The following is a 72,089-nucleotide window of genomic DNA, read 5'->3' as shown; positions in this document are numbered from 1 at the left end:
TCTGAAGGAAGCTGCAGCCCTTGGAGAGGCCACACCAAAGCAGGTTTAACCTGAAGGAACTGCAACCCATGGGAAGGACCCACAATGGAGCAGGGGAAAGGTGTGAGAAAGAAGGAACAGTAGAGAGAAAATGCCATGGACTGACCACAACTCCCATTCCCCCATCCTGCCTGTGTTGCTTGATGTGGGGGATGTAGAAAAATTGGGAATCAAGAAGTGAAGTTGATCTTGGGAAGAAGGGAGGGTGGTGGGAAAGTGTTTTTATTTTTATCATCTTTGTTTCTCACCATTTTATTCTATTTTTAATCAACAATAAATTAAATTACCTTTCCCAAAGCTGAGTCAGTTTTGCCAGTGACAGTAACTGGTAAGTGATCTTACTGTCTTTATCTTGACCCAGGGGCTTTTCCATCTCATTTCCTTTCCCTGTCACTCCTGCTGAGGAAAGGGAGTAAGAGAGCACTTGGGTGGGTATCTGGGAGCTGGCCAAAGTCAACCATTCACAACGTTATATGTGAATCTGGAGGAATTAATCACGACCTGTAAAAAAATCCTAATCTCAGTTCAGGTATAATTCAAACATGAACCACTTTTATTAATTATTTCTGGTTTTCCACCAAGAGGACAGTCCAGATGATCCTTGATCACAGAATCATAGAATCATTTTGGTTGGAAGAGACCCTTAAGATCATTGAGTTCAATCATAACCTAAATCTAGCATTAAACCACGTCCCTAAGAGCCTCATCTATGCACCTTTTAAACCCTTGCAGGGATGGTGACTTCATCACTTCCCTGGACAACCTGTTCCAATACTTAACAACCCTTTTCAACCATGATTATATAATTCTATAAGATGGGTTAGCATCCCCCAAACACCCTTACTCTAGAAGTCACCTGAGAATCCTGGTCCATAAGCATTTAATCATGAACTCATAGAATATGTTTTAGCAAGAGAGCTAGCATGATTCTTCAGTTTGTGGATGAAAGAGGCAGGAAAAGTTTTGTCCAGGTAGGTATGAATACTGTTGATAAAGTACTACAACTAGTTTTGTAGGGTGTGTTGGAAAGAGACATACACATTTTTAAAAGTCTGTAGATAATGCTTTACAGTTGGGACCTTAAAAATCTCAAACTATTTAGACTATCAGGAAGGAAACTGATAGGTGATTAAAGCAGGTGCAAGTATTTCTCCAGGTAAAAACAGTTAAGTACTAGTGGATACTTCCCTCTAGTGGAGAAGGAAAAATCTTATGGCACCCAGTGGAGTTCAACATAGTAAAAATCAAGATGCCAAAAGGCCAACACTTAATATCATTGAAACGATCCAGGTTTCTGTAAATATGGCATGAGTGAAGAAAGCCTCTTGAAAATACATTTTAAAACATCTAAAAAACAGAAGTTAAAAATTCTATAAACTTGTTAATATATCAGAATGTGGCATAAATGTAATGAATGACAGAATGTTACAGAAGGTTTTACCTGCACCCAGTAGGCATGACCTAGACAGTTTACTTCTCTATGAATAAATAAAGAAATCTTCTGAAATTCAGAATAATAAAGCCTTTTCACTAGTCCAGCTAATTAAGCTCATGGACAAGAGCTCTCATTTTTTTTCTTGCCATTGGTAATGAAATATTTTATGTATAAAACAATAGATTATAGGAAAAGGCCCTCTTATCTTTCTCTTCTCTCTTTCCCTTACAGCTTCAGATAGAGACAGAGGAACAGTCTCTTTACTGCTTTCCCTCCCAGGTTTTTACTCAATATAAATTGTACAGAAATATTATCAGCTACTATACAGCCCCAATGAAAGCTCAAATTTATGACAAAGCATAGACCTTTTCCTCTCATTATAAGATGCACCTGTATCATGAATCTGCTTCTCAGGCTTAACAAGTATCCTATATTAAAAACTAAAGACATCTTTAAAGAAAGCCACATGAAGCATCACAGAACACATCATTAAAATTTATATCTTAAGCAAGACATGACAGAAGTAGTCCTTGTCCCACTTGCAAACTCTGGCAAAGCTTCTTCAGACCTTCCTGAGGCCACAAAAAAAGCTGTGGCTCTGTTGCTATCTCTTGCTTTCTGTGCTGATCCAATTCCTGATTTTTGGACCAGTAATGTTGTCAAAGATCAAGGGTATGTGCTATTACTGGTCATAAGAAACTGTTAAATGAAATGTGCATAAATACTAAAAAAAGTTGTTTGCCTGTAGGAGAGCTAGTTGCTACCAGGCTCAATTTCTGTTACAGCTCCATGGTTTTAGGAGTTGCAGCAGACTCTAAACAGCCCCTCTGATCTCTAGATTGCTTTTGTGGTTGTTTGCTTGTTACGCCTCTTGGATATCGTTCACTCTGTTCTACCCCACCCTCTCGATCATCTCACTCCCCCTGTGCAATCTGGAAGTTATTTTTCCCCTGATGAGTTCAGTTCCACCCAGGTGAGAACAACTTCTCTATTCATACCACCCTTCGTGATCAAATCGGCATTGTTTTTTAAGAGGAACATAATAAACAAATTAAATCCACAGTGTATGACATAATCTGTCAACTGATGCTTCTTTTACAACAGCCAAATAGTTATAAAAAGGTAATCTCATTAGTAACACCCTATTCCTGGGGAGTTTCAGGCAAAATCCTCATTTCAATTGTAATGAGTGACAGAAAATTCCAACTAAAATTTCCTTAGAACTTTTGTAAGAAAAAGCTGCTCTAAGAAAAATACCTGTACTTATCCCTTACATACTATATTCTGTGTTCCCTCAATTTTTCTCTCCGTACCTATTAAACCCACTTTTTATTGAAATTTTACAGTTACTAGTGCTACTTATATTCGTCACAGAAGAAAGTATTTGTCAGGATGAAGAGGCAGAGGTGGGTGTATAATGAAACCTGTAAAGCTAAACTTGTATAGCCAGTCTGCAAATAAAGTAAAATTTGGAATTTTTCCACTTGTTTTTCTACTGAAATGTTTCAAAGTAATCACTGGCAATACCTGAAATAATATGTGTTAACAGCAAAAATGACAATGACAAAAGGGAAATTACTCCAAGTCTGTTTGGAAGTGTTATGGCTACATAGCAACTGGAAAATTTTAAGAACATTTTGAAGAAAGGATTAAAGTACACTTCATTTCTTTCAACTCAATAAAACTTTCTTTCCAAAATGTCTCATGTTGTGTTTCATAATCTTTAGTTAGCACTGCCTAGAGCTTTACTGAAAATGTGCTTTGTCTAAAAATAAATAAATAAATCAAAATGAAAACAAGTACAACATACTACACAAGTAACTTTCCATGGTTCACAAATAGTACAGTTTGTAAGAAGATTGTTTTTTGTATATTCAGGCCATTTACAATTTACTAAATACAAAGTCTTATGACAATAGAAACAGGTTGTAATAATACAGATCATCAGTATAAATAGTAAATTCAACTTATTAGTTAAAGTTCTTACTATCTGCTTATATATTTGCTTAGTATTTACTTTTCTTAATATTTGCTTGGATGCAACATTAAGGTTCATTATCCTGGTGAAAAGAGAAACTGTATTCCCCTAAAACCAAGTGTGGAATTCTCCAAGGATCCTAGTCTAACATTAAAAGAACTTGCAATATGTTTATATAAAAAAATCTTTATCTACAATGAAGTAAAAAAGGTCAGACTTTACTGTTAACTATTTGACAGATATGTTAGTTTAGTTAGTCATGAATTTAGCCAACAAAGACTGAGCAATCAGTAACATAACTGTGTTTTCCAATGTTTCTTTTGTATTGTGCAATAAACCCTTACTTGTATTACTTTGCTGCATAATCAGTGCTAGCCACAAGGTTTGTATCAAAAAGGATTTTCAGACTTACTCTTCTGTAAATGTCAAGCTATTAATAATTTTACAGATAACTCCATGTATTGGAAATCATCTGTGATGAACACAATATATGGAAATTAAATGTCAGCACACTATGTGTGCCTGTGCACAGATATGCAGTCATGTGTGCGTAAACTGCATATTCTCTGAATATCAGGCAGAATTCTTTTAAGATCTCATCTTTTTTTTTTTTTAAGTAAGAAATGATATTCTCATATTGAGGATGGAGAATACAATTTCAAGACCTTAAGGTCTCCATTAAAGAAAACTGTATCTGTATAATCATTTCTGGCATGATTAAACTTTTAAAAATCTTTTCTGAAAACCTGAAATATTACAGCATTAAATTACCTGTAAATGGCAAGGCTGTAATTTTGTGTGCTCATGTATATTATTCTTCTCTGGTTCTGACAGAGTAAGCTCTTGATAATATTTTAATAGATGTATTTCCAAGCCGTATGTTAGCAAATTCAAAATCTACATTGTAATTCAGACACATTATATTTTAAACCCCTGAAGCCTTTAATTACCCATTTATTTTTCCTGGCTATCTCTGTTCTACTTTTGTTTGCATTGTCATTATTTCAGAAAAAAAATGAATTGATGCAGGTAAACTTTTCATATTATACCAATTGTACAAGACAACTTCCTAAAGTCCAAATACAGCACATTAAGCAACCTAGAAGCAGTGGTGAAAAAAACACAGATCTGAAAATGGAGTTTGAGAGAGCTCCTACACTTCTTTTATTTATTTCCTCACTATTTTATTTACAGTGTTTAGTTGTTGAATTCTTAAGTCTATGAACTGGTATTTATACAATGAACAAGGTAAAACATTAAGCCTGTAACTAATAAATTTGGAGTAACAAGCAAAGGTAGAACATACGATTGCTCGTACAGGTACAGAAAAACCTTTGTTACCAGTGCATTTTCCTTCTTGTCCAGAATATACTTGCTGTTGGGTTAGCAAATACAAGCAGGAACTACTATAGTGGTTTGGTGGTTTTTACCTTCGGTAGTGGATTACCCCCTACTTTGGATATTGGCTTATTTACTCCATTTCTTACATCTGCAGAGAACCCAGCCACTGTTGATGTATTGAGCCTTTCCTGCTTAAATACTGAGGGATTTTAAAATGAGTTTCAGTCTGTTTACTTAAGGTATATGCTAATATCTGTGGTATTTGAGGGGAATTGTATTTTAACTGGATCTTTATATATTTTATTTTCTGTTTATACTTTACTTTCATACCATCACCACCTACAAGTGCAGGGAATTGACTTTAATACTACTTCTGTTCTCTCCCATTGCCACATAAAAGGGGCCTCTTGGAGAAAAAAGATAGTAGAGAGACAACATCTAGACTCACGGCAAACACAAGCAATGTTAATGTTTAACAGAATCTTTGAATGAATTATTGGGTTTTTTTGTCCAAAACGCTGAATCTGATGGATCCAATCTACTAAAGCATATACACCTACAGAAGCTTTTGTGTTCTAAAGTCAAATTCCTTGCTCTCAGCCTTAAACTTTTTATCCTTGTGTTCTGTTTTAAGCTTGGGAAATCTGGATTATTTGTAAGGCATACTTGACTTCATGGGGAAGCAAACTGCCAAGAAAAAATATTTTCTAAATGAGCTTCATAGAGTTTACTTGTTCCCTTGAAGATATTTGGAAAAATGTAGATACTTGGAGAAATTTAGAAATGTAAACCTTAACTAATTTTATCTCCCTTGATACCTTTACAGCAGCAAGGGCCTAGCAACATTCTGTAACATGAAGGAGATAATACAAACATACGGAAGACAAATAGGAAAAAAATAATTGTGAGGATAAGAGAAAATATATAATTTATTTGGTATGTGAAAGAAAGCCAAAAAGCCTAGTGGAAGAATAAGGGGATGGAATGAAGACTGAATCTGTAGGCTATAAATCAATTCTGAGGTCATAGTAGTGATTGTAAACAGTGTAAAACTGACTTAGATATATTGCAAAGCCTACTTTAAATATTAGTAACAATTTTGCTGCGGCAGCAAGAAGCACAGCACAGGCTGCAAAACCTAGCCAAGCTGCAGGTTACATGAATCTGCTTTGCTTTCAAGACCAGAATAGCAAGCTAGATATCCAGGTCAAGCTGGGTATCTCTATGTAGTTGCTTTTGTGCCTGCCCGACAGACATAATATAACAGTGATTTTTTTTTTAGATGGGGGTGTTGGTGTGTAGAGAGACTGTTGAGCTTGTGGGAGGCAAGTCTGGAGGCATTGTCATGTACGAGACAGAACAATCAGTGTGGCAGAACAAAGGCAGCTCTGTTTTTCCAAACAGCACATAAAAGATACAACCCTACGATCTGACATAAAGATGTTGCTCAGAATAGACTGTGCATATAATCAAACTGGTTTTATTTCCACTAGTCTCTTTAAACCCATTTTTCATCTCCATGTTACCTTTTCATCATCTTTTTGTGACTGGGTATGAAGTATTCACTTAATGGTAATTAGTGCAGGTTTGTAGTTTTCTACCTCTTTAGTCAATGAAGATGTTTGCATTGTTTACTCAAAAGCCTGGTGCTGACTATGTAGGAGTTGGGACCTCACAGAGACAAATGAGACTGTTTACTCCTTGCAGCACTGCTGTTCAGTCTTCCTACAGACTTACTCAGGGCTCAGTTCAATGGTTACATGTACTGTTTACCTTCTGCAGAGTGTTTATTCTTTTTGCCTACAACCATTTAATTAAATACATTTATTTTTCAATAGAAATTAGAAGGTGATGCACGAGAATAAAAAGACATCAAGTCAGTTACAGCATAGTAAATAGAAGTATATATTCAGGATGTAAAATATCTGGTTCTGAGTCCTGAAAAGGCCTGTGAGCATTGAAGCTTGATATTAAATGTCCATTTGAATGATAAGTGTTGAAGGTAGATTTGGCAAAGAAAAATAAAACTATAGCTGCCCAGATATGATAATAAAGCGAAACAAATAAATAAAGGTAGCAAAAGCAAAGGCAAGCAACTTAACATTAAAAATACCTATGAAGAGAAATGACTTGTTCTTCAGTGCTGTCTAGGGAAGACAAAAATAACAAAATACTATAATTAATAGTTATTAATAATTATCTTAGTTATCCAACCTGGAATGTCTCCATCAGTAGGAGCCTTTCTGGGTACTAAGGTGTTAAGCCATTTTGTTTCCCTTGTTTTTCCAATTAATTAGCCATTATTCTTAAGCAACTTTTCAGCAGTCATCCATCTGTGCTGTTATCTATTGATTCCATCTCTTCAGGTTGTTATTCTTCAGAGAATTATCCTGTAAAACAAACTAAAAGAAACCTACAAAGGCCATTAAATTAGTGTATTTTTTGAGCATTTTTCTAAAGATTTAACTGTTGTTGACAAGATCACCTTCCTTTACATCTACACAAAACTATGTTAATCTGTTAGCACAGTCTGAACTGTTTATCAGATTTCTTTTTTTTTTAATATTCAGAGGTATTTTACTTTTTGGATCATGTCCAGGGCACAATCTGTAAAGAGTTCAGCTCTAGGCTATTTCTCTTGGGTCTCTGCTTGCTCTTTAGCCAACACAATTGATGGTTTCATGTGGTATTCTGTTGTTTTCTAGAGATACTGAGTATATTCCTTTAAGTGAATGTTATGCTGTTTGGTCACAAATACTAGTACTTTGAGCATATTTGCAAAAGCAACAATACCCTCCTCACACCTGAGCTCCTAAAGCTGCCACCTCAGGAATGCTCACAGCATGTTAAGGAGTTAATGAATCTGGAAGACTTTGGGCCTCAAGGGTACCTCTCCTCACTACACCTACTAGGCCTAAACATTCATTTCTGAATGGCAGGCCCAGGCACAGCCACTAACGGAAGTACGAAGACAGAACTGGGCTTTTACAGGCACTGCATGCACCTGAACACAACTTACATAAAGGAACAATACAAATGGCCTGATCCTGTTCTTATTCACAGGCTAATCAAGCTCAATGCATGCTAGCCGGTGTCATGCTGACACCCATCTCCATGGCAAATGCTGGAATGTTTTACACAGACACCACATACTTCTGGATCCCCAGAAGAACAAATTACCACATCCAGTACATATGGAAGCAGCTCACACAAATGCTCATTCACAGTACACCCCCTTCCCAAACAAATAGAAAACAAAATTCTGCAAGAAGCAGCCATGCAGTGCACCTTTTGGGAAGGCATCACACAAGCATGCCAAAGGCACTGTGCCACCTGGATTGACACACCCCATTATTTAAGGGGCAAGAACCAAGTCAGGCCAATTATTGCAATCAACTAAGACCTGTGGTTTTTCTTGTGCCAATGAACTCAGTACAGAAAGAGATAAAATTCACACCCTTGGTACACCAAAGCAGCAATTCTGCCTAAACAGTGATACCTGTCACATAAAAGGAGTGTTTAGCATTGTTGACAAAACCATAAGTCTGCTCCATAACATGCAAACCCCCCTATCCTCACTCTCCATCAAATGTCACAGTCATAAGGACAGAACCTCACTCCTAATTGTTGCTCCCCCTCACCACCACCACCCACCCTGCCCCTGCCTGTTAAAGGCTTCCATTTCGTATTGATGCAGGGAAACAGGGCATTCACTTGTTCTGGGCAAAGTGTCCAGTCCAGTCTGACAGCCTGGCATTTACACATAGTAGTTCTACCTTGAGCTCAGCCTTCTACATGGTGTTAGATATGTGGTGCTTTTTTGTTTTTCGGTGCATGTTCTGGGCAGTCAGCATCTGTAGTCCAAAGCTTTTGAATATGCCTCGTATTCAAAAGTTATCTGCTCATGGTTTGCTTCCCCAAAACACATCAGAATACTGAGTTAGAACCGTCCAGATGTAAAGACCTCCCTTATCTGAGCAATAATTTTGTGTATACTTTGCACTGTAATGAATGGCTGACCAAATTCATTGCCATCTGTAGTACAATGCCTAGGTTTGTGGATGAGAGGGGAGCAGTAGATGCCATTTACCTCAGCTTTTGTAGTAAGGCTTCAGACAACATCACCCACAATACTCTTGTATCTAAGTTGGTATGTTATGATCTGGATGGAGGAACCACTAGATGAGTTGAGATGGATGGCTGGGTTCAGAGTGGTTGTTAATGGGCAATACTCAGAGAAGACTACTACGTGCAGTACCACAAGGGTCTGTCCTAGGACTTGTCCTGCCTAACATCTTTAGGGAAGGCAGCATAATCTCAACAAACTTGCACATGTTGCCAAATTGAGAGGACCATTTGATACAATTGAAGGCATGGCTGCTATCTGTAGGGATCTAGACTCTAGGCAGCTGTAGGAAAGGGCTGGCAAGAAACTTTCAAAATTCAGAGGCACATGTATATTTCTGCCTCTGGTAGGGGACATGCCTGGCAATCCTATAGTCTGGGAACTGACCAGCTGGGAAGCAGCTTTGCAGAAAAGGCCCTGGCTAACTTGGTCAGCAGCAAACTAAGCATGAGCTAAGAGTCTGCCTTGGCAGCAAAGATGGCCAGCAGTGTCCTGGGCTGTTATTAACATGGGCACAGATGGTAGATCGAGAGAAGGGATTATCCCTCTTTAATCTGCACTGGTTCAACTACAGCTAGATACTGTGTCCAGTTTTGGATCCCCAGTACAAGAAAGACATTGATGAGGTAGAACAAGAGTCAGGGAGGACCACCAAGCTGGTTCGAGGCTGGAGTACTTGGCCTGTGTGGAGAGGCTAACACATTGGTGTTTTTTCAGCCTGGAGAAGAGACAGCTGCGGGAGACATTTAGTGGTTGCCTACCTGTATCTTTGAGGGGGTCATTGAGAAGATGGAGCCAGTGATGCATATAGGTAGGGGTAACAGACATAAACTGAACCAAGCAAGACCCAGGCTGGATATAAGGAAAACATTTTCAGCATGATGGAAAAGCCCAGACAATCTGTACAGGTACCACATTTGGACGCTTTAAGACACAGCTAGCAAAATCCTGGTCTGATCCCTTATCTGACCTTGCTTAGAGCAGGATATTTGACTAGAGGCTTCCAGAAGTCTTTTCTTAGCTTAATTATCATTGTTCCCAGGCAATTTTTCCCCAAAAGTAGTATTTTTATTAAAAAAAACAAAAACAAAAACAAAAAACACCAGAAAAAATCTATACTGAAGGTCTTTTTCTTGCAATGGTATTAATTGAAGAATGTAAATAGTGTGTATTTTTCAAGTTAGTAGGATGGCATATTCTTACAAATAAAATATGAGTTTTTCCTGGCTATACAAAAGCTAGAGAGTTTTGCATTATATCAGTTGCAAACATATGTAAAATAACAATGCAAAATTAAAACCAATACTGCCACAGTACAGCATATCCATCAGTAACTGTAGTAAGAATGCTTGCATAATGCATAAATCACACAAATAGTTCTTATAATTAATTTAGCCTCTTCTCTCCATCTCAGTATGGTATAGGCGGAACTGATGAAATGCAAACAGACATGCCCTGAGGAAACACACAAAAAAGTGACATTTCATATGCAAGGAGTGGATTTCAGCACTTTAGTCATCATACAGCTGAAGCTGAAATTGAAAGGTTGAAATTGTGTATCTGTTTTGCCACCATGGACAACTGTGTCCTAGTTGCAGTGAAGGACAGTATTCATTTTCAGGGAAGAGAAGATACACTCTTCATCATGAATTGTGAAGGGGAACGGTTTAAGGGCTTAGAAACCAGTTTCACTGGAGGCTGATATTATGTATCCTCACACCATCATCTGTTACAGTGCTACTCTGTGCTGGACCAGACTCTCTGAAGACTGCTGGACCTTCACTAAGTCAGAGAAGACACCACTGCCAGATTTCCAGCTGCTTTGAGACTAAGGAAGCAGGTTTCTGCATTAGAAACTTCATTTATTTCAATTCAGTCCTGATTTGTATTTCTGATTTTTATTTTATTTCATACTTTCTTCCATGTTGCATAAATGTACAGAAGCCACTACTGTATGAAGCCATCCTGCAAAGACAGTCTCAGTCAAATAATTCTTAAATCTCATGTCTTCTCTCTCTTCTTCTCTGAGGCTAACTCTCCATGTACAAGTGTGCTGCTTCCTAGCTCCTTATACAATCACACTGAGGCTGGTTTAGTTGTTGAAGAGCTGACAAAAAAACAAAGCCTACAGTCACAAATAAAATAGAAGTCCTCAAAGTGGAAGGAAGGTAAATTAAAAAGATACTAAGTTTCTTTTGTTCTCTAACAAGGTTTGGTAGGTTTTTTTTTATTATTATTTGTTTGTGTGAGGAAATTTTTTGTTTCGGTTGGGTTTTGTGCATGTGTGATTTTGTCTGTTTGCTTTGAGTTTTTTTGGTTTGGTTTGTTTTTTTGTTTTTGTTTTGTGTGTGTGTGTTTTTGTTTGCTGTTGTTTTTGTTTTGTTTTGTTTCTGTTTATTATGTATTCATTTTAAGTCACAGTTTTGTTTCAAACTGTTTCTCAATCTTACGTCCTTTTACTCTTCAAGGCAATCTAGCAAATGCTTATTCTCTTACTTCATTCTATCACTGAATTAGTAGTGATAGTGTATGAATTTCTTCTTATTTACAGCTCTTGATATCTAAAACAGCCCTTCAATGACCATTCACTTCTTAGGTTCTCAATCTCACCTGAAATCTCGCTGGAAAACAATATCTTCTCAACCTCTCAAATTTGCCCTGTTGTTAGTTGCTCACTTTAACTCTATAATTACTGAGTTTTATTTGCAAACCATTCTGCATAATCTGCTATGAAATAAAATCAAAGCAGTATATATCAGAAAAAATGAACTACAGTAAAGAATGAAGGAGATTTTTTCCAAAATTTAAGGGTGCAAATTTTGCTCTTCTAGAATAGAGTTTTCTCCTCAGTTCATGCTTATAGTTGCATTTCAAAACTTGGCAAGTTTAGACAGGTCTGAACAGAAGAGATATACTCAAAAATTAATAATATATGCATATTAAACAGTTCATAACAGAAACTGGGATGTGTTCTTCCATTTGTGGGTCAACCATTTTTTTTTGATTATTTATTTTCAGAAGCACCTTTTTCATGCACTTTTAACAATCTTGCCTGATATTGCTCTTGTAATGTTTTTCACAGTTCCTACAAACACATACAGGGTGTTTTCTGGACAGTATCCATCAGCAGATACATCATTCACCAACAGCTGAAGTGCCAGAAAGTTCACACACTTCAAATTATTCTCTAGTCTCTTGCAGAAGATATGTCTTAATATATCCAAAGTTAACTTACTTTTAGTTATCAGGTAAATGTTGATCTTAATACTTGATGAAAATCAGCTTTTAAATACAAATTAGACTTTTTTTCCCTGATATTATATTCGTTCCCAGTCATTATTTTTCAATTATGCTACTATCTGGCATCATACCATTAGCTGGAAAGAGAAGACAGATTTATTCAAATTTAATCTGATGTGATTGCTGTTATGATTCTACTGTTTCATTTTAAGAGACTACTTCAGTGAGTCACACATGCAACAAACCTGCATGTGCACCAGATCTGATAAAATGCTAACCTAAAAATTCTAAGTCGTGTTTTCATTTTAAAGTCCTATAGTGAAGACTTTTTCACAATCTTGAGAAGAGGATCTCTGTAAAGTCTTTTAAAGTTGTCAAAGTGGTACAGACAGGGAATCACTTCAGGTTAGAAATCCTCTGCATACAGAAAAAGACAGCTGCAGCCACTAACTCATGCAGCTTCAATGCTTCCTGTGAAGAAAATTAAATTCTCATGAAGACCCATTTTTCCTGCTAAACCAATAGTGTTTCTTTGTGAAAATTTTTGTTCTGCATTCATGTAAGGCAGAGACGATATCACTCTTAAGAGACTAGAAAAAAAAAATCCTGTAGTTACATCACACATGCTTATCTTCTGCATTATTTCTGTTATTAACATCAGTCTTGTTCCTATGATTTCAAAACTTATAATAGTAACAATTAATTGCATTTAAGTGCATGTCATTGTCAAGGTTTAAGGCAAGGCGGCAATAAACTATGGCAGATGCATGGCAGACCTTTCCTTTAGATCAGAAAGATGATAAGGAAGATAAGAAGGAAGGAGGCAAGACTTAGACTTCAAGTTGGAAGGCTTTAAAGGGTCTTACTAATGCTACTAATAAATAGAAAATATATACAAAATATACAGAACCAATCTTGAGTGCTCGATGTGGAGCTGGCGTCACTCCAGCAGCAGAGCTGGGTGTGTGGAGCTGGCGGCTCCAGCAGCTGCAGTTCAGGCACCCAGAAGTCACGGGCGGGACTTCACAGCAAACCAGACACTGGTTGCAGGGATGCAGGGCCTGAGGCCTGTAGATCACAGGCAGACAGACAGGGCCCTCTCTAGATGCTGGCCATGGTCAAAGAGTGCGTGACCCTCGTGATCACCCTCTTATATAGGGGGTATGACAATTATGGGATGGAATACTCATTTATTCAATTTAAGTCAACTGTTCTGTCCACCCCTTCCTAAACACACCCCTCTCACAATGGAACATGGGAAAACCCATCAGTCTTTCTTGGCTACCATAGCAATAAATCTCAACATGAGCTTCTTCAGCATTCCGTTGGTCTTCTCATCAGCACCGAGTACAGCATCTGAGGAAAAACATGCAGGCAGAAACTCAGAAAAGTACAGCCACCTAGAAGAACTTAGCTGAAAGGAAAAAATTACTAAAAGAGAACTGGATGGTCATACTATGAGCTGCTTTCAAAATACATAGCTACACCATTTCTTCTAAACTGTGTGAAAAAATGAGTGATCAATCATTTTGTTTGTAATCTATTTTGGAAGAAGAAAAACTGAAGTTTGCAGTGATGGTCTACACTTTCATAAGTAACAATGTGTTTTTAATTTCTGCAGTACTGTGGTGATGGTTGCTGTAATGTCTAAGGTGACAGTTTAATTTCTTTTCAAAGTTTTAAGAAATTCCATTATCTTGTTGCCATGCTTCTGCACTTACCACTGCAAATTGAAATGCAAGGAAAGCCATCCAACTTCTCAAGTAATGACTGAATATCATTGTATGAAATTTCAGTAGAATTAAAAACATACATCTTTTTAAGCATTTCTTAACACTGACAAGAAGTCAACTACTTGACATAGAATAGGGCTCTTCTAAATGGCACATAAATGAATGTTGCCCTCACTCTTAGACTTTGTGAAATAATGTCATTGAAAGGTCTGCTACAGCATTCTTGTAATCTACCAGTAGCTGTTAACACAGCAATCTTGACCACCTAAGTATTTCCTTCACATTTAAAGAATGATGTCCAAACATCACTGGATGAGTAACATAACCATCACTTCTTCACTTGTGTAGTGCTGTTAAGCATTACCTTAGTTTTGCCAATGGAGAAACAGACTTTTAGAACAAATTTATTTCAGCCTTGACTAAGTACAGTACTGCTTCATTAAATGAAATCAATGATAAGTTTGGCTTAGAAACCAACACTAGAGTCCTTGGAGCTGAAGTGGGGTGGTGTTGTGTTTGCGTAAACTCTCCAATTTGGCGTCTCCAGCTGAGCCAATTTTAAGGTTTTTCAGAGGTTTTCAGGGTGTCTTAGCTCCTCCAGAAAGGAGCAGTTGTTTTTTAATAACTAACTGCATAAGTTTTGCTCAAGAGCACACAATGGCTTCCTGGCAGAACCAGGAATAAATTTCAGTTCTTGATTTACTGCCCCTTGCGTATTCCACTATGATTCATTGTTCTTTCATAAAAACACTATATAGGCCCATAGCTTTGGCAAGAAGTTGAATTTAATTTTTTTTTTTTTTACTTCTGTAGCTTCAACTATTGTCCTGGTTTTGCTAAAAAACAAGTTTCTCTTTCAGTGAATTTTGCCTGTCAGCTAAAGCCTTCATATTAACATATGCATATTGCATTTTCCTGGAGAACCAGACACATGTTTTGGTAAACCTAGCAATGGAATGCAAACTTATTGGTAAGCACGGATGGACATCTCGCGAGAGGGGCGACGAGAAACAAGAGACCAAGAAACTGACCAACTGTGTATAACATTCCATTCACGTGAATACTTCATATAAAAGTGGGAGATCACGAGGATCTCGTGTGCTTTTCCCTTTTCCCTTCTGCTTATGGCCGACATTAGGAGAGGACCTTGCTAGTCGTCCCTGCGAACTGAGGCCTAGTGTGAGACTGAATCCAGCTCCGGTTGGCTGCAGAGTCTAATCCAGGACTTCAGGTGCCGGCTCTGCAGTTGCTGAGACTTTCAAGATTGGTTTTGTATATTTTGTATTATTTTCTCTATTCTTATTAGTAGCATTAGTAAAACATCTTTAATTTTTTCCAACTCTCTTCACTCTGTGCTTCTTTTCCTTCCAATCGCCTCTCCTTAGTGAAAAGGGGGAAGAGGGAGGGGGAAGTGTGGGGGGGAGAGGGGGTTAACAATACATCTGCCAGGGTTTTATTGTCACCCCGCAATCTTAACCCTCGACAACTATGAATCAGCATAATTAGCCTATTTTTTAATAGAATTTGGGGCTATCTAGACTTTTCTGTCTTTTCTGACATACTTCTGAATGTGGTATTACTCAGAAAACTGTGTCTCAAAGAAATACCAAAATGTAATTCTTACATATTATTTTTCACCACAGATCAGTTCTCTGACAGGGATTTTCTGTAGCAAGAAGGGACCAGATAAGCCCTGTATCTGTCTAGGAATTAAGATTCTCCCAGAGCACACAGATGACTAAGAACACTACTGAAGATCTGACTTACAAAATACTAATTTTGTTCAGTTTACTTCACAGATCCTACAGACCTCCTCTCAGCTAGCTGAAAAAATAGTTGGATTCTTCTGACATGCATTTTACAAAAAAGTGAGGAGTACCTAGACTTGCCATTACACAGTGCTTATTACTCAGTACTATTACATAGTACAATTTCACATAGTGTATCCATGTCTAGTTTGAACAATGAGAATGTATTTAGCTTTCATATAAACTAAACAGGTAAACTAATGTTTTGTTTTGTTTTGTTTAACATTAGATCATTACTAGCAAAGTACAAGTTGTAGCACCTGATGCTGTTGCTTTGAGTAACACAGACAAAAATAAGCACACATTTTGCTAAACACAGAGTGAGCAAGCAGCCAGCTCTTTTGGATTAATAGAATATTTAAATAATAAAATTTTAATGTGAGTCAAAACATTTAAAAATAAAGGAAATTAACTGATTTTAAGTCAAAGTCATTCTGCTTTTAGGTTAATTTGGAGTTTACACCTGAAAGTATTATTTTGTCATGCTGCTATTTATGGTTTTGTAATTACATTTTCCTGGCATTGTTTTGCTTCTTAGGGAGTCTCCCTACTCTTGCACATAAGGAATAAAGCAAATTAACCTTGTAAAGTGAAAAAGGAATAGTGAATACTCATATATTCTAAATGCACAATATAAGATGCAGAATTTCTTTTCCAGTATTAGAGTCTTTCCCAGTTACCATTACAAGGTAGAATTTATAATGAATAGGAAGTGAAATATTGTGTGATTTTGTTTCTTTTATAACATTCATTAAATACTTAAAGTGTTACATGAATCAGAATAATTGGTGGAAACTTCAGTATATTGCAGTTTAGTTTTCTCACCCCTTTATAACAAATACAGAATGCATAATTGATGCAGATAAGTAAAGTAAGAGTTTGAGTAATAAAACAAAGTTAATATTTGAGGAAGAGTTATTCTCTTTTCTGATAAGTATTTTGTTGTTTGGTAGTTTTGTTTTCATTTTGTGTTCCTGTTACACCTTTCTACAGTTTTTTGATACTCCTTATGCTGAAAATATGGAAAATACACATTATTTTTTCACAGAGTTATGAAGATAAAGATATGCTCATGTACTCTAACACTTCAACTTCAATGAACACATTTTTTTTTTCTATTACAGAGGTAGAAATGAAATAACTGCCTATGAAATTATATGCACTTAGTTATCTAAATTGCCTACTCTGAACACACTTAAAAATTATAGATATTTTCTGTATTCAGTATATAATTTCCAATAGGTCAGCTTGCATAACTCTGTTGCCTCATGCTTGAGTACACTCTTCTATTTCGGCTATTCTGGAAACAGAATCTTTATTGAATTTGAATTAAATACCAAACTACCAGAAGGTTCAATGGATGACCTAAGATGTAAACACTATGATCTGAAATTTTGAATCATGTTACATTGCAGCCTAGCTCTGATGTCCTTTCTCATGTTAGATAACATGTTATCTCACATGTGATCCTAATGACTTCAGTACGACCACTTCCAAAAAGTGTCAAAGCGTATCGGAATGATAGCAGTATCTTGCTGCTCAAAATAGTGTCTCCATATTTCTGTACGAGAATATGTGGTTTCTCAGTCATACTAAACAGATAAAGACACAAAAAAACAAAGAGCATTCAGTATGTATTCAACATAGGGTTACATATAAATATTGTACAGCTGCTTTGATTCTCAGAAATTGACTAACTCTTGTTCAAAAGCAAATTTCTGCTTCTGGAAACAGTCCATATTTTCTGCCTCTACTAGTTATAGAGAGGAAACTCATGAGAAACCTTTGTTCTGATTAATAGAGAAGGAGATTCAGGGGAGACAGACTAAGAATCCTGATGGTTCAAGAAGCCGCTATACTGCCCATTGACATGGTGCCCAACCTCACCTGCATCCTTCAGCAAGGAACTGAGTAAAAACAGTTTATCTGAACAGTGATACCTGCCTTCCAAGAAAAGTGCTTGTAGATAACTTCAGAAGAGCTCTGTCCTTTGAAGAGCTGAGAAATACAATTGCTGATAACCAGTTTATCCCAATTTCCAGGTTATACCACTTCTGTTATATTTTTCAGGTTTAGACCGAAATGACATTTTAAAGGAAATCATTGCAGACAACAAAAAATGTATACAGGATGGCAAATATGAAAACAAACTACCAGTGTAATATTTGTACACTTTTCCAAAGGACACTAAAGTAATTAAATTGTAATCCAGTTTAACTATTTTGATTTCATGTCTTATAACATTCATGGGACAAAGGCAGTATTTATATTACCAGTAAGCTGACTTAAAGTAAATACGGCATCAAACTATTTAGAATTTATTTCTCCATTATTTTCTCTCTGGCACATTATAGGCAATTAAAGACTATTACCTGATTCTATTAACTTCCCCCTACACAAGGAATGGTGGGGCAGAAAGTATTATGTCTGTCTGATCAATGTCAAGTCTTCTGAATTCTGAGACTCTTTTACGTGGTTATTTCATCTTCATTTCCCTCTCTCCTGTAACAGGATAATAGGTACTTGTCAGTTATTTTTCCATGCATTACTAGGCTTGAATAAAGATATATTGTGCCTGGCATAGGGATTTCAATGTGGACATCACATTTTCCTCAGTTCAAAACACTACCCTCCAGTAAGAACAGGTAGGTAAATACCCCCATGAAAACAAAAGTGAGATACCTTTAACAGGAACCATAGGACACCTTTTCCTCCCACCTCGGATGCATCCTTTCCACCACTGAAAATGAAACAGTACAGTAGACCCCATTATTTAGCTATTATTATTTGTACAATTGCATTTTATGAGATTTAATGTTTCCCTTAAAAAGATCGTTAGCAAGTTTTTATCACTATACATTAAAAGGGAACATCCATTATTTAAAACAGCACAGGTTGCTAGCAGAATAAATAGTTTTTGTACCTGCAACAAAAAAAACCTTAATCTTGGAGCCACAAGTCTGTCCCGACATGGGAAATTTAATCTGTACAGTGCTGCTTTCTGTTTCAGTGGGCTCTGGTTGCAAAGGATTTAGATACATATTCAAGAGACACATAAATCTTCTGAAATAAATTATTCCCAACATAAATAAGTCTTCCAAGTGCTTGAAATGTCTTTTTATTTTTAACTATGTCAAGTGCTTCTCTCAACAACAAAATTTAAAAGACACATTGGAAAATCTGATTTTTTTTTCTCTGATGTTTTCCTTTCATGTCCTCACAAGTGTATTTTACACACTTGTTCACAGGAGAACTGCCTCAAAGTTACATAACTGTATCATTTTTTATGGTGGAGATTTATATTTGTGCACCCAATAGTAAAACTATTTCTCATTCCTTAAAATCACCTTCTAAATTGTATCTAAAATTAGGGAAATCTGTTTAAATAGATATATCCCTTTTTGTACCTAGTAGGAAAGGGTCACAAATGTTTCAATCACTGTGAATAGATTTTTTTCTAACACAGACCTGAGATATTACCCTGAAATTTTGTTAGTCAAATGGCTTATTTTCAGAATTGACTCAGCTCACTGACCTGCACAGGGATTCTCTTACAGCAGTTCACATGAAATATAAATAGCCTAGTTTAATACAGAAGCTCACAACTGGATGTTATAGAAATTTTATCTGAATAAAAATGGGAAGATTATTATTTTTTAACATTTTTTAGCTTACCAGATAGGAATGTCAAAATTGGTGTATTCAAAACACACATACAATGAATACACCCTACAGAACCAGGGCTATATTTTTACATAATGTTGCCATGCCCGTTGATTGTTCTTAGCATGTAGGAGCAAATTCAGAGGGGAAAACCCAAAAGAAGGTGAATTCAAATATATATCCATTTTTTAAGCTATAAATTAAATACTGAAAACAAGCATGTGCAGATACTAATTACTGTACCGTAAGATATCACTTCTCTACTATAAAATTATTGTAGGACTTAAAAAATGGTAATAAATTCAGAAATGTGAACCACTGAACAGCTGCGATAGAAGATACTAGAAGGGAAGAAAGAAGAAATCACTTTAGTCTGACAAGCAAAATAAAAACTATAAGAAGTGGTCTGGATCCATCACTACTAGTTAGGAGGACATCAATCACTGTAGTTCACACTTATTATTCTAGTAATCCAGGCACTTTTTGAAGTGCCTTCAGCCTACATAACCAAACAAGAAAAAACGAGACCAAACCAGACCAAGCCTGGGAACCTGTAAGACACTGGAACTGACTTAATTTTTTGTTGTTATTGCATTTCTAATTTAGTCACATAAACTATACAAAAGACAAGAATTAATGTTCATTAATTCTTAATAAAGATGTTTGAAATCTAAGAAAAGATCTATTTTAGACACAAGAGGGAAATTTGAAACAATCACCTCAATGCACCACAACTCAATTGTAGACATTTCAAAACATCAAGTAGTAACATGAAAACTGGATGACTTCTGAACACAGAGGGAGAGAACAATGCTTATGGAACGTTAAACTGGCAGAATGGACTACTGAGGAGCTTCATGTTGCTTACTTTATTCTCTACTGCCACCCAGCCCACACACATACAGAAAACCCAGAGGCATTCTAATTAGAAGATCATCATGCTGGTATAGATTTTAGATAAAATGCTAAGTACAGTCCTGACCATTCTCTGGCTGGTAACAAACTACAAATAACTCTGCAAATCAGAGGACAAATGTGTTCAATTATTTCTTTGCTTAGTTTTTGTTTGTTTTGTTTTTAAAAATGCTTCAGCAGGCTGCTGCATACTGAAAGGCATCTTATAATGCCCGAGCACCAAGGGCATAGACACTTGCATGGGCAGCTGTAACTGATGAAAGCCTTCTCATTCTGCTGTTGTGGTGATATTTCCACTCTTGTGGTAATATAATAATATTTCCTTACAAGTCTTTTCATACTGAAGTAATATACTAGCTTAAACTTCAGCAAACAGCTTAAGTTGCTAATATTGAAGAAGAGATGGGACAATGCCATCAGACACATGGTGTGAACTGTGGAGTTATATGCAGGGACAGGAGTTAGACTCGATGATCCCTGTGGGTCCTTTCCAGTTCGGGGTATTCTATGATTCTATGACAGGAATCTCTCTTTCATTAAAAAGATGGTACAAGTATTCTTAATCCCAGATGAAACTATGCTACATTTGGTGTCTTGTTTTAGGTTGCATGAACAGGAACAAAGGCAATTTAGATTTAGGTATTTTGAAACACCAGCCAGGAAACATCCATGAAGAATATGGGCTGTTAGAGTACATCCCTGGTCTGCTCACTCTGCCTGCATGAACAGGAACTGCTGCTGTTGGTAAATCTGACAAGAGACGCTGGAGGTTTTCTAGCAGAACTACCCCAAAGTACTGAGCTCCCCAATGCAGATGTCAAAAAGATTAAGTCACATTCCTGTGGTTTAGTGCAGAATTGGCTTATCTCTTTGCAGTCAGTGCACAATGTGACTAAAGGAAAACTCTCAGTTTGCCTGAGTGTGATGTGGTCCCTTGCTGGTGCAAGCACACAGCATGTCAAACTCTCTCAATTTGCATAGCAATTAGTAGAGGAGGACAAGCTGTAAAACGAAAGATGGACAAATCTGATATGAAAACAAATTTCATGCTGCGGGTTCTCAGGTGTGTTTAGCAGCACTGCCAAATGAGAAACATGATTTGAGAGAAACCTGAGCCTGATTAACTGCTGTTCTCCTGCAACTTTACTCCAGAAAGAAAAAAAAAAATTATGACTGTAGTAGCTGTTGCAATGTAAAGCCTAGGGAAGACCAGTGCTTTTACAATGGACTTGTCCCTCATAATTTTAAGAGAAACGTGCTAAAACTACACACTTGCCCTTCAATGATACTTCCTAGGCTTGCCATACTCTTCACATTGAACAGAGCACACCAGGCAGTTTAATTACACCACACCCAAGGCCAAGGGAGTGTAGAGATCCTGACTATGAAACCCTTGCACACCCAGGAGTTGGTGAATCACAGCATGGTTAATACGAGCAGGTCCAAGCCCATGCTGTATGGAGAGGACAGCTTGGCCTTCAGGCTTCATTGTGCTTGGGCACAAGATAAACTTTTCCACTTGCTTGTAACGAAGGCAGATGCAGGCAGCTGCCACTTGGTACCAGCAAGTAAATTATCTGCATGTCCTTGCCTCGATCAAGAGCTGCAGCAACCATTTTCCCTGGGAACATTCTTTTATTGGGTCACAGAAGAGATGAATAGTTGTTTTTCCTTGTAAGAAAACCCCCTAATATCTCATGGGGGTAAACTGGAGAGGCCCTTCCAGGGACTGCGCCTGCACAGCATACTGCACCCTGACCAGGGCTGTACAGCTCAGGATTCGCAACATCTGAAGGGGTGTAGGATTATCTACTTTTTTTTTTTTTTTTCTGTTAGCTTTAATAAATAGTGTTTAAAATTATCCTTCACAGAGCCTCAGGGCTTTTCTTGCTGGGATCATAACAAACCGAGTCGCTCAAACTGGGTGTTTGAATTCTGTTTTCTTTTTCTCCTCTGATCTTGAGGCATGGTCAATCTGGGCAAAATGTTTGTTTTCTATTCTCTGTTATGCAGAGAAAAGGATGCTAGGACTGAGATGGTTAGCAAATAAATTTGCGTTTGAAACAGACATGAATTTCCACATGAACAATCCTAGCTAAAATGCTGTTTAAAATGCATGAATAGTGTGATGTCCTGAGACTCTGCAAAAAAACAAAATTGTTCATCACATATAACTGTCATGGCAAGCCAAGCTTTTAACTGGAGAAGTGTTATTGCTAATCAGAACAGACAAAAGGAACCCTTTAATGCAAATTACTTCCTTATCATTCAATATGGGATTTTCTATCTGAAAATCTCTATGATAGAACATTACATAAAAATAACATGTGAGCACTAAAATGGCAAAATGCTCAATATTGTGTAATTTGTATTTAGAGAGTCATCAGAGTGGTCTGTTTGACTGCCTTGTACAGGTCCATTTTCTGTTTAAACACCTAGGTACTCAGAATAGTGGGGTCAAATACAATTAAGGAGTCCAGACAAAAATTCTGCAATGAATGGGTCATTTGCTGTAGATTCCCTAAGGTCCTGTCAACTGCAAATGACACCCTTAAGTAGGAGCCAAAATCATCATGTTAAAGACAGTCTCTCACAGGCCCAATGGGATGATGTGTGTTAAATGAAAAAAAATATGCTGATGTTTTCCTTAAAACTCAACAGATTTTATTTAGCCAGGTAAATACTACAGTGAAAGACCACATTATTATTATATTTTTTTAACATAATTTCTTGCTTCCCCTTTCTAGATATACTTCTCTCCCAACTTGAAGCCTGCTCTTGTACTCGAGCATCAAATATGACAACCTGGTTAAGAGAAGTTAAGAGAAGCTTTGGTATTCACCTTATAAAAAGGTAAGTGTTGGGCTAAAACATAAAAAAATTGCCAGTGTCTTGAAATATTTGATACTGTATTTGCTGTTTCACTACATTTCTACTGGATGAAAGACTACTTCAAAAATATAAGCTCAGCTATTTGAAATGCACCTTGCCTTTATTACAAAATGAAAATGACTACTTAAAGAGTGTACAAAACAGTCTTCACAACATATACCTAGGAAATCCAAAAGCCTTTTTTTTTTTTTTGTGGAAAGAATTGTTGGTATTCAAGTTTAAATTGTGTCTCTGTGTAACTGCACCAGTCATCGTCATTAGATTACAGGGTATTCTAGACATTGCAAGTAGCAGGAATGCAGACAAAAGACAGTAATCAATGTTCTTTTGAAACAAATGTGAACCAGATATCAAAAATTTGATTCCAATTATTCCCCATGAGCCATACTGTTATTACCCTGAGATAAAACAAACTGATACAGGTTAATCAACATAAACATTTATTTAAAATAATTTCATTCTCTGCTTTTGAAAATATAATAAAAACCTTATTAACAAGTATTTTCTTTATTCTCAAGAACAAAACTGAAGGGGAAAAGAAAGAAAAATATTTTCCAGTACTGAGACTGTAAGTTTCTGAAATAGTGAAATAAACTAGTTAAGGATAGGAAGAAATATCTCCTGATTTCAGCAAGGAGAATTCACAGGAGATAGAGTTTAGTAAATTAAAGAGAATTAGGAAGGCAAAGGAGCAACAAAATTGTTACAAATTAGATTGAAATACGTACATTTAAAAATTAACCAAGTGCTTTTATGATGTAAAACATCATACATTTCTAAAAGGGCTAAAAGCTAAAAATACAAAGAACTCAATGAGACATAATACACTATAATACTGTGTGTTAACAGTGGATGAGTAAGATGTCAATATTTTTAACCATGTTTAATTAAGATCTGCAAGCGGTAACGACCCTTCAAAGGATTCACTTTGACATTACTTACAATTGCATAAGGTTCTTAAGGTGATAGACCATAGTTCTAAGCAGAGAACAAAAAATGATAGCTTTTGGAATGATGCACAGCAGCTCCTTGACTTCTCTCCTTGTCTCAGGAGTGTATAGGATTAAGAACAAAAGTGTTTTCCTTTTACACCACAGAATATTGACAAACTTATGTTAGTTCAAATCATGAACAAATTGATGAAAATAAAAGCGACTTTCACAGAAACTACCCAGTTCCAACTATTTGAATACCAAATATCAAACTACTGAAAATTTGTATTACACCTAGACATTTTGAAGTACCACTGTGACAATATAAGCGGTTGGAGTTTTTGGTAAATTAAAACAAAACCTTTCATTCAACATATGACTTAAACTGGTATGAGAAGGGGAAGAATACTGTTGTGTGCTTTGAGCGTCATGTCTGTAAGGAGCAGAAGCATTGTGGACACTTCCTTAGCTTGTTTAGTCAAGGGATTAAAATCAGTTATATGAATAAAGACCTTATGTAGTTGGGATTTTACTTTGCACATTTTATCAGAGAAACAGAGGTTCACAGAAGGAGATATCCTCATTTTTACAAGCAGAAAGGCAAGATACAGTGATATAAACTTAGTCATAGTCACACAGAAATTCAAGGGCATCTCTAGCGTGAGCCCCAGTAGTTTCAATTCCCCAAGCCACATCACCAGACCACACTGCTTTTTATGGACAGTTGAAGATAAAACTTACAGAAAATAGTGACAAGTGATGGATAAGATGCCTTAGAATCTGTCTATAGTTTGCATTTTTTAATAAAAAAAGATTCTATAATGATTGAACAACAGTTATTTATGAAGTATCTTATTTATTGGTTCAGTAAGCGAAAGACAAAGATATGGAAATGGGGTGAAAATATTTGAAAATATAGCTAGCCTTGTAACACAACCATTCTTAGAACATTACTAAGAAAGCTGGAGTTTAAAAATGCAGCTAAACAGCTGTGCTGGGCAAGTTCGGTCAGCTACTAACCCAGAGGGGAAAAAAGAAAATCCAAGAAAGCACTTTTCTTCCTTCTCTCTTTTTCTCTGTCCTTGGCAATACATCAGCATATAAGTGAAATCTTCTACAAACTAAAAATGAAAATTTAAAAAAAATGGGAGGGGAAAGATGGCTTTGAAAGCTATTAATGTGCTGAATTAAGAGGTCTAAACTGGCAATCTCAATGTATGTCACACAAGGGTTTTCAGTTTTGCTGCTCAACAAGAGAGCTTGAGTTGATGGAAAATGCTGATCAGCAAGGTTCTTCTCATCAGTAAGATGCTAAATTAACTCAGGGAGAAGAAAATACTCAGAAGTTAGTGTGAGGTAAAGTATAAGAGAGAACAGCTTGGGGCTAACAAACCTGTCAAAAGAGAAGAGACAAGCTGCACAAGTGAAAAAGCTCATGGATCTGCAGTTGAAAGCAAACTCAAAGGAAACTATAGTGCCAAAGCCCAGTAGAACAAAGTGACATAAAGGTCAAACACAAATTTTGCTTTTACTCATGCCATTAGAGCAAAGAAGCAGATGGCAAAATGCCCAGACCTATCAAGCCACCTTCTTGAGCAAAAACTGTCCTACAATGAGGCAGTTAACATCACTCTTGCTTCTTCTCATGGGATGATGGATGCTATCCCTAAGTACTCAAACTCCATTATTCCTTGTACCCCCGAGAGACTGGAGAACTGGATTGAAATGGCACCAAAGTAACTTATAGGGAGATACCTGGATATGAGGAGAAAGTCCCATTTATCAGCCCTTTCACTAATCTATCCTTTTTAAGCCATTTGCTTTTAAGTAAATAATTAAACTTATTTTTTGGTGGGAAGAAAAAGATATAGAAAGAAAATAGATAAGAGTTAGGTTTTTGCTCACCTTTGATGAGAGAAAGTAAATTTCAAATTACTAATCCAAAATAAGTAAGTATACAAGAAAAATACTGATAGTAACTTTTTGCAGAAATAGCCAAAAAACAAACGGCAAAGACATCCTTTCGTGGTGCATGGGTTGTGGTTTGAAGTCCTCACTGTCACACAGTTCCTTTCGTTATCTTGTTGAGGGAAAAAGGGAACACATGATAGACATGGAGCTAAGAATTTTTTTGGCAAACTATTTAAAATCTTATCAATAAATATATTTTAACTGGACTAATTGTTTAAAAGCATAGCTCAAATGAATATCAGAAAGCATAACTACTAGTACCTTTAAAATTATTATACAAGAAAACTTTCCTCTGATGTTAAGTCTACATGCTATCCTCAGAATGAGAGTTTGTGGGTGCTGCAGTGAGTCACCATCATCTTCAGGTCTCACTGGGAGGGTTGTGATGGTGTCTTCCTCCTCAGTCCTGAGGTAGAATTAGATTTCTCTTTATACACTTGCTTTGTATGTTTTCCCTATTTTATACTTTCCCTGGGTATCTTCAGTCCAAAGGCTATCCTCTCATAAAGAAAAAGAAAAGAAGAAAAAAAAAGAAAATATTTTAAATATACATATATGTATCATATGGTGAAATTATGTGGGGGAATGAGAATTGCTTTTTAGAAGAATTAGAATGTGGAAATTGACCTGCATGTGGAAAGTATAAGCATTTACTACAGAAAAGTGTAAAAGCTGTTGTAAATTCAGAAAAGTGCATGCACACAACATATTGTTGAATGTTAGAACTTTTCTTCTTTCTGACACATCAAGCATTATTACACTCATTACCTTTATAAACTCTCCTGATCATCTTTATCCTTTCCTCTAATCATGCCCTTTCTGTCTTCCTCTTCTCCCTGAAGGTTCCATCATTATCCTTCTGCTGAATCTCCTCTTCCAGTAAGACACATGCAACCCCTTTCTGTACCTATGCACATAATTGTGTATTCAACTTGCTAGCTAATTTCAGCCTGACTGAATGATAAAATTTTGTTATGTTTCCACAAAGGTTGTGAAAATGTGTAGCCAGGTTGGGGAAAGAGGACACACTGGGCATGGCACTGAATAACATATTCAGCATTATTAGAGTTCAGAGAATCACCAAGAAAAGGGACATTGCAAGTAACTCAATCTCAGGAAAGATTTTATTCAGAGCTCACACACTTTAGAACAACGAAGGCAATAAAAATTCGTTCATCCTGGTGATGTGAATTACTTTTTTCACCTTATTTCTTTCTGGGAAGTAAGAAGGGACTAAAATATAGCCTTCTGTATTGAAAAAGTTGTAATGGACTTATCTTACTCCATACATATTTTAGTGAGCTGAATTTTGCATTCTGTTTGCCTACATCTCCTTTATATAGCACTAAAACCACCCTGAAAACCATGAAATTACCAATTTGGAATTGCTGTAAGAATCACTCAAGTTTTTACATCTATTCTCGCTGTAATATTTTTCAGGCGACTAATTCTGTATTATACCATTGTCTTCTTTCCTTTGAAACCATGATCGCTGAAATTAAATATCAGAATTTTAATATCTCATACAATCTGTGGCAGATGTTTTATTACCTCAACCTTTTCAACATTCTGTATGTTGATTGCTCTACCTTTCACTTCGACACAGTTTACAGCCTCACTAAACTGTGGGAATAAAGGTACTGGCCAGCAAGCAAAATCACAAAGTATTGAAAATGAAAGAGAAAAGGCCAAAATTTTCAAAATCTAGTGTCTTATTTTATGTATTTCATTAATTTTATTTAATAATAACCTCAGAAAAGATCCTTGTTTTTATGTTAAGAACGAATAACTATTGAATAGCTATTGAAGGATTTTTTAAAAGATAGTAATGAACTTAGTACACTTTGTTCATTTTCTTTGCTCCTTTTTCATTGTTCATTAAAATAATACTCCTTTTCACCCAAGAAACTCTTTTTCCTTTTCAAATGCTTATCATAAAAACAAAGAAAATGAAAGGCCTGTTTCTTAAAATTGTGTAACCACTCGTAATCCTACCTCTTCATCCCTTTTTTTGTAATAGCACATACCTTGGATGAGTTTACCAAGTGTATGGGAGTTTCAGCTCTATCATCTGTTTAGGAAGATTTAAATCTATTGTTTACACAGAACATCCTCTTCCAAGAAGGCATATTTTGATTTCAGAGCATGAAACAGTCTCAATCCCCTTGTATTGCAGTTATCAAGTATTTAAATACCTAGTAGGTCAAAATCAAAAGGTCGCCAAGATCCTTTGTGGAGATGTGGTGTCGGAGACATGTCACGGAATTGATCCTTGTCCATGCCTCAATAAATACTTGATTTTTATGGAAAAAAAACAGCTTAAGTAAGACTGAGGAATATTCAACAAGCCTGTAACAATCCTTCTTTTCCTCTTTACTGAGAATCTTCCTAATCTAAAAATTGCCTGAAACAGAGAAAATATTCTGGAAAAGGATCACCACATGCCCGTTCTTTACCTGCATTGCTTCCTTGGCTCTCACTAAGGGGCACCATGGAGGCAGGATAAGGGCTGGGGGCAGCCCTGCCCTTGTCACAGACTGGGGAATGAGGCAACACACACAGTGGTGGGCATCACCTGCCCTTTGGAGACAGCCATGAGTTTGTTCTTTCCATCCCATTCTGCCCCTCATGTGCCTGCAGCCCAAAGCAAATAACACTGTCAAATCTTGGAGTAGCTAGGTATCTGAGGGATAACTTACTCATTAAAAGGAAAGAAACAGGCAGATTCACAATAGACACCTGAATATCTACAGACAGACTTTTGGAAAAATAATACATTCAGCTTCCTGAACCTTTAGCCAATGAAAGTGGGAGAAAAGTTATTCATCTGCACAATGGCAAAGCATAAAAAAAGAAATTACTTCTTCTTTAAATCTCTTCTTCATTAACTGAAAGGCTAAAAACAATCTAGAGTGCCTGCATCTTCTGACAGCTTTCTCATAAAATGGATATCACTTCAAAGTTGAGTCCCAAGTTCTGGCACCTGCATTTTTGTAACAGCAAATAATTGAATTTGCATTTTCTTTACCCACTTTTCAGCCACTCAGGAAGACAAGTGTAGTGCTGTTCAAGAAACACAGCATAATAATAAATTGAAACAAATTGTTCTCCATTATCCATACTCTTTGCTCCAGTTACAGTCCAGCTACAGTTAATAATAATAATAATAATAATAATAATAATAATAATAATAGCACTGATCAAATGTAAACACTAAAATAAATATCCAGAAAGCCTGAATTTATCCATGCTTAAGTCCCCATGACTTGCGATGACAGTTTTCAGCACAGATGCTTTCACTCTACGTAGCAGCATGAACTGTTCTTCAAATGTAGCCGTCTCTCATAAACCTAATTTATGAGGGGAAAAAAAAAAAAGTTCTTTAAATACCTGAACCACTCTAGATAATTTAATGTGGTTATAACTTTTTTTCCTATCTCTAACTTACCATCTTTAAAAATCTTGTACTACACAAAATACCTTTGGAATTCTGGGAGTTTTTTCCTAATGGACTGTAAAATATTCTGACTGAATAATAAGTTTCATAAAATTAAATTAGAAAATCTCAAACTCTTGATATGAGACCACTAAGATGTATTCTTGTATAAGCTAAGTAGGCTAGAACTGGGCTTGTGTGAGCTTTTTCTTGTTTGATCATTGCTACCAATGGTCAAATACTGAATTACTGTGCATATCTTTAATAACTTGTGTTATTGATACTTGCCATTAAATAATGAATTACCCTCTGTTTCACCCCACAGTGATTGTCTTACAGAGTAGTCACATTAGCAGCTACAAAATGCAATATGTTATAGAGATACTCCAGATATCTGTGATGTGCTGCAAGAGGTCGCAGCTGTTTCCATGAGATGCTGCACATGCAGTTCATCCATCTGCAAGGTAAAAGGAAGTTATGAGATTGTGTGTGGAGCTGTACTGTCTTTAAAAGACAAGCAGAACCAGAACTACGTGGGCATATATTACTGTCTCTCAAAATCCCTATTTTTTTTAACATAGACATAGCTAAAAAGTATCTTTTCAATATCTTCAGAACATATCTAGCTACTGGGTACAGTATGCACCTTTTGTTTCTTTTGATTATTCATGTCAGTGATATTAAAATGCATAAATCAATTTTCCTGGAGTAAATTAGTCACCAGAATTAACTGAGGAATGTAGGTCAGGTAGACCACCCTACCCAAAAGGATGGGTTTTGTAGTGGCAACTGTGAAAATCATCGAGATCATTCTTTTAAGAATTCTTTTAGGATTTTCTTTTAGGGAAATCAAGTGATATTTTCTTTCACAGATTATGTCTGCCAAACACTAAGCAAGTAACGCTTAAACAAAAGTGACATTTATGTATACTAAATGTTTACAAAGTTCTTCATGTGTTCCTTGTGTAATTATCTCTCAACTTTGCATTCTGACACATGGGGAAGGTGAGAACAGCTGTTCACTTTATAGTCAACTGTTATTTTTGCCTTTATACAAATACACCAATTTTCAACCTTCTTATGCATATATACACACACACACACATATATGTATACAGAAACGCATGTATTTATACACTTGCAGATAGATACTGATTGCTGACCAGGAGAGTAAGCCTTCCCTTTGCTTCATAGTCTGTCGGTAAATACTGGAGCTGACATTCCTCGTGAACAGCTGGCTAAGTTGTAACAAAATTAAGTACCCAAAATAGTCAAGTTTAAATAGAGATACTTTTTTCAGGAAAAAAAAACACAGTGCAAACCTTAGTGGTTTTGTTTGTTTGTTTGTTTGTATGTTTTTGTTTGTTGTTTGATTTTTGTATTTTTGTTTTGTTGTTGATGTTGTTGTTCGGGCTTTTTGTTTGTTTGTTTGGATTTTCTGTTTTGTTTTTTTAATTTATATACTTAATTTGCTGTCTTACTGAATGTTGTATCTTCTTGCAGACCACTCAGGAAACAGAAATCTGCAATCAGCCATTTTACTCACACCAACAATCCATTTCTCCATGTAACGTTAATCACTGTGGGAACATTTCATTAATCACTGTGGGGAAGGGTTTCAGATGTGGTCTACAGCAAACTCAGAATATTACACTAAATCAAGCAAATAAATCTTCATTTAAGAAAGATAAATCTAATAATCATTTGCTCCTTGAAAAAAATTACTGACTGGACTTATCAGTTGATTCTGGCCACTTAACACTGCTGAGACAACATAAAATACTTACAATATTTATATCCTGGTTGTAGGTGTCCAGCAGAGAGCCAGTCTGCTCTTTCAGCTGATAAATGGATACAGATGTAAAGCTGATAGGGACAAAGGAACCACTGGCTCTTATCTGCCCTTCCCTTTCCCATACCATGTATGGGGGATGTCTGTGAGAAGAAGAAATGGGGACAGACTCTCCTTATTAAAATCTTCTATCTATATAAAGGAAAACAGACTGAAATAAGATTCCATTGTATGTGTAACGTAACAATCAAATAAACATAACAGATCTGAGTGAAAGATGTCAAGTACATTAATTTAGAGAAGTTGCCCTGGTCAATGTTATGTGCTATTAATAGTCATGTTTTAAAGTAGCAGTAGGCTTGTCTTGTCTGTTTGTGAAGCCTGACATGGGAACATGCTGGGAGATCTATACTGGCAATTTTAATCAAAGCTCTAAAGTAATATTGTATCACTATGTGAAGGTCAGAAGTGATTACAATTAAATTTCCTCTTTTCAGATGGAACCTGCTTGCATAATTTTCTGGTAATTCAAGCTCCTGATCAAATTGAAGCTTTGTTTTTGATTTCGAGGCCTTTCCTACCAAGTTCTAAAAGATAACAGTGGTGTTCCTCTGAAGTCAGAATATTGAGTTGACAGGCATTCAGTTAAAATCCTAGGACTGTCCACATTAATATTAGAACAATATTTGTAGTGCTTTCCTGATAATAAGCAATTAGTGTAAACAAAAGCAAGCAAGTCTCCAAATTTACACAAGCATAAAGAAAATATGAGGGCAATAGATAACAAAATGCAGTGAGCACAAAAGGGCTTTGAAAGATATGTAATAGAAAAAATAATGATAAATATAGGGTTCATCTATGGGCAAGTTTAAAATCTCCTTATCAACAGGGTTTCTAATGTGCTTAGCAAGACACACTTTGAACTCATATTGTTGTTATACAGAAATTTCTTATTCATCATCTGTTTCTAAGGATCATGCAGTAAAGTTTTCTAAATGGAAAACTGAAAATGTTTATTCATAAACAGATATATGCCCAAGCAGCTTTAATAACATTTAACCACCCACTTATGTGCGGTCACCCATAACAAGTATATTGTTTCTATATAATGTAATTACAGTACAAGATAAAGGTCTCATATATACAACTAACCACTTAGTAAATGATAGGCTATGTTGATAATTACAGACATTGCTGACATCACAAAATGAAAATATTTTTCTAAGTTTCCTAATAATCTTCCATGTAGGCAGTTCTTCTATTATACATTAATTCTATAGAAGCCTTGAGAAAATGTCATAATGCAGAAATATGTGTTTGAATAGCTCCTGCTGCTAGCAGCAAACTATAATTTATTACACTCTGGGATACACAGGCTGTCATTAATTCAACTTGCATCCTTAAGTGCTTATTTATTCCTTTCTGTAGTCACATGGCACGGATTTGGTCTGAAAGGCACCGGTAGCATCTTGGAGGAGTTATTGATGATATTGAAAGAAAGTTGTTCAAACTCTTTGTTTGTTTGTTCATTTATAAATAAGTTCTGCACAGGTTTCAAAACTATTAGCTATCAGTTATCCATTTCTGCCAGTACCTAAAAAGTAGGAGATTTTAATGGGACACGTGGCTTTCTTCAACAAGCTTCAGATCATAAAGACCTTTGTGAAGATAAAACAAGGCAGTGGTTTAGCAAGATGGAACTAACCTGAGATACAAATTAGACTTTAGCAACAAATACCACTCTGAAGAGAGCTGATGTTTTTAAATGCAATCTGGCTTTACATGAGGGTTTTGAACCTGTCAATCCATCTGCAACTGCACTGACTTCTGTGTTCCTATGTCATCTAAGTATATTAAAGCATCTGCAAACTTCACAATGTATTTATAGATATGTAAACAGTATGTTTTACAAACACAGATAAGGTTTACAGGTTACATTCCTTACTCTTGCTGTCCAAATTAACGGCTGAAGTGACTGCAGCTTTGTCTATGTTGTACTCAGAAAACTTTTGTACAGCTCGTATCACTGAAATGTCTATAGACACTGTCCCATCACCCTCACAGAAAAATCTCCAAGAGTTTATTAACCTGCACAAGTTTGCCATTTAAGAACAAAAGAGAAATGTGACTTGGGCTCTTGATTTGTTTCAAATACTTCCTTACTATATTAATATTGAGAACCCCAGAAACAACTGGGTAGCTGTGTATTGATGGTTCCTGCTCTGAAGTTCTTGAAGTCCTGGCTTCAAGTTCTTCAGACCCAGAAAGGACATTCAGTTACATTGGTAAAAAACTTACACATTGATGTATCGGTTTTCTTATTTCCTATGGATTCAATGGCTGTCCAAGTTCTGTTACTGAAAATACAGTGCACAATATTTTTTGTGGCAACACCTCAAAATTTTTTAAATTGTCCCCAGAAATAATCAACAGAATAGCCAGCAAATTTGAATTTTTCCAATATTGTTCTATTTGATCTCAAGCTCTGCATGATGTTAGTGCTATTCTTCTGAAATAAATATTGAAATAAGTTCTAAGCTTCAAGCAGAGGTGGAGGGAAAAAAAAAAAATACAGTAATGTTTTTCTAAGCATTCACAAACTAAACCAAAGCCCACATTTTCATTTCCAAAATGTAGAGAGAGGCCACAAAGGATAAAAATATTGAATTACTTCCTAATTTTATTTAAAATGAAGTTAAGTTGATTCATGACACCCGAACTTCCTTTTCCTGGATATATATATATATATTTTTAATTACAAGAGTTCATTCAGTAAGAGCATGGGGTGTTCTCTCATCTCCAAGTCAGTCTCAGAAGTACTTGCATTTTTTTCTTGAATAAATCAATGTGTAAATAAATCAATGCATCAATGCATAAGATTTTTACCAATGTAACTGAATGTCCTTTCTGGGTCTGAAGAACTTGAAGGAAATAAGAAATTATATATATTTCCTCTGTTCCTGCCTATTAGTGACACTTCACTTTTCTCCTCCCATATGTAGTCAAATCATTAAAAAAATCATTCAGTCCTGATGGGCTCTTTTTGTGTCTCTAATCACCTCGTGGATACTATCATCTGCACAATGAGAGAGGAAAAGAAAAATAGAGTTATTTTTCAGGCAGATGAAGGCTGACATGTGATTTCTGTACAAAGAATAAGGGTGAAATTCCCATGTCTTTAAGATGTGAACTGGTGTTTCTGTCTTAAAACAATCTGAAAATATATTAATCCAAAGAGAGTTTACAAAAGATTTGACCTGCCTAGCAGATAAATTTTAAATGGTTGTTATTTTAAGATTATATATTTAAGAGAACTCAAAATGACCATAAATGTGCTTCCCAATGAATGTCTACCTAAGCAGTTCTTAAGAGAAACATGGTATCAAACATGATATTAAAAGGTGAGGAACAAAATTAAAAGGGAAAATATCTTAAGAACTAAGACACACAAAAAAATGTGATGCAATTTTCCAGTGGCTTTACCACTTCACACATTATCCTTGGCATTTTTCTTAAAAAATCAGCTCCCTGAGGTCACTGGTAACATAAGAATTTTAAATGTAATTGTTTTCAGTTCCTCTGGGTTTCAAAGAAAACCTTGAAACTATAGGCTGAAAACCAAAATGAAGATACAAAAAAACTGAAATTAATAATGAAAAAGTAATATTTTCTATTTTTAAATTATTTTTTTAGAACTAATGTATGAGTTTTGAATGCTGGGTGTTGGCAACTCTGGATTACTGGCAAATTAATATTCATGGTTGAGTAATATACATTCTCACAAACATTTAGCTTTATATTATAAGTAATATTAAGGGTTCATTATTTATTGTGAACTGAGATGCCTGAGTTCCAAAAAGTGAATTAATATTTGAGGTACTACATCAGTTTCCTTTCAACCTTGTTAAAACTTTCTCAGAAATATAAACTCTGGATATTTCACAAATGACTAGCTTATATTTGTACACAAAGATCATGGGATTTTGAGGTAAGAAAGATGCAGTAGATTAGCAAATACGTTTCGTTAGGGAACCTACGTGTTAGATTGCAGCCCCCACTAATGTTCTCAAACTACTCAGTGTGAATGATTGAAAACAATTGTTAATAGTGCAAAAAGTCACCCTCTCTGTATATAATCTATTGATATGAGACACCCATATACAGACAAAGACACATTCACATATGTCCTTCAAAGTCATTACACATCTCCACATTGCTGCAAGGCTTTGAATAAATACGGTAAAACTGAATATCTAGTGGTTCATTAATAGCTTGTCAAAGAAAAAGAGTAACTGTGGGTAACATGTTAATGCCTCTCTTCCCTTCTATTTTATGTTGAATAAATCATTCATTTGTCATTTATCAGCTAACTGTGCAGATTCTATGTTTTTTCTAAGATTAATAATTACTTTATGCAACTTGAAGTATTTACACTGGATTTGTAGGATTCTTTCCATGCTGACAGTTTGAACACTCTATCATATAAAATACAGTGACTACTATTGCCTTGTCTGAGGGAAGGTTGTAAAAACATGTCTCATTAATTTTATGAGGTCATCTAATTGATGTAAGAGAGTAGCAGAGATTTCAGCTCGCAGTTGGAAAATGAGCAACTCCCTGTGGGTGTGTGGAGCTTGGGTGACTGCAGGTAGCATCCACACCCAAATGCAGTCCCTACCCAGTCAAGTGGGGCATGTTGCACCTAGTCCTCTCTTTGGGGTTACTGCTTTTTTTTTGCCTGCCCTGACAAACACTAACTGCAATGCAGAAGGAAAATATAAAACCACATACATCTCGGTGCAAGACTGTCACCAAGTTTCATTGAACTGGAAGTCATTGTATATGAATAGATAATTCCCACCTTGTGTTACCACCAGAAATGCTATAGAAACATAGAATGGAGATATGAAATGTTGCATCAATATACAAACAGAATTATCCCACACTGACAGTTTTAAATTTGTGTTACTGAAGACTTCTATGTTTCTTACTTACGTGTTGGCAGTGGTGAGAAATTGTGTCAATGAACACTTACTGAAATATAATTCTCATATTTTTTTACGTTAAATGAACTATATCAAAATGACATTAGCATATCCATATTTCGTCTTTAAGTTTCAATCACTGGGGAACATAACACTGCATGTAAAACACATGTGAAAAGACAAATTCCTGTTATAGTAACCTTCTCTTAAGCAAAAATAATGAACAATCCTTTTTGTCTTATGATCTTTGCCATTGAGACTTAGAGTCTCCAGTCAAATGGATCAGACACAACAAAATCCTTCCTCTTTGTAATGTGTTAAAAATAAATGGGATTTACTAGATTGATAAGAAAGACCTTTTTTCTATCTCTCATTAGTTTTGGGCAGTAATTCTTGCATAATATTGACATGATTGTGCATTTTTTCCATGTATGCTGACGAAGGTGTCAATGAAAGATAAAGACAATCAAATCAAAATGATAGTGCAAAATGAAGTACTTTAAAGCTTTCTTGTTATGATAATATAACCAAGTTTGGTGATTTGATGTGATCTAATAAAAACATTGGAGCAAAACTTTTCACTTTTAAAAAGAGAACCTCAGAACTTGTGTTATGTACAAGTACAGTACAGTTTTTTCTCTATAGGCATTTTTCTAAGAATATTTAACTCTTAGCTTTCTTGAGGAAAAAAGTGTCTGAAATTAAAGCCAGATAGCATCGGAGAATTTTCCAAGGATGATGTCTATTTGTTAACATCACCATGAAAGAAAAAAAAAAGAAAAAATACAATAATACGTTCTTCCATGTAGCAATGTTGCTTGCAGTAAAGCTGTACCACTTCACATTTATTGTTCAAATACATGTGGTCTTCAGTTTCTGAAAAAGAAAACTGTATTTTCAATTGTATTTGCATCATACTACACAACTATGTGGAACATTTAAAACTGCAAGAAATTTTGGTAGTGACATAGCTAGCACTAGAAGGTAAGCAACAACCTGAGAGCAAACTCTTTGTACACTAAAGGCCTGAGACTATTTTAAGTACACAATGCCAATATTTCTAATAACCTCAGTGAGAGGCCAGTCATGTAGTATATTTCAAAAGTGAACAAAATCCAGAATTTTCCTTATCCCTATCACCTTACACAGCATTATTGGATTTCCCTGTGCTCTGTAGCTAGTATAATTTGGGTAAATACTTCTTGTCAACAGAATTGTTATAGTGATTAATACCAATGCCAAAATTCCAGCTCTTTCTAAAGTGATCAGTATAAGCGGTTGACATTTCCAGAGTCTATGCACTTGATAGTTGATTGCATTTTTATGAGCATCTTATATGCTTAATGTTGCACTAGAAAAATACAAGTGGCTCTCAAAATATCTTTACTGCTCCTCCAAGTGGCATTCATATAGCACTATAAGAAATCTCATAAAAGAAGACTTGGAAATACGCTCAAAGCTCCTAAAATGAGGAAGAGCCACAACCACAATTTAAAGGTATCAAAGGGATCAGTCAAGTTTTTACTGTTATACAAATGCTTATGTATCTCACTGAATCAAAGTTATAGTTCCCTTCTTTCCTTTCAGCTAAATTCTGAATGTACAATACATCAAGTCTCCATGTACCTTGCACTTCCCATTGTTTTTAAATCAGTGAGGATCAGAACCACATATGAACATGAAAATGTGAATAGGGAACTTTCAGTCACAGTCAGAAAAGCAATTTCTTCCTGCATAAAATGGACTTCCCAATTGAAAATAATAGAGACTAAGATAATACTTACTGTCGTCTAGGCGGTGCTCAAATATTGGAAATACAGTTCTAGGCACTACTCAAAACCAGAGTGAATGGCACTAGAGAACAGTAATGCAGTTAGAAGCACTGCTTTTCCTGCAGAGCTCTGTCTGTATCAGCAAAGCCTCTTTTGGAAGTAGGACTCAACACTCAGTTCAGTAAAGCAGCTCAATCTGTTTGTTCCCACAGCCAGTTATTTAATAATCTTTATCTCTTATTTAAATGTTGTGTAGTAAGTCCATTTGCTTGTTTCTTCTATAGGAAATAGCCAACAGTTTCAGCTACAAAAGCGTTAGCATTGAGGGGAGTAAACAAAAGGCAGAACCAAAGCCAGAGATACCAATACCTGTGTTTCTGTAACTTAAAGCAGAACACAATTAGGATCCATGAACTAAATTCTGCACTAATAATGAAGATGTTAATGTTCATGGCAGTACCTCTGGAAGCAGAGTCAGAGTAGATGTCTTTTGATTTTATTTTATTTTTTTAATGTTAAAACAACTGAAAAAAAAAACAAAACCCTTCAGGATTTCTGTAACTAGGGACAAGCAGGCATAACTACTCCTGAGGAGACTGTTCTTGCTCTCCTAATGGACTTTTAGACAAAGTGCTGATACCTGTTAAATCCACATCTGTGATTGTAGTACAAACCTCCAGAGCAGGTATGCTTCAAAATATGTTAAAAATTAAAAGCTAGTATTTCAGCCTATGCACGGTGTAGTTCTATTAGATGGTCCCCATTACTGTGACGTCCACTATCCCATAACCCACAGCCATCTTTATTGTCCTTGGGTAACAAGATGAAGAAAGTTTCACGCACAAGGAAGAAATATAAATAAAAAAGGTAAAGAATCTGTTCAAATAGGCTTTCAGAACAGAAGGAGATATAAACAAGATTCATCACAACCTAGGCTTTTCACAGAAAAAGCCTTCCTCTCCCCACAGTCAGGGGAGCAGAGTTAGCGCCCTCTGCTGACACAGAGAATACGTATCTGGTAAAGTGGAAAACAGGGATTTTCCCTCTAGAATCTCAGGCTTTGGAAGATAGGTAAATGAGGTGTTGGTCCTTCAATAATGAGTAAAAACAGCAACTTAAAAGGAATGTGTTTGTAGCCTGTATAGAAGTGATATAATCAGGCAGTAATCGCTCCTTTCTCCCTCAGTAGGCATGTATTACATCAAGTCTATCTCTGAACCCCTGAGATCTTTGCATGCTACAGTAATTTCCTTGGGACATGGGCACAGTGACTAAGAATAGAGTTGTGATGTCTGGACTTAGACAGACTAAAACAAGTCCTTAGCCATCTTCAAGATCTGTGATCATCCCTTACATCTCATTATTTCCAGCATAAGAACCTGGCCAAAGCAATTAAGTATTAATATAAAGATGTACAAGCCTTTTGAATGGCCTCTTCCAAATTAAGAGTTAATTTTGATTACAGGAGAGAGATGATAGAGCAATGGATTTGGCTCACCTGCTTGCTCCAGACATGCCCCATGGCAGGTATACACAAAAGGTTTTTATTGCATTTTGTTCTTCCCAGTCTTATTTTGATCAAAAATATGTATGGCTTGGCTGTTGCAGTTCTAGGTTACAGTTCTTGATTCTGTTGCTTAAAGACTAGAAAAGTCTATGAATAGTTTTAAAAATCATTAATTAGCACTCGATCTAGGCCAAGGTACATAATTTTATTGGCTTTCTGCTCCAGTTTCCCATTTTTTACTATCAAATCTTGAAAAGAGTTAGAAATAAATGCTGAATACTTCAGGATTAATTGACACCAAAATAACAGGAACATGCTTGTCTGAAATTAAGGTTAGAAATGAGCAGATATGTATGGTCCGTTTACATAGGCGTACAGTGTTTAAGAGTCATACAACTTGGGCACTAATGAAAATTCAGCATAGAGGTGATAAAAGTAAAAAGTAAACTGACTAAAAGTAAACTGCCTGAAACAGATGCTTACAGAGATGATGGCTATATTGAATTGACTGGCAAGACAGTGCAAGAAGATTAATCTGTGATGTACACCTAACACTTACTCTTGAAACCTTTCCTGGTGACATAAGTTCCTGCACGTTCTTGTGCTAATTTAACCTTAGTGGCAATAATGAACTCCAGCAATGCCCAGGACAACATTTTGAGACTTCATGTCTATCCAGCTGAAAGACAGGCTTTGAGGGAAGTCCTGGACCAGTCTGCAAAACTCAACATGCACATAGCACAAAGAGTCCAAAGGTTCAGCTTACCTCACACATGAGAATACCAGTCTGTGCAGAAATTAATCAGCCATTTCAATGTAGTTAGTTATACCTTATAGACAACAGCCACACCTTACTGAGTTCACACAATTACATATTTACGCTAGCCTAAGGTTTATTACTGTTTCAAGCTACTCTCCACTTTTTCCTTCCTCTTTCTTTCCCTCTATGGTCCTTTTTTTAATAGTGTAGCAAATCAAAATTCACAATAACCATAACTGAATTAGTATTATTCAACCAATTTTTTTTATACACCCACATCAAAAGGAAATCTTCAGGAGTTCACTGCTGCTGCCCAGCCAATAACAAAGATTTTGCATCCACTACTGCTTCTGTAATGGGATTGAAATTATTTCTAACATCCTCCTACCAAAATGCTCATGCCATCCTTTAATTATATTCCAGTCTTGTATTTCCACCCCCTCCACAATAGTCCCTTGCACAATGATTTGTATTCATTGTTGTGACCTGTGTTCTGCCTCTACTGTTCCATTATATTTTGAGTACAGAATTGTAAAGACCTTAATTTCCATCTCTTAAATTCAAGCATAAGATTTTCCTCTAAAAAATATGTGTTACCTTCTGATGTTTTTAAGTCCCTGGAACGTAGTAATTTGCAGTCTTAAGCCTGATAAAACAACTTCACAGTGTCTAGAGATATCTAAAAACTTCCAGTGAAAGGTAACTAAGTCCTTGGCAAACTGCTTTAAGAAGATTCTGCTTTCAGAATGTACAAGAGTTGAATGCACTTCTCATGTTTCTGTGAGAAAAAACAAACAAACAAACACATACACACCCCACATCCCCCCAAAACAATCAAATAAATGAAGAAAAAATAGAAGGAATATGAATCACTTTCATCCAAAAGGGGATATTACTGAACAACATATATTTTTACAGCTCCCACATGTTCACTGCATGGAGGTTTCTACTTCTCCTTCCTGTATTAATTTCTAATCAGAAAAATCTATTAATTTGGGGAAAAATGTTTCTAAAACTGTTTCTAAAATAGTCACAATTCCTTAATTGCTTGCAAGCATTTAACATATAAGGGGATAGATGACAGCAGCTGTAGGTTAATCTCATCAGTACAGATGGTTCTGGTGCATAAATTCGCAGCTGAGCTAGAGGAAATACAGGCTAGTATATTTATCTTTGACACTAATAGTTCAGCTTGCTTTTATTTTCAAATGAAAATATATTGGAAATTATTTTTTCTAAAGTAACATAATTGGACAGAACTTGGAAATGTGCTAACAGATTCTAAGGCAGCAGTGCATAAATACTGGACATCTTTCTTTGTTTCAGTATTCAATATAAGTACTAAACAGAGCAGGATTTCACAGAAGCATGGAGGCAGAACATGTATCTGTGAGAGTGGATGTGCACAACTTCGAATGAAGGCGTGAATAAGCCATTGAGATTTTTTCCATACATTTTTAGGCCTCTGGTTGTATTAAGTTATTACACAAGTCTTTTGCAGAATTTAATCTAAATGAATATGAAAAGTAGTGGCATAATTACTCATTGGCAGGAACAATAACATTCATCTAATATCTATCAGAGTTCTTTACAGTAGCCTCCAAAACATTAATGGGATAGAAATAGTATTACTGCCTTAAAGTCACTGTGTGACACAGATTACATTTGAAGCCTACTTCTTCAGCTATTTATATGGCCCTACACCCCATCAACTGTCTAGGAAACAGACTTTTCTGTGAGAACAAAGCAAATGATTACCCTTTGTTGTGATGAATCAAAAAAATTTCAATATTTTTTTTTCCTCTAAGAGCACATCCTTTATATTTACCTTACTGAAAACTGGTCATTTTTCTTTTCAGTCCATTTTCTATTTGCTGAAATCTGAACTCTTGGGTTAGTAGTGAAAACAGTTGCAACAAAGAAACAACCATAGTCAAATCAAAATATTTCACATTGAAATCCAGCAGACAAGGTAAGCCACAATGAATTCATCCCCTACATCATAGGATACAGAGGAACAGCTATTCAGTCCTTTTGACACTGATGGGATTGCAGGAATTAAATCACTTATAGGCTGCATTCTCTGTGGCACTCATCACTCCACTTAAGTGCCAGTTATAGGATTTCAGAGAACTAATTGCCTCTGGTTTGTGTTCTGGGGATTGTTTTGTGATTGCTTTAAAAAAAAAATAAATAAATAAAACAAACAACAAAACAAAATACACATACCCAAAAAAAACCAAGAAAAACCCTCTTTTTTCCAGGGATAGCATTTCTTCCAAAACCTACATTCTCACTTACTTTGACTCCTTCAGATTCACAACTATTGTGAAACGTATTCCCTGTTCTTGACCTTACAATGTAGATTTTCTCCTTCAAAAAGTCACAGCCCAAATTCCTACCAGAAGAGAAATCACATACAACTCTGAACACTCATTATCCTTGAAGATGCCATATTTTCTTCAGTCCTGAAGAGATCAAAGTCTATTTTGACATCTTCAAAGTCTCCAAGGGCCCTATTTGATGCCTTTCTTTTGAGTCAAATCTTTCTAGCCAGAAAAACTCCCAGTAACAGACATGGGTAGAGAGATATCACCTAGTTTGGTATTAGTTCCCACCATCTTGGCACTGCCTGGATGAGATGTTTCCCTCCTCCAATCTCTTACCAGTGTTCATGCTCAGATACTGACAGCACGCTCCTGACCACATTCCTCTGGAGGGCACACAAAATCTGCCTACAGTCCCCAAACCCTTCAAAGCATTCAGAGTAGTGATTTTCCTGGGTGATATGCCAATATACTCAGCTGTACTGTGTTGTGCTTCACAGAGCAGAGCAGGCTCTGAAAGCAATCACAGTTCAGGTTTCAAGTATGCCCAGCCTGAGAACAAGATTTTTCAGCGGGTCATATGCCAAAAGCCAAACGTTAACAGACAAGCACAGACAGGTTCAGAGCAGATATTAGTTTGGTAGAATGTTCAAAATCCAACAAATAGATTCTATTTAATATTTCAGGATATTCCCTAAAATTTTTTTTCTTGTAAACCTCTCTGAAGAGATTTGTGTGTGATGAACATTTCACTGGCTCAGATGAGCAGAAGAAAGATTACTGAAGAAGCTTCACATTACTGCCTACAGTCATTTAATTAATTTACAAAGTGATCCAGTGGGCGCCCACCGAAGACCTACACAAGAACATCAACTTGCTTATCAATTCTTCTTCTGATGTCATGTACCTAACATACAAATGGGCAAAACTTCTGAACAGTTCTTTGAAGAAACATGCCACCCTTAAAAGGAATTTAATATTCCAAGTATATTTATATTGCATGTTATATGTAACTGTCACGCTAAGCTGTCCACTATTTATCCACATATAAATGTTTTCCAAATAAGATTTTTCATACAGTCTAGACATAAAGGTATACAGATTTCTCTCAACAGCATTCAATTTCACAATGTGACTGCAGATATTTAAAAACAAGGGTGAATTCTGACAATGTAAATATTGTGTGACTAAAATCTGCTGGGACTTACTTCAAACAGGATTAATCAAATAAATCTCTTTTTTTTTTCAGATATTATTAAAACATTACCTAATTGATCCATTGGAGTACCTTACTATAAACCATGTGTGAACATCTGTTGCTTTTTGAAATAAATAAATCTACACAGGTTGGAAATAATCTTACACAATTCTGTTTGCACTTTGCTGTTTCAGAAGGGGCTTATATGCAGGAAAAAGAGACATTAATGTTACATAAAAAGTTTTTGTATGTATGTGGGGCTTGAAGATAAAAAGCATAGAGTATTCTGTATAGTCTTCATAAGAAAATCAAGCACTTTAGTAAACAAACACACTAGTGGAAACAATTTTGTGTAACAGTTCATTTTTCAGTCCATGTGATTTTTAGTGTATCAAATTAGCATCGATTTGAAACAGTTACATTTGTTTATGCAGATTATCTGAAAACAATCATTGTAGTTCAAATATTTATTAGGAAGTGTCCTCTCATTAGCTCTTCCAGGAAGACTTCCATGGAAAATTCCATGTCAAACAGTGCTGCTACTAGATGCAGCCCTCTCCTCTGTCCTCCAGGATCCTAAGCTGCAATTATTGATATAAGCCTGTGCTTTCTGCTCCTCTGGAAAATTACTCTCTCCTCTTTTCTTTACTGCCTGAATAAAACTTTTCCCTGAAGAGCTTAAATGCTCAAATTGGAAAATGAAAATGGTTTAGGAAGATGTTGTCCATTTCCACAAGTAATATTTCTCCAGTTTCTGTTCCAAAAATTTGTGCATTGGGCCAAGACAGACATCACAACTAATATCTCAATTGCAGAGATTAATAAAAAAAATAAAACCTTCTCTTGAGGATTTCAGACAAAGTGCTTCAATCATCATTCAAACCTGGAGAATATCTAGCATTGTCATATATTACCACCATAGTCAAATACCATTTTGACTTGTTCTATAAGTTATAATATTATTTTATTAATAACTCAAAAAAAAATCTACTTTAAGGTCTGTATTTTAAGAGAGTGAAAAGCAAAAGTTTCTAGAAGGCTTCATTATAATGTGGGGATGTAAGGTTACAAAAAGGGCTTGAAAATGGCATTTGTAAACAGTCCCTTATGAAGTTTTCAAGAGGAGACACCAGGAGACTGAGGAATCTGCTTTAGTTATTTGCTGTGTGCAGATGAACTGATGAGGAATGTGGGAAATTATGGTGATTTTCTAGGAAGTGAGAACATGCCTGAGGTTCCCAGACAGGAAAGGGTCAGAGTCCCATGGTAATGTGTCATAAAAGGAATAAACTGGATTCAGGATGCAAAACACTGGCAATGGAGGCAATAAATGTGCCTGCATCACTGTCATCTGCAAAGTATCTCTGGGTAGGAAGAAAGAACATGCTTTAAAGTCATGGTAATAAAAAGGAGCTTGGTTCACACAGAAATTGAAACTTTTTAGTTTATTCAGTTACCTTCACTTTGATCACACCCTCCACCTGAGTGAGACACAACAAATCCAAATGATGAGAACCAATCAGACCCCAAACAAACAAATAAAATAGTTGCTGTTCTTCTGACAGGTGCAAAGGAAGGAGGAACGGGATCTGGAAGTGAACACGACTGCCTCTCATCTCACCCAGAGGAATTTTGCTGTACATACTACTTGCTTGTAGCATGTTGTAACAGTGTTTAGATCAGCAAACAGGCCCATTTAGGTGGCTTGTGACTATAGGACAAAAGAAGCTATATGCTTTTCCTTAATACTTCAACAACTCTGTTCCAGTATACTACAGGTATATAAGCTGAGCTATAGGTTCAAACCTATGTAGAACTTTGTTAAGGTTTAATGCTAGATCAGTGTTTAATGCACTTTAGAGTTATTAGTATCACTTTCTCCTACACATATTGATAAAATGCAATAATTCATATAGAGATGTGTTATTAAGTTATGGAAACCACACCTTTTGTCCTATATCCACAAAAAGCTGCAGGGGAATTTAAAGGCATAAGTCAGATCTGAAACACTGAATTTCAAGTGATAACCTCCTAAATAATTTTCCACAGCCTTACTACATTCAGTAATAACAGTCCATGTTATTATGAATGTAACTGAACTTCTAATCAAAATATAATCCACTATTTCCCTTGACATCCTCTCATGATACAGCATGTAGAGGACTAGATTAACAAATATGCCACAGAATGTTGCATAGAAAAAGAGAAAAAAATACTATGGTCTCACTGTAGATGGTCACAAAAGGACTGTTGTGCTGGGTCTGCAACACATAGGACATGCGAAAGAATGTTTGAAATGGCCTGAAACAAGAGTTATAACCCATGAAAAAAAACAGGTACTGTACAAAGACAATGGAAAAACAAATCTAGTGCTTCTGTCCTTCATAGTGATGATAAATATAGGATAACGCTTCCTTTAAACCCTCTTTTCTAGGTGTTTAGTACATTCTCTACTTTTACCCCAACTCATTTTCCTTAAGATCCTGACTTTGGAATAGTTATCAAATACACGAATCTTTCACCAACATTTTCTCCAGAAACAACTACAAATCATTGCACACACACTGCCACACCTTTATCCTACAGCAGTTTACTCCAGACTTTAAAAAACAGAACAAACAAAAACCTTCAAATACTTGTATATTATTATTATCATTATTATCATTATTATCATTATTATCATTATTATCATTATTATCATTATTATCATTATTATCATTATTATTATTTAAGAACTTTTTCTTTCCAATTCCAATGAATTAATTGTTGAGCATCACCCATATCCTAAAAAAGTGTTTATTTATTAATGAGTCCAGAAAAAGATAGGCACACAAACAGACACTGTTAAGTGGTATTTGTGTGATAAATTGAAGTCCTTTCAAAGATACAGTTTGAATGAAGACAAAGTTATTCCTGATACAAAACAAAAACACCATCACCACCACTCAAGTGCAGACAGGCAGCACACCAGGACAGGGAGCAGAGCAACATCCACTTACCAGAATACTACAGCAGGCACCCACCACTGCTCTGCAGCCCTAACAATATTGAGGACTTGGTCCTGTCATTTGCTTTGAAGTCAGTATAGGGTTTCAGTAAGACAAGTTGATTTCACACAGAATCACACAAAATCACAGAATGTTAGGGATTGGAAGAGACCTCAAAAGATCACCTAGTTCAATCCCCCTGCCAGAGCAGGAACACCTAGATGCGGTTACATAGGAAGGCGTCCAGGCGGGTTTTGAATGTCTCCAGAATAGGAGACTCCACAACCCCCCTGGGCAGCCTGTTCCAGTGTTCTGTTAGCCTCATTGAGAAGTTTCTTTGCAAATTTAGGTGGAACCTCTTGTGTTCCAGTTTGAACCCATTACCCCTTGTACTACCATTGGTTGTCACCGAGAAGAGCCTGATTCCATCTTCATGACACTCAGCCTTTACGTATTTGTAAACATTAATGAGGTCAACCATCAGTCTCCTCTTCTCCAAGCTAAAGAGACCCGGCTCCCTCAGCCTTTCCTCATACAGGAGATGCTCCACTCCCTTGATCATCTTTGTTGCTCTGCGCTGGACTCTCTGCAGCAGTTCCCTGTCCTTCTTGAACTGAGGGGCCCAGAACAGGACACAATATTCCAGATGTGGTCTCGCCAGGGCAGAGGAGAGGGGGAGGAGAACCTGTCTCGACCTATTAACCACCCCCCTTCTAATACAACCCAGGATGCCATCAGCCTTCCAGGCCACAAGGGCACAGTGCTGGCTCATGGTCATTCTGCTGTCCACCAAGACCCCCAGGTCCCTTTCCCCTACACTGCTCTCTAATAGGTCATTCCCCAACCTATACTGAAACCTGGGGTTGTTCCTGCCCAGATGTAAGACTCTACACTTTCCCTTCTTATATTTCATTAAATTTTTCCCTGCCCAACTCTCCAGCCTGTCCAGGTCTCGCTGGATGGCAGCACAGCCTTCTGGCATGTCAGCCACTCCTCCCAGCTTGGTGTCATCAGCAAACTTGCTGATAGTACACTCTAGTCCCTCATCCAAGTCATTGATGTATATATTGAATAATACCGGTTCCAGTACTGACCCCTGAGGCACTCCACTAGATACAGGCCTCCAGCTAGACTCTGCCCCACTGACCATGACTTGCAGGCTTCTTACCTTCAGCTAGTTCACAGTCCACCTCACTAACCGATCATCCAAACCACACTTCCTCAGTCTAGCTGTGAGGATGCTGTGGGAGACTCTGTCAAATGCTTTCCTGAAGTCAAGGTAGACTACACTCACTACTCTGTCATCATCTATCCACCTCGTCATGTCTCCATAAAAGACTATGAGGTTGGTCAAGCATGCCTTCTCCTTGATGAAGCCATGATGACTGCCCCTAATGACCCTCTTATCCTTGATATGCCTTGAGATGGCACCAAAGATAAGTTGTTCCATCACTTTCCCAGGGATGGAGCTGAGGCTAACCAGTCTATAGTTACTCGGGTCCTCCCTCTTGCCCTTTTTGAAGACGGGAGTGACATTTGCTTTCCTCCAGTCCTCAGGCACCTCTCCCATTTCCCAAGACTTGGCAAAGATGATGGAGAGTGGTCCGGCAATGACCTCAGCCAGCTCCCTCAGCACCCGCAGGTGCATCCCAATTGGATCCATGGATTTATGGATGTCCAGATTGCTTAATTGCTCCCTAACACAGTCCTCATCAACCAAGGCAAACTCCTCCATTGTCCTGACTTCCTCTGGGTCCTCAGGGGCACAGGGCTCCTCAGGACAGCCTCCGACAGAGTAGACAAAGACAAAGAAGGTATTCAGTAACTCTGCCTTCTCTGTATCTTCTGTCACCGGGGCACCCAGCTCATTCATCAGTGGGCCTACATTGCCTCTGGTGTTAGTTTTATCTGCCATGTATTTGAAGAAGCTCTTTCTGTTGTCCTTGACCCCTCTCGCCAGGTTTAATTCTAAGGATGCCTTAGCTTTCCTAGTTGCTTCCCTACATCCTTTGACAGCAGCCTTATATTCTCCCCCAGTGGCCAGCCCCTCCTTCCATGATCTATAAACTCTCCTCTTTCACTTGACATTACCCAGCAGTTCCCTGTTTAACCACGCAGGTCTCCTGGCTCCCTTCCTTGACTTCCTACATGTCGGGATGCTCTGATCTTGAGCCTGAATACTAACCAACTCTCTTGGGCCCCTTTACCTTCAAGCAGCCTTGCCCATGGGATTTCCCCTAGCAATAGTCTGAAAAGGTCAAAGTTTGCCCTGCTGAAGTCCAGGGTTGCAATTCTTCTTGCTATTCTGTTCCTGCCACAGCAGATCCTGAACTCCGCTATATCATGGTTACTGCAACCAAGGCAGCCCTCAACATTTACTGCTTCAACCAGACCCTCCTTATTAGTAAGGATGAGGTCCAGCAGTGCACCTCTCCTCGTCGGCTCCTCCACCATTTGCATCAAAAAGTTATTGTCAATGCACTGGAGGAACCTCCTAGACTGTGGCTGGCTGGCAGAGTAGTCCTTCAGCAAACATCAGGGAAGTTAAAATCCCCCATGGCAACCAGTGCCTGTGACTGTGAGGCTGCTTTCATCTGCCTGTAGAAGGCCTAATCAACTTTCTCACCCTGATCTGGTGGCCTGTAAGAGACATCCACAACAGTATCACCCCTACCAGCCTGCCCCTTAATTCTCACCCATAGACTCTCAACTTGCTCCTCATCCGTGCCTGGCCATTACTCAACACATTGTAGTGGCTCTCTCACCTAAAGAGCAACTCCACCACCATGCCTGGCTGGCCTGTCTTTCCTGAGAAGGACATAACTATCCATGACCACATTCCAGTCATGTGAGCTGTCCCACCATGTCTCTGTAACTGCCACCAGATCATAGTCTCCTGCCCGAACACAGGTTTCTAACTCCTCCTGCTTATTCCCCATGCTGCCCTCATTGGTTTACAGGCATTTCAGAAAGCAAGCTGAGCACACCAATTTCACGCTAGGGATATGGGAAGCCTCCCAGTCTTCATGAATTCTAGAGTTCTGGCCCGCTGATGCAAGCCCAGCTACAACCCATCTTTGCATCTAATTGGATTTTAGACAAGGTAATTTCTAAAATACAGAGCACCTCGTTCTCACTTCTATGTTTCTGCACCTGCTTTGGGCACTTTTTCTGCCTGAGCACCTGAGTTTTTTGCAGCATCTGCACATGGTACTGGTCCCTTCTCTCTTCTCCAAGGGCTTTGATTGAAAACCAGTGTGACAGGGAGGACTGGAGTCAGAGACACATGGTAGGGGATGACAGAGACTCCAGCAAAGACCCTAAGAAAGGTACAGCTGCTTCCATTTCCAATCAAGGTAAGTAAACCTCTCCAAAATATGCTCCCATATCCCCCTTAAAGGACAGGGGATTTGACACAATGCTATGGAGCCTATAGTTTTACTATACATACTGAGGATATGCAAGTTACTCTCTTTTCTAGTCGTCATAGACAATTTGTTGGATGACTGATTACAGGTAACTTTGGCAAAAGTTTGTTTCACATAGCAATTTCACAAGAGCAACATGGACTCAAAACAAGGAGACTAAAAACATAAGAATGATCCCATCTCAAAGACAGTCTAGGTAAAAATACTTCAGTGTAATCACCTGAAAGTAACCTCTTCTTTGTTTACATCTGCAGTGAAAACTGCAATTTCACATGTGATGAGTAAGAAAGGTTCAAGTAGTATTAAAAAACAGAAACAAAAGGTATTGTTAAAATTGTCATAGACAATTTGTTGGATGACTGATTGCAGGTAACTTTGGCAAAAGTTTGTTTCGCATAGCAATTTCACAAGAGCAACATGGACTCAAAACAAGGAGACTAAAAACATAAGAATGATCCCATCTCAAAGACAGTCTAGGTAAAAATACTTCAGTGTAATCACCTGAAAGTAACCTCTTCTTTGTTTACATCTGCAGTGAAAACTGCAATTTCACATGTGATGAGTAAGAAAGGTTCAAGTAGTATTAAAAAACAGAAACAAAAGGTATTGTTAAAAGTATTCCCTAAAGAGTTAAAAAAATAAAGTAGATAACAAAATACAGACGAATCCTGGGAAAAAAAAAATAAATATAAAATTTAATTGAAGTTGCAGACTGATAGCTGCATATACCTATTATCCACAGTAAGAAAAGATAGTATCTCTAAAACTTTTAGCAGCTGTGAAACTTAAATTAATGTTTTAAGCATTCACTGAAAACAGAGATAAGGCTTTAGCTAACTCTCCCTATGGACTTCTTCCATGTTAAAATGATAGATATCAGCTTCCATTAATGCAGTAAATAGAAATAATCAACTGCTACGCTACTAAAGTTAATAAAATAAAATTAGTTCAACAAAGGCCTGTAAGTAAGGAAATTAAGTTTATGGTAACCTATTATATTATGAGTATGGAGAGAAATCTACTGAGAAGTTTCAAGCTCTCTGAACAGAAAAAGTTTTCTTAACACAAATCCTTTATTAATTTCTGAAAGTGAGTTGCTTTTAATATACTTTGGATTAGTCTGGGATGTCCAATAGATACTGAAAATGTCAATTTACCCAAGTGAAATCCTTTCAAGAAATTTATCTGTTCAACTAAACTATTATCAAGCAGATTTCTGAGACCAAGAGTGGAATCTTCAGCAGTATAAAATGTGTTCAATCACAAATAGCTGATCTGCTCTTACTGGGGAGATGAAAGTGCCAACTTTTACCGAAGGACTTTGACTCCCAGTCTAACAAAGTATCTGAGCAACTGTCTGTGTTGTTGAGGCTGTTTTTATCTAATAAATATTTAATTTTACACAGAGTTGAATTTAAACATACCATTTGAGGTCGCTGCCTATACTTATATGGCCACCAAACTCTGAAAGAGGTACAAGGGAGTGTTTTCACTCCCCATTCCTCTCCATCAGTCAAGCTTGTAGGCAAGACACAACCTTTGATTGTGCTGTTAGCTCAAAGGGAAGACGAAGCATACTGGAAGCTAAGAAGTAATGTGATTGTGTCAGAAAAAGATTGAAGTTATCACCACACAATAATTTTGTTTGTACAAACCTTTTGGCTCCCAGTAAATAATTCTCTGGAAAAGAATCAGCAAAAGGGCTTTTCCTATGGGAAATCTAACAGAAAACTTAAAACACTGAGGCTATATAGAGAGTTATTGTACAGAACTATTCACATTCTAGAAAGAAACACTACGTTTACTTTGTATTCCGCTATGAGAAGTGTCATGACATATTTGGACCACAGCACATTGTAATTTCCTCAGCCTGAAGATAAACATCAGCTAAAATATGGTCTCTTAGAAACTGGTAGCCGAGATCCATTTCCAAAATGGATTAAGAAATTACTATATAGAAAAGGAATGGAGAACGACTATTGTCCTGATTATTCTTCAGGAAAGCTATTCCGAAAATGTGTTTATATATTTCAACTGCTCATACAGTAAATGCCCATTTTCTAGTTTTCTTCTCCTTATGCCAATAATGTTTTCAGTCCCTGGCACTCATATGTGTCTGAAATGATGATTTCTCAAGCACAAGAATAAACATAAAATCTTGTTGCCTTATTTGTTGGCAATAGCTGTATTCATTTCTGTCTATCCAGACATTTCAATAGTCTACTGTATAATGTTTTATTAGGATAAAAGCTGTGAGAGATAAGCTGTTACTGAAATGTCCATCATTACAAAAATCACCACCTTTTTTAAAGAACCTAATTCATTTACATATATCGATCCATTTAAATGAGTGTTAGAAAGTATTATACTGTTATGACAGAGACAATAAGGCATACTCCTCTTAACAGAATCCAAATCTTTCTTAACAAGCCATCTTTGCTATCCTTGTCCTGCAATTTCACACTAACACTTAAACAGATGGTCTATTAGACTCAGCTGTTTCCTGCACTGTTCTTTAGGAGCGTAAACAGAAAATGCACTGGGCTAGAAGCATTGTTTGCAAATGTTTTCAATACAAAAATAGAGAGCATAAGCCTATTCCAATACTAATAAAAATATAAATGCAGAAATATTAAATGTGTTTGTATTGGAGTAGAAATAAAACACAAGTATGCTAGGTCCAGGATTTGAGCAGCTGGGGAAACAAAACAAACAAACAAACAAACAAACATGGGAAATCTATTATTTGCTGAAAATAAAATAATAATAATAAAATATTCCCAGATGCTGTTTTCCTGCAGTTTAAAATCCTGTGAACATGCAAAAGCTATTTTAGTAAAGTAATTGGGGAAACTGTTATTCATTCAAAGCTTTTTGACTAGACTTTTGATCAACATAGCAGACCTGTTTGCAGTTCTTTAAAAACAACCACCTGTATTTACATGTCCAATGTTTAACTAGGTAATCCATACCTGATTAGCTCAGGTACATATAGGAATCTGAGCCTATACCTCAAGATACTCATGCATGTTCCACAGAGAATTGATTCCCTAGGATTCACAGTGAAGTAAGATGTAAAATGGCTGAGGGACCACCAAGTCATCAGCATACCTGCTCATAGCAGTACAAAACAAACAAAACTATTCCACTATATTTTATGAATTACCATAGTACATAGGTTTGCTCATTGTCATGTAACATAAAAACAGTTTCAGTATGAGTTTGATGGTCCTTCAACAACATAAGACAGAAGAACTTGGCACATCCATGGATATATATATTTAGCCCAGTGAAGTGTTTAATATCTTCCTATTATTCAGGCAAATATATATCAAAATTCACATAATAGTTATCATCTGCTTTGGAAAGGGATGACAAAGCAAGGTACTGAAAACCCAGCACAAGCTGATGTAAAGCATGTTGAGATAGGTCTTTTAGTGCCCATAGAGCCTTCCCTGCCACACCAAAGAGATTATTAAAAAGTGCAGAAAAAAAGTCTGTCTCCTGATCTGCGCTCTGTCAAAAGTATCCTTATTTCCCTTTGGAATCAGTAACTATCACATTTAAATTCTCATTAATTCGGGAACTCAGCTGACACATTACATCTTTACTAAGTTTTTAAGAAAGGTTCAAAACATATGTTAATTTTGGGTAAGTTTCTGTTTCCATGCTCCTTCATAAAAAAGAAGGTAAAAAAAAATAACCTCTGTCATGGAAAATGACAACCCAAGAATTTAAACCGCAGTTAGGCAGTAGTAGGTTTCTTCTCTTGAATAGTGATGAGGGGTTTGAATACAGACTCTGTCGACATTTCTGGGTTAGACAGCAGCAAGAAAGGTATTTTGTTCTGAGAAAAGAAGTATATCAAATGGTTAGAGAGAGTACAACCAATCAATTTACCATGCTCATTTTGGAAATTAGTATGTCTGAACCACTGAGACTTGATCTGCAGGCTCAAGGCCTGTTATTTTCCAATTTTCCCAATACTTAAGTTGAAAATGTATTTGGCAGGAATACTTTCTAGCACAGCCCACAAACGGCAGTTTTACAAGAACTAAAGCAATTTCTTCTAAACAAATATGTTCCTTACATGTGTTGAAGTTTACTGCAACTACAGAAACTTACTTTCATCTGATTTTGCTTTTAATTTATCCTTGTCCTTTCACTCTTGGACTGTTAAAGATGGCTTTCCTTTTCAGGTATTGACTAATTTTTTCAGCATCACCTTTAGAGCAAATTATGTTCACCTCAGATGCCTCCTCTTGCGGAAAGAGGAAGAAGCAGGGGAAGACGTAAGAAGTATCCCTTTGATTTGAGCTTTCAGCCTCGACATAACAGCAGCGTAAACTGGATGGGAGCATCGATGTTGACAAATGTAGCACTAGGATTATCTTTTAAGTGTTTGCTGAACAACTGCTTATTGACGTGCTCTAAAACATTATCATGTGTTGAAAAGGAGCAAATTTAATGAAAAGAAGTCTTGTTATTAAATAGGGCTAGTTGTTGCTTTTCTTTTTGTTTCCAAACAGTGCCAAATAAACTGAATCTTCACTAAATGTAGTTGGTTGATCACTTTATTATTACCTGGGCTGCACTCACAAAATTGATAAAGACTACTATACCTCTCTGTTTCAGGTACTTTCACAAGTCATTTTTATTCTTTAGTTTAAGGAGATTCTGTAAAAAAAAAATTAAAAAAAAATCAAATTGTGGCAAGCAGATCCACTAATATTCTATCATTCGCTAGTGTTTTATTATGACATTTATTCATTTATTGCAAACAGCATATTTGATCTGAGACAGACACCCTGCAAATGTAGTTTCCTGTTTCTATGAAGAGTCTTCTAGCAACTTCTAAAGACTTTGAAAATAAGTCAAACATTTTAAACACCAGTAACTGAACAGCTGGGGGAGGGTAGGGGGTAATATCTTTCTATTTATTGAAGATGAAATACAGACTGAAAGATTAGGACAACTCTCCAAGACTTTCCTCTGGTACCTGTTGGATTCCTCCCCATCTGAAATAAATGTAATTAGCATAAATTATGCTGAAGCAGAATTTGACAGTTGATGTACGATTTTTCTTTCAGCTGTGGGAAAGAAGAATAAGCTATCTTGACAGATCCAGAAAGCAGATAATCTGTTCAGTAGCATCCAGAGAAGTCCACATTTTCTTTGATCCTTAGAAGACAATGTAGACAACTTCGGTAATACCAGAAATACATATATATGTGTATTTGTTTATCCTATCCTCTGTTTCAAAATTCTCTTTTATAGTATCCTGCTGCAAAGGTTATACCAGCCTTCAAAAATTGTAAGAAATACCAGGTTAAAATGATGTAAGAAGATACAACATTACAGAGGCAATATAAGCAGCCAGACTGCTGACATTTCTTTCATCTCCAAATGAAAATCCAGAACTGGTGAAGACTTGAGGCATAAAAAACAATATTCATGCAAAAGTCTCTCCTCTTTTCTGTTTTGATAGGCAATGTTAAAGTAGTTATTAGTCACAGGTTGAACAATTTCAGCTTTCTACACTGATGAGGAAGTATAGGTTACAGAGGTTAACGACTTGTCACCTGCAGTTTCACTGATTGGTATCAAAATACCAGCCGCTCCAAGATTTGGACCCCATTCATTTGCAAAGATGTTTCTTTGGATTGCTTTCTGTGGTATCTTTTTCTTATATCTTTAGCATTCAAGGCCAACATAATTTGCATCATCAGCTATGCTCTCTTGATAAAGTCAGCCTTACAAAGGGGTCAATCGATGTCACTTTTTGGACAAATACAGCAGCATAAAACCTAATTTTTTCTTTCAAGTAATATACTAATTTGCTATCCTAACAGGCCAAATACACAGACTGAATATAAGCTAGCATCATGTTTCATACTTAGTTTCTTCTGGCTTGCTTGTATATCTTACCTAGCCACTGTTTCTTGAAGATTACTAGAAACCACTGTGAAATATTTTCCTGATAATTCCAAAACTGTAGACTGAGCAGTATAATCCAGCAAAGTCCAGTTGCTTACACTCTGAAAACTCCCAGTCTCTGTCATCTTTTTTCACCCCATCCAGATTAATGAGTTTAATTCTTAAAGTGTTGGTTGGGAGGGGAAGTTGGGGACATTTTTTAGACCTTTTTCTATGTTCAGAAAATCCCAATCTGATATGGAGGTATTGGAATGTGTGAAAGTATCACTTTTGCTTTCTGTCAGAGTTGTACTGAGAAATGACTTGCAGGAAATTGTCAACAATTAATTTAAGTCCTGCCCTCAGCAATTCTGTCATAATGTGACAATGCCAAAGCTAAACCCCAAGTTTCCCTGTTTTGTTGGAAAAAAAACCCTCTCTGTTCTGTCAAAATATTTTAGGTCTTTTTTGTTTAAAATTTCGTTATTACAGGAGAGAGATTTTTACCATCTCAAAGCTTCTTTTTTTTTTTTTTTTCCTGCTGTTCATTTTGCATTGGTAGAGACTGATGAAATAATCAAATAATCAGTCAGAAAATACCCAGCAGTAATCCTTATCTGGATGAGCCATTACAGACTTCCTCACAATCAGAGCACCTCATTCCACTCTCTGTGTGGGGCTGAAACACGTTTCGCAGTGCACAAAACCGCAGTTTCTAAAATGTGTCTATTTCAGTTCAGTTTCCCAGTAAAATATAAAAACCAAATACTGGAATTCTCAAGAGGACTGATTTTCAGAAAAGGGAGCAGTATATAAATATCTTAAATTGCCTTCACTGGACAGCCTCTTTTGAAAAGACCAGTCTCTTACAATGATGTTAACTAAGCAGCTCAGTATAAAGGATCTAATCTTGCAACCAATTTAAGCTGTCTAGCATTATTGCCTGATGTCCCACCACAGGTTTCTGACATCTAGAATTTAGCACTCTGCATTGTAAAGTTGATATCAAAACAGAAGCTGACTTTGAACCTCTGACTTTCAATGAATGCATAAATTTCCACATGCTTCTTATAATAGCATCTAATTTTCAGGCCTGGCATGCCAACAGCATCTCTGAGGTTATTCCTTCTGTCTGATCTTCATGAAGAATGCTCTGCCATACAATGATTTTGAATTGTTCTCCCATGCTATGTGATGATGATCTTAACAAACAAGATGCTGCCTCTGCTGATGACACTAGAAATCGTTGGCAGACTCTTCAAAGCCGCTCACCTACTTCAGTTCCCACAACTGCAAGAAGAATCTGAAGTTACCTTGTAAAACCCAAGGAGCATCACCACTCACAAGAAGACGTAAATACTTTCAAAAAGCAGGAAACAATCACTAAGAAAATAAAAAATAATATGGTATTTGAGGGCTACCTTTGAGCATGTCAGTACCTCCTATGAGGGCAAATGTACCTGCACGTATGCAGTGTGTACATAAGCTAATGTATGAAGTCAATGGAGAATTTTCACTCAGAGATCTGTCCTGGTTTTGTTAAAAACAAGACCAGTTCTCTTTTAGTGATTTTTCTTTCAGCTCAGTTCTTCTAGGTGGCTGTACTTTTCTGAGTTTTAGCCTGCATATTTTTCCTAGGATGCTGTACTCAGTGCTGATAAGAGACAACATAATGCTGAAGAAGCTCATGTTTAGATTTATTAGTATGGTAGCCAAGAAAGACTGATAAGTTTTCCCACATTCTGTTGTGAGAGGGGTGTGTCTGAGGAGGGGTGGATGGAATAGGTGACTAGAACTGACCAACTGAGGATCAACTGAGTGTTCCATCCCATAATCTTCATACCCCCTATATAAGAGGGTGATCACGAGGGTCACGCACTCTTTGACCATGGCCAGCATCTAGAGAGGACCCTGTCTGTCTGCCTGTGATCTACAGGCCTCAGGCCCTGCATCCCTGCAACCAGTGTCTGGTTTGCTGTGAAGTCCCACCCGTGACTTCCAGTGGCCTGAACTGCAGCTGCTGGAGCCCCCAGCTCCGCACACCCAGCTCTGCTGCTGCTGGAGTGATGCCAACTCCACATTGAGCACTCAAGATTGGTTCTGTATATTTTGTATATATTCTCTATTTATTAGTAGCATTAGCAAAACTCTTTAAAACCTTCCAACTTGAAGTCTAAGTCTCTCTTCCTTTCCCCTTATCTTTTCTATCATCTTTCCGATCTAAAGGAAAGGGGTGGCTGGAAGTGAGGGGGTAACAGGGAGCGTCTGACACGGTTTAGTGCCACCTTGCCTTAAATCTTGACAAGATCTGATTTCATCTCAATACATCCCTAATCCTGAAACATTTATCTTTTCACTTCCATTCCAATGTTCACCAAGTAGCTCCTGCAACTTCAGCTCACACTTGCCCCAAATAGTTCCTGTGCCACAATACTCATAATGTGCTGTAAATTAATCAGAAAACTACTGCAAATTTAACTCACCCCAGGAGACTACAGCATCAGTGTTCATTTTTTGAATAGTTCTTAACTTTTTTATGCTTAAATATTGTACATTTCGAAACATCAGTGTGCTGTGGTCTGGAGCAAGAGTTTATCTGTCACCAGAGAAAGTATATGAAGGCATTCCTTTTTTCTTAGTAATCGACCCCTAGGTTTATGAACGCGGTGTATTTTAGGAGATAATCCACAAAGTACTAGAGGATTTCAGTCAATGAATTAGCTGACAGACATAAAATGTCAAACAGCCATGCTACAGCCCAGCTCCTACAGATCTGTACAAGCGAGCTATTGTGCTACAGGTTAGCTTGGCTAGGCTGACTACATTAATTTGCAAACACAATTTCCCCCTTCAGCTCTGTCTTTCTGCTATGATTTGATCATCTTCGTGGGGCGACTTGAGAGATCTTCTAACAAGCATAGTGTTACATGGAGGTGAACTAATAAGAAATTAGGATATCTGTTTGCCACAACAATGGCTACTTTATCATCTGATCCAAAATTAGGTACAGGCTGTACCCTAAATGAACAAAAAATATAGCAGTTCTACAGAACTCTGAAGTCTGATTTCAGAAATAAGGTAAAAATGCCAGTCTTTTGTAGAAATAAACGCAGTAGAAAAAAAAGGAAGTGGTAGTGGGGTGTTTTTTGTGTGATATTCTGTAACAGAAAGCCACTGAGCCTAAGTGTATTTACATTGCAATCAGGCTGCTTCAAGAATCCAGTCTACAAATGGCCTCTGCATAAAAGTTGTTTTAACGTAAAGACAATTTTAGAAAATTTATCTCTTCTTAGCTTTTCCTAAAATTGTTTAATAATAAATAAATATTTATTTTATATTAACAAGTGTATGTAAGTATTTTCACTACTTATCCCATGTAACTGCTACAAACTATTTTCAGTTCTTGTAATTAAAAATCAAATGGAGATTTGAAAACAATTAAGCAATAAATCAAAATCTGCTGATGTAGACATAATTTAATAATAATTTTGAAATAAATAGTTATCTAGGTTATTCCAGCAATGATTGCATAAGGAGTTTTTTATCTTGTAATATAATAATGATCTGAATCTGAAGGTGCAGAAAATGTCCTTGGGTGAATTTTTAGCAGAACCTAGGAGGAAATTAATTTTGCAACTCTTATTCTTGTTAATGGGAGTTATTCAGCCAAATCTTCATGCACGAGTCACAATTAATATGTAACCCTTATGGTTTTTGCTGCATAATATTTGAAATTAATTTCCATAAACAAGTTCCCAGCAGTTATTTAATACAGTAGATCTGACTCTGATTCCACAAAGGTCCCCTGATTCTCTTCAGCATAAGCCTGGAAGTGTAGCAACATTATAAGGAGTGAAGTGCCTGACTGAACACCTTAAATTAGATATTCACCCTGGTGTAACTCAACTAACTTCAACAAGCTAGCCCAAATTTATGCCAGTATAAATGAAATCATAATAAGACCCCTATTTCTACAAACCAATTTGTTCCTTAGTTCGTCCACGGTGACATTTCCACATCAGTAACTTTTAGATGTGGTCTATAAACACTTTGACTGCTTGCTCTACTGGCAACTGCTCCAGAGTGGAATTCAATTCTGGTGGGTAGCATTTATTATGGTCATATCCTCACAATGTTTCTCTTAAATTTGAGACTGTTAGACATTACTTCGGCAAGAATATACTTCTGTATAAGAAGAACTGAGGAAAATTGGTTTCTGTTTGTCCCTCTTTTTAACCTCACTTGGAAGAAAACAGTAATCCAATATATTTCAGTATTGGTCCTGTCATTCACTGCTTCTTGCACAAGGCTTCTTGATTTTCCTAGCATCTCTTCTGCAAAGGAACTGCTGAGTTAAGCATAGTGAACACTTTTGTACAGGTTAAAATTTTCAGCTTACTTGCATGCATTTTAAACCACACAAGTGGAAGAAGCCCTACCACTAATTAAACAAAACTTATTCATACAACATGTAATGGCCATGACTACTCTACGACAGTATTTGAGGGAATCCATTTAACTGCATTTTACTACAGACATTTTCATTTTGAGACTTTCTCCACTGGCACTGATGACTAAAGTGAAAAATCCCACTGGACAGGCCTTCTCACTGTCTTGTACAGGTGTCACTTACACTGCTTCTGAAAACCCCAGACCTGAAGATGTAGTACTTTACCACCCTGATGGTGGCTTCTCCATGGAGAATCAGCTATGTTCATGGCTAGCACACACATGATACATGGAAAAGTGCTGTCAGTATACAAATCCTAATGCTATCTAAAACAGTCTGAGCACCCTAGGATTTGGCACCATGTCATAACTCTCAGGAGATCCTCAGGCATGTCAGTTATTATACCCACCAAAACAATTTCATAAAATCAGAGAATGGTTTGGGTTGGAAGGAATATTAAAGGTCATCCAGTTCCAACCCCCTTGCCATGGGCACCAATACCTTCCACTAGACCACGTTTCTCAAAGCCCCATACAACCTGGCCTGAAACACTTGAGGGATGAGGCATCCACAGCTTCTCTGGGCAGCCTGTTCCAGTGTCTCTCCACCCTCACAGTGAATAACTTCTTCCTTGTATCTAATCTATTATAATTATAATAGTTATAATCTGCCCTCCTTCACTTTAAAGCCATTACTCCTTTGACCTATCACTACATGCCCTTGTAAAAAATCTCTCTCCAGCTTTCTTGTAGGTACCCTTTAAGTGCTGGAAGGCTGCTATAAGATCTACCTGAAGCCATCTCTTCTCCAGGCTGAAAAACTCCAATTACCTCAGCCTGTCTTCACAGGAAAGGTGCTCCAGCCCTCTGATCATCTTTGTGGCTCTCCTCTGGATTTGCTCCAGCAGGTCTGTGTCCCCCTTATGCTGGAGGTGCCAGAACCAAACACAGTACTCCAGGTGAGGTCTCACGAGAGCAGAGCAGAGGGGGAGTATCATTTCCCTCAACCTACTGGTCACACTTCTTTTGATGCAGCCCAGGAGACTGCAAGTGCTTATTGCGAGTCATGCTGAGCTTCTCATCCACCAACATAACCCAGTCCTTCCCCTCAGGGATGCTCTTGACCTATTCTCCACCCAGGCTGTATTTGTTCTTGGGATTGCCCCAAACCATGTGTAGGACCTTGAACTCCACCAAGTGGCCCATCCATCAAATCCATGTTTCTCCAATTTAGAGACAAGGATGTGGTGCAGGACAGCATTAAATGCTTTGCACAAGTTCAGGTAGATGATGTCTGTTGCTCTCCCCTTAAGCACCAACACTGTAACCCTGTCATAGAAGGCCACGAAATTTGTCCGGCATGATTTGCCCTTACTGAAGCCATGTCAGTCAGTACTGGGGCCAATATTATTCAATATATTCATTAACGATTTAAACGAGGGAATAGAGTGTACTATCAGCAAGTTTGCTGATGACACTAAGCTGGGAGGGGTGGCTGACACGCCAGAAGGCTGTGCTGCCATCCAGCGGGACCTTCACAGGCTGGAGAGTTGGGCGGGGAATAACCTGATGAAATATAAGAAGGGAAAGTGTAGAGTCCTGCATCTGGGCAGGAACAACCCCAGGTTCCAGTATAGGTTGGGAAATTACATATTAGAGAGCAGTGTAGGGGAAAGGGACATGGGGGAACTGGTGGACAACAGGATGACCATGAGCCAGCACTGTGCCCTTGTGGCCAGTAAGGCCAATGGCATCCTGGGGTGTATTAGAAGGGGGGTGGCTAGTAGATTGAGAGAGGTCCTCCTTCCCCTCTACTCCGCCCTGGTGAGACCACATCTGGAATATTGTGTCCAGTTCTGGGCCTCTCAGTTCAAGAAGGACAGGGAACTGCTGGAGAGGGTCCAGCGTAGGGCAACAAAGATGATTAAGGGAGTGGAGCACCTCCCTTATGAAGAAAGGCTGAGGGAGCTGGGTCTCTTTAGTTTGGAGAAGAGGAGACTAAGGGGGAACCTCATTAATGTTTATAAATATATAAAGGGTGAGTGCCATGAGGATGGAGCCAGGCTCTTCTCAGTGGCAAAAAATGATAGGACAAGGGGTAATGGGATCAAGCTGGAACACAAGAGGTTCCGCTTAAATTTGAGAAAAAGCTTCTTCTCAATAAGGGTGACAGAGCACTGGAACAGGCTGCCCAGGGAGGTTGTGGAGTCTCCTTCCCTGGAGACATTCAAAACCTGCCTGGACATGTTCCTCTGCGACCTCATCTAGGTGTTCCTGCTCCAGCAGGGGGATTGGACTAGATGATCTTTTGAGGTCCCTTCCAATCCCAAACATACTGTGATACTGTGATACTGTGATGTTGGTTGTTACCAAACACTTTCATATTTTCCATGTGCCTTAGAACAGTTTCCAGGAGGATTTTCTCCATGATCTTGCCAGGCACAGAGGTGAGACCTACTGTCCTGTAGGTCCCTGGGTCTTCCTTTTTTCCCTTATTAAAAACAGGGGTTATGTCTCCCCTTTTCTAGTTGGTGGGAACTTCAACAGACTGCCACAACTTCTCAAATATTTTGGATAGTGGCTTAGCAACTTCATCTGCCTGTTCCTACAGGACCCATGGATGCATTCCATCAGGTCCCCTGGACTGGTGCATCTTCAGGTTCCTTAGATGGTGCTGAATCTCAACTTCTCCTACATTGGGAGGCTCTTCATGTTCCCAAGTCCATGCCTTTGCCTTCTGCAACTTGTGCATTATGGCTAGAGCACTTACTGGGGAAGACTGATGCAAAAAAGTAACTGAGTACTTCAGTCTTCTCCATATCCCAGGTAAATAGGTCTCCCAATTGCTGCTGGGGAGAGCCCATATTTTCCCTAGTCTTCCTTTTATCACTGATGTACCTACAGAATCTCCCTGGCCATATTTAATTCTGTCAGGGCTTTAGCTTCCTAACCTGATCCCCAGTTTCTCGGACAACTTCTCTGTATTCCTCCCAGGCTATCTGTCCTTGCTTCCAACTTTTGTAGGCTTCTTTTTTGTGTTTGAGTTTGTCTAGGAGCTCCTTGCTCATCCGTGGAGGCCTCTTTGCATTTTTGCCTGGCTTCCTTTTTGTTGGGATGCATTGCCTCTGAGCTTGGAGGAAGTGATACTTTAATATTAACCAGCTCTGTTGGGTCCCTCTTCTTCCCTCCAGGGCATTATCCCGTGGTGCTCTACCAAGCAGAGCCCTGAAGAGGCCAAAGTCTGCTCTCCTGAAGTCCAGGGTAGTGAGCCTGCTATTTGCCCTCCTTGCTGCCCTAAGGATCCTGAACTCCACCATTTCATGGTCTCTGCAGCCAAGGCTGCCACTGAGCTTCACACTCCACACCGGCACCCCATGTTGATGAGAACAAGGTCAAGCATAGCACCTCTCCCCATTGGCTGCTGAATATCTTGTAGAAGGAAGTTATCATCAACATATTCCTGAAACCTCCTGGGATGCTTATGCCCTGCTGTGTTGTCCCTCCAACACATATCTGAGTGCTTAAAGCCCCTCATGAGGCTGAGGGCTTGTGAACGTGAGGCTGCTTCTGTCCGTCTATAGAGGGCTCAGTCTTTCTGGTTGGGTGGCCTATAGGAGACCTTCACTGTAATGTCACCTGTCCCTAAACTCCCTTTTATCCTGACCCATAAGCTCTCAGTTGACTCCTCATCCACCCCCAGGTGGAGCTCCACATACTCCAGCTGGTCACTGACATAGAGAGTGACACCCCTCCCTGGCCTTCTTTCCTAAAGAGCTTGTATCCTTCCGTTCCATCACTCCAGTCTTATTTGCACTTAGTTTCAGACAGACACAAAGGAACAACTTGAGTAGTTTGGCCCTTGCTTTTGACATAATCTCTTAAAAGTCTCCAGACTACAACACCATTTGCCACAATACCTGTTAATGCAAGTTGCCTGATGTGGTCATGGCCAGAGTCAGCTAGTTTGCACAGATGAGTGGGTGTTGACAATATGGTAGTCTGCTGTTTCTGTTGGAGTTTTCTACTCCTCCTCATTGATACTAAGAAGACACCCACAGTTACGAGTTGAGACTTAGGTATTTATGTAATGAATCCCATCCTGGCAGGACTATTATTGAGACAAATACGACAAGAAATGCCTATTTAAAGTCCTTGAGAGGATTTTTTGGTTTCATATGATAATTAACGAGATAATACTTTTTTGTTCTAATATTATCATTAACAATTTGTACTATAGAAAGTAAGCTCATAAAGTGTTTGGATAATGTTAGTCAGGAGAAAAGCTGGAAATGAGCTCAGAGCTTCTCAACTTGTGATGCTGCTTAAAGAGTGATTGTTTTATTGAGTAGCCCTTGGAAGAATGTAATTGTGCGTACACAGTGCTGCTTTGCTTTAATAAAACCTGCCTCACTTCAGGGTCTCCATGGAACCACATCCCTCTTTCTGCATCCACATCCCTCATAATTTGCAACTCAGATGAGCCACCCATGGATAATAAGAGCTGGATGTGTCTCTGTACCAGGAATACCTCTATGTCTAGCTTACAGATCTCTTATTCATTTTCTCTGATATAACTGTGTCATGTAATCATGGTCAGATTTTGCCATCTAATATCTTATTTGTGATTTCTAAGAGCCAGGAGGCATGAAAAAGAAATCAGAGCATAGTCAGTAAGAATATAGAAGTAATGACTTCCTGCAGCTGTCCCGAAAAAATAAGAATGCAGCAATGAGTAGCTGAGACAGGATAAGACTTAGTCACTGGTCTTTGTATTTCTGGGAGGAGGAAAAATCTTGATAATACCTAAGACTACACAGAGTGGTTTGTGAAACATTAACACTAAAAAGGTTTTCACTTCAGTAATTTGGACAGTGAAAATATACTGTTTACCTCTGGAGCTGCTCTTGTAAATAAAAACAAGCGTGTCCACGAATATTTCCTTTAAAAATTATTCTGATTTGAAATAGTATCAAACTTTTATTCTAGCTGTCTTACACCTTACTGAAAAGAAAAATCTCATTTAAAAACGACTACAAAATCCCCCCAAAGCCCAAAACCCCATATGCCACACAAACCTTGAAGAGTAATAATTTAAAAGGAACAGAAGATATATCTCTATAAATTCACAAAGAAAATCCTATATGGAAGAGAAAGTCCAAATTGTTATAAACATATAAACAAGTAAGATCACAAAGTACTCAAAAATTCAGTGAACTGAGTGATTTACAGAAGCTTACTCTCTTTGGAAAAAAAAAAAAAAATAAGGCATTTTCATTATTTAAGTGTTTAAATATCTGGCAGATATTTAGATATCAAATAAAAATAGAAAGATATAAAAATGTAATTTTAAAATATATAAAAAATAAATTATTTTAACAGTGAAAGTTAACTGCTATAAATTGGCAAGAAATGAGAAAAAGAGCAACAAGATTCCACTCCCAGGCCTGAAAAGGCAGGAAGACAACATTTAAGCTAATCAGGCTTGGCAAAAACAGGAAAAGAGAAGAGATATGCTGCCAGCCCCGCAACTGTCACCAATCAAGAATGTTTTTCAGCTGAAACTCACTATTTTCAGTTGAGGATCTCCTTCTATTTGAAATAAATCAAACCCACGTATTTCATTAAGTCTAGCTCAACATTAACCTGAGCCACAGATGTATCTCATGCTCTCTCCCCCATCTTCTGTACTGACTGGACTATCAAATCATCTTACCACGATGTACTGGGTCCTGTTTGGCTGACTAGGTCATTGCGTCATGAGAGATACACATACTTATGGAGACTATAACTCAGGTGTCCCCTACGTATGAGTCACAGAGTACAGGATTTCCGAATTTCAGCTATTGTAAGGCACTATGTACAATGCCTGGAAGTAACATTAGGTCCAAATACAACACTTCAATCATTTTTAAAAAAATTGAATGTTATATGCCATGTTTGAAAAATACTTTAAGTTTTTATTAAAAACAGAAGACAAATATGAAATGCAACTGACATTATCAAATGCCAGATATGCTTTGTTTGTTTCATCTCCTCTATGAATAATTTCTATACATCAACATTATTTGATTTTGTTGAATATTGTATTAACATCTATCATAACTACATTGTGAAAATATATCATACAAAGGCCTATCCTGTAAACCTGTGTCTACAAACATCCTTCCTCTATTTAACAAGTGAAGCAAATCTCCAAATACACATATGCATAAGAACACAATTACTTCCAAACTGATGAGACTGGGAAGCTTAACTGCCACTCTTAATTAATTCAGGCATATACCATAGAAATATGTTCCTATACTATTCTCTCTTTTTTGTACTGAGAGAATGGTGAAATGGCCTGTGTTTCAAAGTTGCTAAGATCCTTTGGTTTTATAATACTTGGCTTCAGTGACAGAATATCTGAGAAAAACCCCAGCCCCGTAATCTCAAATGCAGAAGAAAAACTCTGAGACTGGAAGTCCCTGCTCTTGAAAGGAGTCCTATAAAGAAGGACAGCAGCTCCTTCTTTGTGCAAGAACATGTTTTAACATATTGAATTATTTTGCTGACACAGACTTCTATTAAAAGCATCTTAAATTGGAATGGCTGTACATGTAAAATGCTTCTTCCCCCAAAACACCTGCAAGTGATTAGTCTACAAAAAGATTAATTTCTCCAAGAATAGAAAATGAAACCAGGAACAGCTTTGTTCAAGCATCTGCTAGCAATGGAAAGTGTATGACAAATTTGGCCAAATGTCTGAAATAATATTTTTATTCTGGAAGTGTTTTGCTATTTTATATTCCCCTCATTTTTGTTTTGTGTATTTCATGCTGTAGCCACAACAGTGTTATTAACACCACTCAATTTTTTGTGTTCCTTAATATGGAAACCTATGGTTTCAAATTAAAAAACATCACCAGAATTAACATTTGCATAGTCATTGTAGAGGAGTGATTAGACTAATCAAAATTCTTTGATTAAAGAATGCTTCCCAAGTGTCTGTCCCTGGTAATTACTATGCAACCACTACTTTCTAGGAGATATAACTGAAGACCTTAATGCTAATGCTTTTTCACATAGCAATTATCTTTTTCTCTCCTTTTTCTTTCTTTTTTTTTTTTTTAATATACATTTATATATAGGTGATGCAATTAGGGCTTTAGGAGCTGATATTTTTTGAAAAACAGCAAATATTGGGGAAGCTGGGGTAAAATCACAAGTGATAACAGTGCAAAAATCTTTACTTCAGTTTTATTAAGACAAAGGCAGACAATCTCATTTTCTTTCAAGTTTAAGTGTGATGCCACAGGTTTACTGTACATTATTGAATCCAAATGTTGAACCTAGGTCAAAACAAAACATTAATAAATACAACAGCAGTTATTGCAAAATGTTCACCTGGTCTTAAAGAATGATACATCCTTCCTATGATGCTATATGAATGTATCGTACCTTTTCATGCATTTGTCCTTGACTTTGTTCAATAAGGAGATTATTTACTTCATTTTGCAGGTTACCTCATACAACCAACATTAGGATGATGTTCTGGGGTGAGAGCCTTCTGTAGCTTTCCTGCTGAATTTGCTAAGTTTTGCAGAAGAGGAGAATCAAAGGCCAAGAAGCCACTAAAGTAAAGAAAGAAGAGAACCTAATTTTACATCTTTGGGAGGAAAGTCTGCATTTCAGTGCCCACTCTAAAGATTTTGAATGTACTTTACAATAAATAAAACATCATCCCCCGGATTCTTCTTTTACCTTGAAACTGGGAACTTGGATAAAAATAAAATGAAGGTGAATTACAACCTAACTGAGTGTTGAAACCACTAGGAAACAATCTGAAGGGAAAATTCTCTTCATATACTGTGGCTACATTTTTGAACAAGAGTAATACCCACCATGGGGAAGGTATACTGACTTACATTTGGTGTACTTAGCATATGGATATCAGATTGGGTTTTTCCAAGCATGAGGTAGCAAATTTATTTCTCGTTACAATTTGCAGCTTTCAGTATGGTTTAAATATAAAGTAGACACCATGCTATTCAACTGTAGAGAAAACACAAGAATATTCACAAATGGGAAGGTCAGAGACAAAATATTAAGCACCTGGCCAATTTTACTGGTAAGCTATGCTCAGGTTTTGAGAACTGCATGCTTTTACTTAAACAGTGAAGCACCTCTTTGCACACAATTGCCACTTGCCCAAGGTCAGACCACAGACTCAAAGCTAAGAGAAGCTTCCAAGATCAAGGAAGGTTTTAACCACTGTATGTTCTTATCTCACCAGAGTAAAGTTTAAGAGCAGCTATAACACAGAATATAATTGCTGCATATTTAATTGAAACCACTACATAGAATAATAACAGTAGCTTTTTAAAGTGTATAGAAAATATTTATATCACACAATCTGACCTTTTTCCTCCACTCACAATGTTTGAATTATTTATGTTAGTAGTAATTGGAAGGTTGATTAAATAAAACCGTCTGGAAGGAGCTGTGCATAAATTTTGCTATGTTTTTACAGTCACATTTAATATCACAGCAAAATATACATAAACCATAAACCAGGTTTGTATATATATGAAGGAAAACATGTAAATAAATAATATTATTTTAAATTCGTAATTGATCCCTGGTCTGATAAAGGAAGTGTAACACTTTCACTCTGCCTCCTCTTTTAGAACCGTGCAAGAGTCTCCTGCCACAGGGGCCAAAAGCAATCAGCACTAATAGCACCCGATGGCTGCTGAAGCCCTTTTGCTCACACTGTGGTTGCAGCAGCGATGCTCTTCTGGCAGGAAAAGGAAATCACTGACATTGTTGAGTCCATAATAAAAGCTGTAGAGTTGGTGATTCTTTGCTCTGTCAGCCACAAGCATTCATCTGATAGCAGTTCCTGGGAGCGAATGTTGTGCTAAATGTTCTGAGGGAAAGGAAAGCAAAAACCAAAATGGGATCCAGCTATAGGGGTTTTAAATAGGGCCTTAAAAAGATTATGAGGAAGGTGGCTAGAAGGAAGAAAGAGACAGCAAGTCTTCTTAAAAAATATTAATTGGTCACCTCAGTCTAGTCCCTAGAAATGTTTTTTTCACACTGTCATCAATCTCTATTCACTGTGGCACAGCTGGCAGAAGATAACAAGGCAGATCATTACAGGTGAAAACTGAACTACACTAGCAGACTTATGTGTTAAAGCCTACTTAACAAAAAAGTGAATGTTTAGTTTTGGTTTTGCTTTAAACAAATGTTAAATTTCCTAAAAAAGATCTTTTGGGACATGAGTAAAGAATAGGTCTTGTTCCATTCATCTCATTCCAAATTTGTTTAGTCTCACTACTTTGTTTCATGTTTAAAATATTCATGCTTGTGGTCTACTGATACTGAAAAATTAAAATCTTTTAGCATGAAATTTAATTTCATGCATTACTTAGTAAACATTAAAAACAGTATCTAATATCTTCTTTCTTTAAAAGAACAATATTTTGTTACCATGGAGGTTACAGGACATTAACATGACTTGAAAAGTTATGAGTGTAACATTTATCATGTACTCTGGAATTACTTAGGTTCTTCACTTTTACAGTGCCTGGTACAAGGAAATCCTGATCCATATACTATAAGTAGAGTAAAAACAATAAAGCACAGGATCCAAGATCTCTGAAGTCCTGCATTACTGACAATGTCTATGTGGTTCTGCAGAGCTACTTGAGATGCAAACAGAGGTATATTTAGTATTTCCCTGTATTTCCCCTAGATTAAAAGCAAACAAAAAAAAACCAGAACCCGCCCCCCCCCCCCCCCAAACCAAACCAAACCAAACCAAAACAAAACAAAAACAAACAAACAAACACACACAAAACAAACAATAATTGAAATAAGATAATAATAATGAAAACCGCTTTGGTCACCTGGGTCAGCTGTCCTGGCTGCGTCCCCTCTCAACTTCTTGTGCACTCTCAGCCCACTGACTGGTGGGGTGGTGTGAGAAGCAGAAAAGGCCTTGATTCTGTGTAGACACTGCTCAGCAGTAAGTAAAACATTCCTGTGTTGTCAATATTGCTTCCAGCACAAATTGAAAACATAGCCCCTACCAATTATTGTGAAGAAAATTAACCGTATCCCTGCCAAAACCAGCACATCTTCCTACAAATACCTCTACCTTGGCTATCACAGGATAATCCTACTCTTAGGATCATCCTGTTATAAACCATACACACACTGCTCTTTAAAATGTATTAATCAAACTTTCTTTCACTGTCTTGTAACTTTGGTTGAAATCTTACCTTCAGAAGTATTACATGTAAAGCTTCCAGTATCTTCAACAGGGCCACAATAGGGCCACAACTCCAGAAACTGAGCCTCTCGTCTTACCTCATAACTATAAATCTTGAATCACGACAGCATGAATTTGGAATATACAAGAAATCTATTCTGAGCCCTTACAGGATGCAGAAAAATAACACTGTTAAATCCCATCAAAGATGAATCTTTGTAAGGTCAGAACATAAAAAGGCAAAACCTGCATACAAGGGATGGATTGCCATTCACAGGAGTTTTCACACAACTGAGAACAAAAAAATAAAAACCAAATAAACAAAAAACACAAACAACCCACGAAAAAATTCCCTTAAAAAAATTCAACACAGGTAAAATGTAGGGAAAAAAAAAAACAAACAAAAAAAACCACAACAACAACTGAAAAATAGCTATAGACAAAAAAAAAAACAAAAACAATTACTCTGATTACATTCATAACATTCATAACACTGAGATGAAATTAGTGCTCCAAGTATTCAGGGTATGTGATAGTCTGAGTGTGTGTCAGTTCATATTATTTTTTTTTTTAAATGAAGTGTAGATTTAGATAATAATATTTATTCAGCACAAAATGCATTTTAAGAAATACCTGAAAACCTTAATCTTCTATTCATGCAACATTGCCACAATCCTTGCTATATAAGTGCTCTGTTATTTGTGCCCTTTCCATGTACTTTTAGGCTAAATAAACAGTAACTGCTTTTCTCCCTCACCCAATTATTAATTTCACTATAAGTTCTCCAGAAGAACTGAAATGTTTTAGAATCAGATATTCTGTAGTTTAGATTTGCAGATTGAATCCTACACACTGAGATGAAATCTTGAGACATGCTCTGCTTCCATGATTCATTTCTCTGCTTCTTAAACATATGCTTACATTTTATGCTGCTAACTGAAAGATATGTTCTACTTTCCATTAAAACAAAAAAGGGATTTTACAATTATTTAAGCTGGTCTGATACATGAACTCATGTCTGGTATTAATATAATACCAGTCTCATCTTTCTGGACACATACATGTGTATAAATATTTTCTTCATTAATGTAGTGAATTTGCCCCCTGGAATCCACATACAAGTCAATTTAATGTTTGTTTGCAAGATGCTCTTCTGAAGCCTTCCCTCTACAGCATTTTATTATCATTATTGCAGCAA

This window comes from Columba livia, chromosome 1, assembly GCF_036013475.1.
Source record: "Columba livia isolate bColLiv1 breed racing homer chromosome 1, bColLiv1.pat.W.v2, whole genome shotgun sequence".
Taxonomy (NCBI): Eukaryota; Metazoa; Chordata; class Aves; order Columbiformes; family Columbidae; genus Columba; species Columba livia.
This window is presented reverse-complemented; position numbering follows the sequence as displayed.